At 44.4% G+C, this 61,907-nt stretch overlaps 4 protein-coding genes across 8 annotated transcripts; 2 read left to right on the forward strand and 2 right to left on the reverse strand.

Annotated features, from left to right (window-relative positions):
• Positions 1 to 11,246: 11,246 nt before the first annotated feature.
• On the reverse strand, positions 11,247 to 14,198 carry phospho2 (phosphatase, orphan 2). 2 transcript variants are annotated; one of them, XM_037448856.2, is made up of 4 exons: positions 14,113 to 14,198; positions 13,560 to 13,653; positions 13,292 to 13,386; positions 11,247 to 13,196 (listed from the first exon to the last, which is right to left on the reverse strand). In XM_037448856.2, exons 2-4 carry the CDS (start codon positions 13,628 to 13,630, stop codon positions 12,640 to 12,642), a joined length of 723 nt encoding a protein of 240 aa, XP_037304753.2. In that variant the 5' UTR covers positions 13,631 to 13,653; positions 14,113 to 14,198; the 3' UTR covers positions 11,247 to 12,639. The 2 variants fall into 2 exon arrangements, with proteins under 2 accessions (XP_037304753.2, XP_037304764.2); XM_037448867.2 differs by having other exon boundaries at positions 13,292 to 13,411; positions 14,113 to 14,144.
• Positions 14,199 to 19,826: 5,628 nt separating this feature from the next.
• Positions 19,827 to 23,345, forward strand: syap1 (synapse associated protein 1). The gene is made up of 9 exons (XM_037448840.2): positions 19,827 to 20,165; positions 20,460 to 20,578; positions 20,724 to 20,790; positions 21,011 to 21,084; positions 21,186 to 21,325; positions 21,418 to 21,569; positions 22,369 to 22,418; positions 22,524 to 22,683; positions 22,786 to 23,345. Exons 1-9 carry the CDS (start codon positions 19,961 to 19,963, stop codon positions 22,914 to 22,916), a joined length of 1,098 nt encoding a protein of 365 aa, XP_037304737.2. The 5' UTR covers positions 19,827 to 19,960; the 3' UTR covers positions 22,917 to 23,345.
• A 9,475-nt stretch (positions 23,346 to 32,820) lies between these two features.
• Positions 32,821 to 47,234, forward strand: LOC119197435 (adhesion G-protein coupled receptor G5). 4 transcript variants are annotated; one of them, XM_062561666.1, is made up of 15 exons: positions 32,821 to 33,162; positions 39,638 to 39,715; positions 42,107 to 42,372; positions 42,465 to 42,651; positions 42,780 to 42,825; positions 43,009 to 43,102; positions 43,360 to 43,482; positions 43,593 to 43,709; positions 43,928 to 43,970; positions 44,055 to 44,161; positions 44,243 to 44,358; positions 44,441 to 44,703; positions 44,783 to 44,882; positions 44,976 to 45,250; positions 46,128 to 47,234. In XM_062561666.1, the coding sequence occupies exons 2-15, from the start codon at positions 39,649 to 39,651 to the stop codon at positions 46,253 to 46,255; spliced, it is 1,932 nt and encodes a 643-aa protein (XP_062417650.1). In that variant the 5' UTR covers positions 32,821 to 33,162; positions 39,638 to 39,648; the 3' UTR covers positions 46,256 to 47,234. The 4 variants fall into 4 exon arrangements, with proteins under 4 accessions (XP_062417650.1, XP_062417653.1, XP_062417652.1 ...); XM_062561669.1 differs by having other exon boundaries at positions 44,444 to 44,703; XM_062561668.1 differs by having other exon boundaries at positions 39,641 to 39,715.
• A 3,395-nt stretch (positions 47,235 to 50,629) lies between these two features.
• Positions 50,630 to 56,905, reverse strand: LOC119224533 (adhesion G-protein coupled receptor G5-like). The gene is given in 15 exon segments (XM_062561670.1): positions 50,630 to 51,082; positions 52,057 to 52,218; positions 52,221 to 52,330; positions 52,487 to 52,586; positions 52,666 to 52,925; positions 53,050 to 53,165; positions 53,247 to 53,353; positions 53,438 to 53,480; positions 53,701 to 53,817; positions 53,936 to 54,058; positions 54,319 to 54,412; positions 54,668 to 54,713; positions 54,842 to 55,028; positions 55,121 to 55,392; positions 56,821 to 56,905. Coding segments are annotated over 15 exon segments (1,932 nt in total). The 5' UTR covers positions 56,888 to 56,905; the 3' UTR covers positions 50,630 to 50,954.
• Positions 56,906 to 61,907: the final 5,002 nt, after the last annotated feature.

Consider the following 61,907-nt stretch of genomic DNA (forward strand, 5'->3'; position numbering starts at 1 on the left):
GAAGAAAATTAAAAGAAAAAGAAGACTGCTAGTACTTTAATTTAGGAGATATGAACAGTGCTTTTTTCTCTCAACAGAACGGCCTACATCTCTGGTGTTGCTGCTCAGCCACGCAAAGGCAAATATATGCTTTGAATTAGAAATAGTACAGTATTTTCCATTCCTATAAGTCCTTCAGAAACAAATTGGTTATCCTTCTTTTGACATGCAATCCATCCAAGTTCCAAATGATGTCAGCGAGTAAGATTTGGAGGTCAGGCAAGTAATAAGAAACGTATTTCCAGCACACATCTTGTGAAGATACAGTATGGCACCAATAATAATATTGGGTAGATAAAGCTGTTACGTTCACAACACGCGTTGTGTTCGATCTCCTCAAACATGGTATTTTGATAAGAGCACAGGGCCTTTCGCCTCTAAACACGTGCACGAGGCCTGGTTTGATATCACACACTTTTGCAATATCTCACTTCTGTAGGACATTTTAACTTTTTTTCAGATATTAGCTGCCCCAGGTATCTCTAATACCTAATTTGCCTTCGACTTAAAAAAAATCAAATCTTATAATCTACTCTTGTTCAAGACACCTTACAGCAATGTGAGGATTTATTTTTCCCCTGCACAGCATACTTTCAAAGAGATAATTCTGCGTTGTGTAGACAGCGAGGCAAAATGCTGTGAAGCTATTGGAGCTCACACGGAAAAACCATGAAATAACACTTGGGGGTAATTCTTAATCAAACAGTTACACGTTTATTTTACATCTGTGAACAACACTAATCACCGCAGTAAGCAACCAACATAGCTTTGAGTTCGGGAATCGGGTCCCATGCAATCAACCCAGCGCGGGTTTAGCATCATTTTCATCTCCCGTCAGCTAACCGACAGCATCTGCTCTCGCCACTTAGGAAAGCCTCAATCTGTGTGATGAGTTGACAGGATGACTTCCAGCTTGAAAGCTGCGTTTCATCTTAAGACATAAAGTAAGCAACGTTATGAGGAGATTCAGTAATGCTAACCGCAATGTGGCTCTCGGCAAGGTGATCTGTTGAAAACAAACACATCCAGGAAGAATGGATGCATAAAGTATACGAAACATCTGATGGTGATTACAGAGAAATACCTGGAGGAGATCAAGTAAAGAAAAATAGTTTTGAGTACAGAATGCGCTGCAGTTTGCTTATCAACATGGCTTTGGGGTGAATGACCCTGTCATCTACCACCTACATAGATCCCTCTCCCACCTGGAAAAGGCCAGGGGCACTGAGAATCTGAGAGTTCATTATTTCTCTGAGTTGGAGGGCAAAGGAGTGGATCCTGGTCTACCTCGCCATACCGAGGCGAGGTCTGTGGCTCCAAACACCGCAGCATGTGGGACCCAAAGGTGGCACCACGTGACGCTTACCTTCTATTCACTATTTGCACTACAGACTTTACGTACTGCCACTTGCGAAAGTTCTCTGAGAACTCGGCAATCATCATGATTGTCACAGTAAGGAGCGTTTTGTGGACGGGGGCCCTCTGATACACCCCCAAATCAATGCGAGGGAATCAAAGAGTCGTTACGTGCAAACACTCCTATACCAGTAAAAATGTACAGAATGAACATTGAAATGATGAACTTTTACAAATACCTGAGCAACAGACTGGATTTGTCTGTCAACACACCCGGGTGGAGAACGGCAGCCCCGTCCTCGTATGCCCCCTCGATGCAGAGGAGGTGAAGAAGAGATACTGGAAGTCCTTCTGCTCTTGGACTTTACCATCAACAGTGCTCCCAGTAGGCTGCACATACTAAGACTGATTCATTCATGTGGAAAATCAATATTTCATATGGGCATTAATGTGAACTCAATCATTCAGTCAGGCTACTGCTATGTTTAGTTTGTTTACTTATTTATTATTATGTCTTGTTATTTTTTCACTAATGTCTCTGTTGTGGCCCTGTTTCTTTTGTTGCCGTAATGCTGACAATTAGCCCGCAGTGGGACTAATAAAGACGTCTCTACTCAGCAACATATTCTAAATCAGTCATCTTTTTTTCAAACCCTAAATTAATGAGCAGAGTGCAAATCAGGCTCAGAACCTCCAGGCTTGAGTCAGGCTATGACTGTCTGCATTCATGTCATCTTCTGAAATGCCAAATAATCTTTAAAAAAAATCCTTCATTAGTTACGCATATATTCATGGTTCGAGTGAGTAATCTGTTATATTTTTGGCTTATTTTACCCTTCACAACTTTGATGTATTTAATGTTATGTATTTGCAGTATTCTTGTGATTTTATTTAATTGTATTGCTCACATATTTGAAATATTTATTTTCCCTTCCAAAGCACTAACTGTTTTGAAATGAGCGGTGCAAATGAATCTTATCGTTATCGTGAACGTGCTTGACAGCCTTGCAATGACATAGGAATATTATGGAAGAAACCAAAAAGAAGCAAGAGATAAGAAAAAATACGTTTTTTAAAGCTGCATTAATGTGTTTAACGACAGAGACAAACTGCAACATATGAATACACAATTTCACAGGAAGATCACAGTGATATTTTTGTCGACGGATGAAACCCCTTTGAGTTGAGCTATTAAATTGTCATCTTGGATTTGTTAGGCCAACACACGCCCACCATCGGCCTTTTCGTGGGCCAAGATGAGGTGCCATGGCTTCCGAGGCGTGAGAACATTTAGGCCCCGGCTAATTCATCGTGTTAAAGTGGTCTGGCTCATGCAGCGGTGGTCACAGCCAGAAGGTGAGGGCCCGGGGGGCCTCTCCCGCTGAAAAACCAGTGTGGGGGCTTCAGCCGCCGGGCCACTGCGCTCCAGAGCCACATCTGTTCTGATTAATGGCCTGCTTCGCCCAGTGCATATGTTTCATTGTCAGCTTTTGAGAACTCAAAAACAACCAGGATCAGGGCATTGAGCGGAGGTGTGAGGAGAGGAAAGATGAAAGGATGGGGGGGGGGTATAAGTGAAGGTGGATGTGAAATGGTCCTCGTCGCTGTCCAACCAGTTGCCACCGGCCTTATCTGCTCCTACTCAACTCCATTAACCCTTTTAATTACTCTATCTATTGATCAATCAATCAACAAAAACAGAAATGAAGTAGAGAGTTATTTCTTAACAGGTTGCCGAAACAAGTAGCAAGGGATAAAGAAGCCACCACAGAAGTAGTCACTGCAGTTACTCGTGATTAAGAGCCTTGCTCAAGGGCAACTTGACTACAGGTATCGGGGAAAGGTTTTGAAGCCCTCAGAAGATGGAGCCGCTACATGCTTTAAAGGCAGAGTGGTTGAGACGAGGGGGGCTGAACCCTCCACCACATCACCGAGGATGAAGGATGAACAGTTGCTCGGGCTACATCCAAAAGGTAATTCACCAGGATTCTCTTGTCCATCAGCTCTCTCATTGATTTTCATGATTGTTTGTGTCCTTGCTTGTCAAGAACAAAAGCTCCACCGAGTTGGGCCGAAAAATGTTCGAAAAAAAGAGCGAGCCGCATGGACCGGGGTTTTTTTCTTGCCAAGCCCCGTTTGTAGATTCCACATGGAGCAACACTGTCCTCCCCTGGCGGCACACATTCATTACTCGGACCCGCTCGGCAAAGAGGCGATGACGCCGCTGAGCCACCGGATTCGCAGGAAAGAGCAGAGTTGCGCTGGGCCGGTGTTCAGCCTTCAGAGCACACAGCGGTGGAACTTGGAGTGAAATGGGTCAAGGAGATTTAGATCTGGGCCATTATTGTCAAAGAGAACAATGAGCATAGACTTTGGAGTAATTGGGAGAAAAGGGTAAGCATTTGTCATGTAAGTTCAGACTGGGCTCTGTGCATACCTAATAGGGTTTCACACAATTTACAATGGCATATTTGCTTTATTGCAGCCTGTGCCATGTTAGCAATTCCCAAGTATAATTAATACGTGTCACTCTTGGGCTGATTGGTGGAGACGCCATTGGTACGGTCTCCCATTTAGAGCATTTAGAGCACACTGAAACTGTGAAGCTTTAAAGTATGTTGTAGTATTAACATTTTACTTATGCAGTGCAATGCCGTTGATCAATTTTAAATATTGGCAGTATTGTGAGGCTAAATGCTAACAAAGTCACAACCTTCTTTTTTTTTTTCAATGATGACCTTAAACACCCTGTTTACCATACATGCCGTTTAAGTTTGGTATGTCATTTATAGAAAATTTGATAATTTTTTTGTTTTTTAGGTTACAGTACAAATGGACAAATTTAAACGCCTAAAATGGAGAAATGAATAAAATATATGAAACAAGCTACAATACAAAAAAACGATAGCATACAGAAAGATATAACAAAATGGTCAACAGTAGTAATGGATTTTAGTACAAGAATTGAGGGTGGTGAAAATGAATGTTTTGCCAAGGCTGCTCTACCTCTTCTTATCACTACCAGTCAGAATCCTGGACTCCCAGTTTACAGCATGGGACAGACAGATATCCCGGTTAATCGGGGCAGGAGCAAGGCCACGGGTAAAACTTAAAACACTACAAGTAGCCGAAGAGAATACAAAGAGATGGGGTTTATTGGTGCTGGATGGAAACACATTGAACTCGATCTGGGACAATTTCGAACCCCGTCCAAACTAGGTGAAAAAGATTATTCTGACCAAAAGGCATTCCGTTATGGAAGAATCACTTTTCTTGGAAGGAGATATTCAAAAACCACAAATCGGAAGGAGACAGTACACTTCGGATCTGGCCCTCTCAGTCCCTCGAGTTTATACCTGGACAGATAGATAAAACGGATGCACGCAAACAAACCCCCACAAAGACGAAACACACTATTCATAAAAGAATCAAAATAGGAGGTAACATTGAATATTAAACTGTCGAAGAATGACTGGCTTACAATATGTAGAATGCAACAAACCTCCACATCTTCTAGAGGATGGAGGGAATTTGGCTGGGCTAACTTCATTCGCTTTTTTACTGCACCACACACAAAATAAAGAAACAATTAAAGAGTAAAGGGCAGCCATGCTGGAGAGAGTGCAGGCAAATCTGGACATGTATAACAATGCAATCTGGGACAGAGTTACTCCGTCTCTGGAGGACATCCCACACTACAAGGGACCCACTGATCGTAAACCTGGGGCCGATTCCCGGTGACAAAATCCTAATACATGAGTAAAAAAGGCATCACACGGAGCTGGCTGAAAATGTACCCCCCAAACCAAAGGACAGTGCCTGGACATTGTAGAGGAAATACACTCAATGGACAAATTGACTTTTTCTCTACCGATCAAAGCAGCCATCCATGAACAAAGGTGGGGAAAATGGATCGTATACACGATGAGTAATGTTGACAGTGGACCTGAAAAGAGTGAATCCAAAGTGACAAAGAGCGATTAGTTATTAGTATTACTATTATTAGTCTTTCCTTTCTTTCTTTCTCTTCCTGTTTTCTGTCAGTTACTGTTTTTTGTCGCATTATCAGTGAAACTGAAAAAAATAACAAAATTAAACATAAATAAACGGAGAGTTGAGGAATTCCAGAGGTCATGACAATTCATTGTGAGGGAAGCAGATGTCTGTGTAAATAAGAGTGACAGGTGATATTACTCTGTGATGATCAGTGGGGGCCAGCACACGGGGAAACTCATTGGGAAGCAGGAGTTCACACAAGGTAAAGGTAGAAAGACGACCAGAGGCTGTCCCTCCCTGTCTGTCTCTGTCTCTGTCTGCCTGTCCGCCGGACTGCCTGTCAATCTGTCTTCATCTCTCTTTGCTTGTTAACTCTCAAACAGCCACACACACACACACAGTGTCTTCCTATCAGAGTAGATCAAACTCTAAATTAGGCAGGCGGTACTTGCTGAGGAATACCCAGACACCGAACCCAGAAGAGCAGATCGGCCTCTTTGGAGCAGCCGTTCTGGAGGTAAAAACAATCTTATGTTTGATTTTAACCTCGCTGAGCAAAGCCCACGAGCCTCAAATTGTGTCTCTCTGCCAACATAAGAACAGACTCAAGCCCAGAGGAAAAAAGGTAAGAGACGAGGCAAGCCGAGTAATTCAGTCATTCATCATCCTTCTCATGGATGAATCAGTCAGAACAAACCACCCAACACTACACGTTTTATTTGTTTTCAGGATGTCCTCCGTTATGACTTTTTAATCATTCTCATTTTCATTCATGGTATTTCATGCAGTATTCATGTGTTTTTCAAAAAAAACGTTTCAAACCAAACCATGCACAATACTCAACATTCAATTCAATGTAAAGTCAATTTCTGAGGGGGCCGTTTTCTAAGTGTCCTGGAGCTTAATCTCAAGTTTTAATTTGTTTCCTTTCAAGAAAGTCACCAGATTCCAAACAGGTCAGTCCACCCAAGAAATACGTGTACATCGGCAGGCTGCCTTGATTCTGCTGGTAATGCTGTTCTCAATTCTCCATTCGGTGGGCAGTACGCAGTACACACTGATTGAGCGGCATATAGTAGCTACATCATGCCGAAGTACCTCATTATGCAGCACGTGAGTCCGCAGAAGAATGCAGTAGGCGGTATGTTAGTACCTAGTATGTTACTCTGTTATCCTGCAGAAGGTTTTTATGAAATCCTGAACACAGCCTTGCTCTGGTGTGAGCAAAAGAGCATATTAGTTTATGAATCAGATAGCTATTCCTGATCAGATGGGAAACCATATTTCTTTCTACATCAAATGATTCTAAAAAGATATTAAGCAGCATGTTAGTAATTCCACAGGATGAAAAATGTAAAAACAAGCGGCCTGACAGCTCAGTTTAAAGCTCACTAATTAATCTGTGAATTCTTTGTTGGAACTTGAGAACAACAAGGCGTTTGGGGTCACTGCAGAGGTCAGGAGCAACACCTTTTCTCTGAGGCTGTAGCGGTGACTCTGCCTGTGTTAATTAGGCAGCTGTCAAGGTATTATTCGTATGTTTACACTCTGGGAAGAAATTCAAAAAAGGGCATATGCATGTGTCATCTCATCGCTTTCTTCATTCCTCAAACCCCAGAGGTTGTGCATGAGCATTTGACGTTCCCTTTCCAGTATGTTTTCCAGTTGTCCCTGCTGGTTTGGAGGGGGCTGATCAGTGGACAGACTCTGGAAACCCGCACTGATTGCAGGAACAGCTCCCCCGGAGTCCGATTAGACGATTGATAGTGTGTATGTCGTCCACGTGTCGGCGGGGGGGTTCTCTGGCTTCCTCCCAAAATCACGCCATGATTGACGGAGCGTGTGACTGGTTGGATGTCTCCACGTGACAGCCGTAAAGCGACCTGGAGAAGCGGTTAAAGATACGGGCTAATCCGCTGTCCGTGGTGGGCCGGCTCAGCCTTCTCTGCTGGCCCAAACAGAATTATAAAGTGGTAACTTTTTTCTTTCTCACAAATCCACTACATGCATTAAAATGATTTTCACTATGAGCTCATGGCTTGTTTTAAGGAGAGCTTTTATCCAATCAGATTTCACCTCCCATGGTATCTATGTAAGAAGACTGGCTTTGCAGTTTAAAGTACACAGGGGCACACGCGTGGGGACGGCATCGGTCATTTTCATGGTCTTCAACCAATCAGATCTTTAGTGCTGTGGGTGTTCTTAGCCTGCGTTAACATGCGCTGTGATTGATCAATGAGTCATCTCTCCATCGCAAAGGCTAGCCAGCAGAAGTCAGTATTGGTAAGAAGAGTAGAGAAGCTAACGTTATTCCTTTTGATGTGAATAATATGGCTCGTGCTTTTGATTGTTTTGTTTTGTTTTTAAAAAAGATTTTCAGCTTTAAATAATGAATCCTACACTTACAAATCTTAAAGCTTAAAACCATTTAATATATAACGATTCTGTTACTGAATTTAGATAATCTCACAAATCCTTAAATAACATGTGCAAAATTTCTTCAAGCCTTACTTAAATGACTGGCTATTTTTTTTGAAACACCACACATTTGGAAAACAGCAAAGCACCACATCAGGGTTAAGAAATATGCACCACGGCTCGCCGTGATGTCACTGCAGTTCGGGAGGGGTCCACTATGAGTAATGGGCGGAAAAGAGACAAATTGAGGTTTTTCCACTAAGGTAGAAAATATTAGCCTATCGTGTAGCAGTATTTATTTAATAGTCCCTGACATGACCGTGCACACTATTCATTTGAGGTAAAACATCTATCTAATGAATATTCCAGCTAGTGTCTTTCTGTATTTCTCATATCTACATTTTCCCCACCTCTACTGTTTGTTGGATTATTTATACGTCAATAAATAAAAGAAATAAGAGCACAGATGACAACTGAATAATAAATAACACACACAACCCTGGGTATTGCCTGGCCACCTCCTGCATGTTACCGGTGGTACTCTCTATCATCAGAAAGAGAGGAGAGAGCTGAAGAAAACCTTGTCTTGATTGATCTGACGCAGTTTGTAAAGATACAGATTTTTTCCAAAGGCATCTTTTTTTACATTTCTTGTTAATACACTAAACATCCCCCCTGAGTGCCTTTTTAGTAAACCGTCAATTGCATTTCAGTTTCATCGGGACAAAGGGTTAGGGATTTAAAGTGTACGGATGGTTGGTGTGGAGGCCTCAGGGACTCCATTCTTCAGGTTGATTTGAGAATAAAACCGTTTCCCACAGAAATCAATATATTTATTCAGGTATTTATCATTACCATGCATGATAAATGGTGCTATGATAATACTAATTGGAGCGTTGGTGGTGTTCTGGTTTCCCTCGAACATCTCTCAAAAGATAAACACGTGAAAAACACACATGGATAATATAGATGAGCCTCGTTGCTTCTGGTTTTATGATTCACTTTGTAGCTTGTGGATAATGAACCGCATTTAAGGGAGAGAGAGTTTTCCACAATGTGAATGATCAATGACCACGACGTACAGTAGGTGATCAAAATAGTCCGTCCCATTTAGAGTTTGGTTCAAAATCATTTCAAAATAATGATTGAATGGATAATCTCTGATCAGTGTGAGGACGTCTCTCGGACTGTGACCAGATGGGTGAAGGAGGCAAAGCTGGACTACATTCCACCTCCGACGGCACTGTTTGGACTGTTTTTGAGGCTGCTGCTGAAGACCTGGATGAGCTAACTGACACTGTGGCAGTTTTTGTGAGGACATGTATGTGTAGACTAATACGTCATGCACATACAACCCCCAACAATTCCCCCCTTTATTTAAAGTAAATGTATTAGTGTAGTCTATAGGATCAGCATAGTTCATATACTTTTATTAGGTTTTTGCTAACCAAATGTATTTTTATTTTACATTTGTGTTTATTTACCAACTGGCAGATGAATGGATTGGGAGGTGCAACAGCCCCATGAAAGGGTCATAGATAAAGTAGCCTTATTTCACATTGTTTTGGTTGTCTTGTTGGTTTCATCAGTAGATAGTAGGAAACATCCGTCGCAATTTCCAACAGTCCAAGGTGACATCCTTAAAATATAAAAGTCAAAAAAATATATTCATTTACATTCATAGAATGTAACCCAGTGCGTGTTGCCATGTTTTGCTTCAAATAGTGTGACTCTAAATAATAAGTTGGTTTTCCAAACCCTTGCAAATTGATTTTGCTACGGATTAGATAATCAATTTAACAAAGTTGTTGCAGCTCCATAAAAATCCACTCGCTCTTATTTTGGAATATGCCTGGCGTGAAATTAAAGTATTACGACTGTGGGGCTCCTTACCAACTAAAAATAAATCATCAACAGGATTATTATGGACTTCAGGACAACTATTAAATGGAAACTGTAGTGACAAGTGAAGGCAACGTTTCCAGGACTGTGCACTAACTACACATTTTAAGTGGGCCCACAACACACCCAGGAGGGTCCTCCAAAGGACGTTCTGGTTTTGTAAGGCTTGATTATTGTGCCCATAGCTCCTGAAATGTAAACATATGTATTTTCGTTTTATTATGGTATAATATAACACATTCTTAACATGTATAGTGGTTGGACTACTGCCTTACCAACAGTAGCCATAACATCCTCTCGTCCTAATATGATGGGAGGGTATCTCCGGTTATTCGCAGACACGAGCGGTTTCTGGGCCTTCTCGCCGGCCTAAACATCCAAACTTTTGGAGTAAACTAGTCTGAACTTCGAGGACTTGTATCCCAGTTGGAAAGCCTCAGTGTTGAGCCCGCCGGTTACTTATGCAACTGAGCATCCTCCTTTAATACAGGGAGCCTCGTCTAAAGCTGCTTCCCACTGAAGAGCGGATTCAGAAAAGTAAACAAAGCCTGCTGCGTCTTGGATCATAACACCAGGTTAGATCTTAGGCGAGAGCTGTCTCTGAGAGACGTTGGCCCTGCATCCCTCTCCAAATCCGTCTTTAAATCCCCCTCAATTTGTGCCAATCCGGTGATGCTTCTTCTCTCACGGCATTGGGAAAGGAAATCTTTGCATCTTCACAGGATGCATCCGCTCAATTTAAAAAAAACAGGAAAATCGGTTATTCAGTTAACTGCTGGCTGAAGTTTGGGCAAAAAAACACATCAATAATGATTACGTCAAGAACTGTCATTACGTTTCACATGTGTGGTTTTTTTTAATCAATTTTGATTGTCACCAGAGGGATCAATCAGTGTTGAGAGCATGAAATGGACCACTAAATGGCTGAAATCATCTTTTGAAGAAAATGTGTTGTTTACTTTCATTTTTTTTTTTCTTCAGACAACTAAAGTCCTATTCGGGGGGGGGGGGGGGGAGAGAGTGTACTTGTATATCTCTTTAAGTTGTGTGACCACTACAAGACATTTTACAATACATGTCATTGTTTCCCCATCCACACACTGATGACAGGAGTTAACACACACACACACACACACACTGCCACCTGCCCATCAGTATGTATTATTCACACACACGAGTCACAGTGACGGGAGGAGCACCTTGTCTTATCATCTTATACTCTGAACCTCTTCCATTTTCACACTTTTATTTTTCAGGGAAAGCTGAGGGGAAAGCGCATTTTGACAGATGACTGACTGGATGCTTTTTCTTAGCAGGTTGAACCTAGTCAATGCTCTATGATTGATAAAGGTCAATTTACTTTATGTTGAGCTGATTTGAGCCATTTACAGACAGCCCTCATAGACCTCTATTGGACTTCATCAGGTGTTTCTGGTCCTTTTTATTTATACAAAGTCAAAAGCAAAGTGATATTAATACTCTGGCCTATGCAACCCAAACCCCAAACCATCACTGTTCAACAAAGACATGAAGGGAAAAAAACAGTTTCTATTTTATTTGGATTATTAGAATCACAAGTTAAAGAAAAAAAACAAATAACAATTCACACGACAGTTTCCCTTTTGTGTACGTTAGAGAAACAACATTGTACCCAAGTTTTTCATTGCTGGTATATATGGACCTAGTCCACTGATCATTTCAATACTGTGAATGAATGAATGAAACCTTGATTGATGGAATAAAAACAGCAGGTCTGAGACATGGACATGGACTTTGTTCTTGAATAATACGTTGTTTATGCCATTCAATTGTACGTAGGACTACAAACTGCTGAGATGAGGTGTAAAACAGTAAAAAGCACAATTTCAGAACAGCACATTTAAGCTGAATTGTGTAAAGAGCAAAAATACATTCAAATCCAACCATGTGTGAATCGTATACCATTCAACTTTGCATTTACAAAATTTAATTTAATTCATCTTTACTCAATAATGTGCAACTGAGGTGAACTAATAAAAAAAGGTGTGGTTTTTAAAATGCTATCTGCTGCCCAGAACCCTATTTATTCGATTCACTGAGGACCTTTCACAGAAGGAAAAGCCGAGGTGAAAAAATGACCAAATGAATGAATGTGAATTATGACTCACTGTCACAGTGACCTTATTGCCTATTGCAAAGTAATATATACTGGTTACACAAAGGTCACAACATGTCACAACATGTGTTTTTAAGTTAGCTGAAGTGCAATACATTAAATCATATTATAACTGACATTTAACAACTTGTACTTACAAACCTATTGTAGTGACATTAAGGGCTGAAGGGGAGGATTCAATTATGTTTTAATGTAAAGGATGGTAACAACACATCTTTTTAAATATTCAGAGCAATAACGTAGCGGCCGATGAGGTCACAGATATGCTTCAATATCACGTAAGGCGCCTTCAAGCAGGAAGATCATCACCACCATCGCGTCTCTCATTGAAACATCGGCGTCAAGTAGCTTAGCGTGAACACTCAGGGGGGGGAAATACTAGACTGGACTACCACACACACGTTGCTATGGCAACTGGGGGTGGTCAACCCCAAAGTTTACAACCTTGTAAACCTGATAAGAGCCAGTAGCTGTTGCGGGCGGACGTGCACTCCCTGTCTGTCGGTGCTAGTGTGCAGAACTTTTTTTTTTTTTTTTAATTTCAGACTTGCAAACACTTCCTCATTTCAGCTCAGAGTAAATTATGGATTTGTACCTAATTTAAAATGATTTTACACACAATTAGACTTTAAAAAAAGTGATATATATAACTCTATATTGGCTAACAATTATTATCATTTATTATTATTTTTTTTTAAACCATCGCGCTGCGAGTGCAATATTTCAGTTTCAAGTCACAACTGGCACTTTGATCGAGCTCTCCGTGTCCCGGGTCACGACTGCATACTTGCTTTGAGTTCCTCGAGGATGTCGGCGCCGCTGCTCCACGCGACCACTTTGGCACTCGGGGGAGCGCCGTCTCCCCGTTTGGCCAGCAGTTTCTCCAGGGCGAAGCCCCTCCGGGGCATCGCGACGTCGCGATCCCCGAGGCAGGCGGCGGGACAGAGGTCGTTCCCGCCGTCGCCCGCGTACAGCACTCGCCGGTACTCCACGCCGGCGGCGCGCTGCTCCGACAGGTACCGCTGCAGGACTTTCCTCTTGCAGAGGTTGACGGGGCAGCGCTCGCAGTCGTGAGAGTGATGGCAACGCACCTCCATGTACCCGAGCTCGTTGAACTCGGCCGGGTTGGTGAAGACCCGGTCGACCGCCGTCTGGAGTCCAGACGCCTGGAGGATCCAGTCTATGAACAGGGCGTTGGAGTCGGAGATGACGATGCAGTCGATGGCGCTCTTGTGATCCGATATGAACGTCAGCAGGTCGGTCATGCCAGCGGTGAAGGGGATGGTCTCCATCACGCTGCGGATCCTCTCGGGGCTGACCTTCTGGTCTCCTGCGTGGAAGAGTAAAAAGTGATCAGAGGGCCGGATAGTGGGTGGGTCAGTGGTACCATTAAAAAAAACTACAGAAGAGGTAATGAATACTCACCTATGTAGTTCATCACTCTCCCCATGAACTCAGTCCAGTGGCCTTTTCTGTAGGAATTCTTCACAGAGTCAGGAAGGCTGTTGCTTGGAAGGCATCTGGGAAGAGAGAAAACAAGCAGATCTGCTTAGAATTAAATAATGGCTAATTGAATTTAACCGCTGGTTATTTCATGTGCAATTGCTGTTAAGTTATTCATTTTTACGGGATTGAAAGTATGCCAACTTGTTTGCAGTTAATCTATTTTTAAAGTGTAATAGTATAGGTTTACCTAATCACCCAAGTGTCACTGTTGTCATCCACCACAGTGTCGTCGAAGTCGAACACCATCAGAGTCTTCATGTTCAAGCTGGAAAAATACGTCACTGTTTCGAGAGAGAGAGAGAGAGAGAGAGAGGGAGAGAGACACAAAGTACAAGACGTGTCGCAGTTACTATAAATATCCGATGAATATCTGCACGTTTCTAATCATTTGGTTGCAGCTGCGCTCACCGTGACTGAGCACAAAACACTACAAGTTCAAAAAAAAAAAACTCCACAAATCGCTCTTTCTCTCGCGCATTCACTCCGACACCATAGTTCAGTGTGAGGTTTTTATATAAATAATTTCCATTTAGCTTTATACGTTCGCTCTGTTGCGAACGGCAGATGTTCGGAGGTCTGGTGTAAACGGCCTAGCAGCCCGGCTAATCCTTCCAGGGAACCTCCGCTGTAACCATTCTGATCAGGCTCAGTGGAAATAACAATCACAACTACACATTTCTGCAGCTGACTAAATGCCTTCCATTTAACAAGACATAAAGCGCATTAATCGTAAAACCGACCTTAGGCTGTTGTGACATGGGTCCACCGCTCTTCCTCCTCGTCCTGTGTTTTTGAAGATTTGCCTTTATCGTGAGCTCTTTACCGCCACCTAACGGTTCTTCTTCTTCTTCTTCTTCTTTAGGGTTTATCGGCAGCTTGCATCATTTTATGTTGCACTACCGCCATCTTCCGGATTAATTTCTCTGCTACATCATATCCTTATTTCATATTCTTTTCACCAGACCTGTTCTTACTAAAAAATTTAAAATAGTTTCTCTACATTGTTCATTCTCCCCACTCTCTAGTACTTCCTTCACTCCTGTCCCTTTTACTCCAGCCTTTCCTAACTCTTCCATCATCTTTTTCCTATGTACTTCATACTGTTTACAATTCATTAACACATGCTCTATTGTTTCTGCAACCGGACAAAAAACACAAAAACCCGTTGGGTGCTTCCTTATAATATGAAGTGTGCTGTTCAAATTACTGTGCCCTATCCTTAACCTGCTCATAACAATTTCTTCTCTTCTATTTCCTCCCCTTTTCTTCACAATCCCAATTTTATTTTGAATAGTGTACAAATGTCTTCCTTTATTTTCCCTATCCCACTGCTGTTGCCAATTTCTAATGGTTTCTTTCCATATTACACTCTTTCCCTCAGATTTTGACAGCTTAATATTTGCCTCAATACACTCTTTTTTAACAGCTTGTTTGGCTAACTTGTCGACTCTCTCATTTCCCACAACGGCAATATGAGCAGGAATCCAAGCCATTTGAATTTCGTAACTTTTTCCTTTTATTCTAGTATAGATTGTCAATATAGCATACAATAAATCCTGATGGCTCTTAGACACACCAGTCATGAGACTGTATAAAGCTGACATTGAATCACTGCCAATTAAAGCTTTTTTTATTTTGTTTTCCTCAATCCATTCTAGTGCCATCAATATAGCATATAACTCAACTGCATACACACTCAGGTCATTTGTGGTTCGTCTACTTATCTCATCTCTTTGATTCAAAATGTAAACTGCAGATCCGGTCTTTCCCGTTCCTGGATCCTTTGATCCATCTGTATAGATCTGAACATATTCTTTATATTTAACCTCTAAATGTCTATAACATTCCGCTACCAAATCAATATTCTTCCTTTCTTTTTTTGCCCGATTTAATTTAAAATCAACCGTCATTGTTTCTAACTTCCATACCAGAGTGTCAGGCCATATTACAGTTGAGCAGAATTCCTTTTCAAATACTCCCAATTCTCTAGCTGCTTGATCCCCTATCCACCCAAAACTGAGCTGTTGTACTCTCTCCCTTTCCCAATTATCTTGTAATATTCTTTTAGTTGGATGACTATCCCCATGTCCTTTTAGATTAACCCAATAATTTACCATCAATTGTTTTCGTCTCATGCTCAATGGCATTTCTCCCGCTTCCACCTGTAGAGCACACACTGGCGATGTCTTAACTGCTCCTAAACATAATCTCAATGCTTTTGCCTGTATTACATCAAGCCTCCTAAGTAACGTTTTGGTCGCTGATCCATACACCATACTTCCATAATCCATTCTTGGTCTTATTAACCTCACATATATGTATTTCAATGAGTTATAATCTGCTCCCCATTCTGTTCCTGTTAAACATCTCATTATATTTATTACTTTCTTACACTTATCTTCTATATTTTTAATATGCTCTTTCCATGTTAACCTTGTGTCAAATTGTACTCCTAAAAAACAGAATGTTTTACCTCTCTCTAAATTACTTCCATATAGTTTAACATTTATATTTTCCTTGATTTTCTTCCTTGTAAAAAACATCACTTTAGTTTTCTCTACAGAAAATTTAACACCCCACTTTGTTCCCCACTTTTCAACCTGTTGGACCCCTTCTTGTATCTTTTTAACTATATGTTCGATATTTCTTCCTTTTCTCCATATTGCCCCGTCATCCGCGAATAGCGATCTTCCCATATCCATTGGTATGTCTACATATATATATCATTAATCATTATTGAAAACAATGTGGGACTTACAACACTCCCCTGAGGTGTTCCGTTCTCTACACCCTGCTCCCTTGACAAGTCTTCCCCTACTTTAACCTGGATTGTTCTTCCTTCCAGGAAATCCTTAATCCAGTTCAGAAGATTTCCTCTAATTCCCATATTATATAATTTAATCATTAATCCCTCTCTCCATAACATATCATATGCTTTTTCTACGTCAAAAAATACTGCTACTGTTGTCTCTTTGTTTACTTGTGCTTTTCTTATGTTGTCTTCTAAACACAGTATTGCATCCATAGTATTTCTACCTTTTCTAAACCCACTTTGACATTCAGCCATCATACCCCTTTTTTCCATAATATACATTAGCCTCTCATTTATCATTCTTTCCATTAATTTACAACTATGCGAAGTCAGGGCAATAGGCCTATAGCTTGCTGGTTTACTAGCGTCCTTCCCAGGTTTCCTTATCGGAACTATAATTGCCTCCTTCCAGCTCTTTGGTAATTTACCTTTCTCCCACACTTTGTTATACAGCATCAACAATTTTTCTTTCCCCTTTTCACTTAAACATTTCAACATGCTATAGCAAATGTCATCTTTTCCTGGCGCCGTCTTCCCAGCTTTGGCCATTGCCCGATTTAGTTCTCCCATATTAAATAATACATTTAGCTCATCCTCTACTTTTCCCATCTCTGCAAGTGCCTCTGCATTTTCAGATTTAGTTTTTTCTCTGCCTCTCTTCTCTTCCTCAGACATATTATCAGAGCTGTGCACCTCAGCAAATGTATTTGCTAATATTTCAGCTTTTTCTTTATTCGTCACTGCAATTTCATTTCCACTATTTAAAACTGGATAATTCCATTCTCTTCTTTCACCACCCATCTTCTTTATCATTGTCCACACCTCTCCAATCTGAGTTGTACTCCCAATTGTACTACAATACTTCCTCCAATGCGTTCTTTTTGCATGTCTAATTGTTTTCCTTACTATTGCCTGAGCATACTCATATTGAATCATATGCATAAAATGATGTGTTCTTTTCATTACTTTAAATGCTTTATTTCTATTTCTAACTGCTTCTTTACATTCCTCATTCCACCATGGTACTATTTTCCTCTTCACATTACCTTTACTTTTTGGAATTGTTTCCATTGCTGCCCTTATTATACCTTCTTTAATTTTACTTTCCAGTGTCTCTATATCATCATTATATTCAATCTGGTTCAGGTACCTGTCACTTTCCTGCTGGAATTTTTCCCAATTAGCCTTCTCAAAAACCCATCTTCCTCCTCTATTTCCTACACTTTGAGATACTGCCATATTAAGTTCACACAGTACTGGATAGTGATCACTACCTATTGTTCCTTCTTTATACACACTCCATTTACATATCGCTGCTATCCTACTAGATACCATTGTTAGATCCAGTGCAGATTCCTTCCCAGTCTTAACCTCTATCCTCGTTTTACTTCCATCATTTAAACACACTAAGTTTTTCTCATCCAATAGTTCTTCGATTACTTGTCCATTACTGTCCATTTTCTCACTACCCCACAATGTATTATGTGCATTGAAATCCCCACACCATACAATATTATTATTATCTTGTCCCTCTATTTCCACTAATTTGATTAATTCTAACTTCCTACATGGATTGTAATAATTTATAATTATCATTTTTTCCCTTTCCCCCCACGTTTCTACTACTACATACTCTTGCTCCTTACCTATACCTAACACTCTATACGGCATCCCTTGCCTTATAAATGTTATACATCCCCCTCCACCACCATTTTCCCTATCTTGTCTAACTGATATGTATCCATATATTATAAACTCCAAATTTGGCTTTAACCAGGATTCCTGGACACATATTACATCTGGTTTTTCTTTTCTACTCCCAACAAATTGCTTAAACTCCTGCCCATTCGCGATCAAGCTTCTTGCATTCCACTGTAGGATTAACATTACTAAAATGATTAGCCCACCCATGCTGTCTCTTGACTCGACTGTACACTAAGTTCATCCCTAACTTCTTCCCACTTTAATCCTGCCATATCTAAATGGTGTATTGCTGCTTTAACAATAATCTGAATTCTTTCCGTTTTAGACCTAACTTCAGCCGTAGCATTTATCACCCCTGCTATGAATGTCACTATTTTCTTCTTCTCTTCCCATTTCTCCTTCTTTTCTTGATGATCTTCTCGTACTACCCTTTTTTCAGCTCCTTCGCTCTGATTATTCTTTTCCTTTTCCACTCTTTTAGCAGCTTCAGCATATGAGACGTTTACCTGTGTTTTTATCTGTTGTACTTTAACTTCCTTCTTCATCACTTCACACCCCCAAAAGGCCACACTATGATCCCCTCCACAATTACAACACTTTGGTCTTACGTCTCCACACTTTCCATATTCATGATCCCCAGTGCATCTAGCACACCTTCTCTTTCCTTTACAGACATGAGCCATGTGCCCAAATTCTTGACAGTTATAGCATCTCAATGGTTTAGGCACATACACCCTTATGGTGTACCTCAAAAATCCATAGTATACCTCTTTTGGTACCTCCTTTGTTTCAAAGTCAATCCACACAGACTGGGTTTCCGTTTTTTCCACCCCCCTTGTCATTCTTACTGCACTTTTTACTGATCTATTCTTCAATTTCAGATTCTCTACAAACTCTTTCATATTCACAGTAAGTAAGATTCCATATATCACTCCCTTACTTCCTCCACTTCTTTTCTCCCCCACTCTTACTACTTTTTCTATTTTTACTTTTCCTATACACTTCATCTTCTTTGCTTTTTCCATTTGCTCTTCATTATTACATCCTACAAGTAGATTTCCATCTCCCAGAATCCTTGCATACTTCACCTCTCCTACTTTTTCCCTTATTATCTTAGTTAGCTTAAGCGGGTCCATTTTTTTAACTCCTTCTCCCTCAAGTCGCACCACTACATTAAGCATTCCTGCTTTAGGGGCTTTCCTTTTATCTTCTTCGCTTTCCGTCCCATTAGAACTAGCACAATCTTTTTTCTTCTTTCTTTTACGACTAACCTCCTTTTCCCTACGCACTTTCCCTACCTCCTCCCAATCACTTTCCCTCCTCCCATCACTTCCATTTTCCTCCATTCCACTATACTCCATACTATCCTCCTCCTGTCTCCCCTGATGCAGCTCCATTTAAGTTTTTATTTATTTATTTATTTATTTTTAATTCAATCAAGAGGCTGCGGGTGTGAGATAGTACCGCTACCGGACCTATACAGGCCGTCGGCCGATACTATCCCACCCGACTTCCTACTCGATTTAACTCACCCACACCGTACACGTATACACTTTGTGTTCCAGCCAGCAAATAGCTGCTTCCTTCCTCTCGCTGTTTTTCCGCCTCAAACACAGCCCAAACCGTAAACTCGCCGCTTGCAACTTCTCGCTTCCGCTTCCAACCAAACTTTTCCACCGCCACCGCCTTTTCCACCTAACGGTTAAATCGCACAAAGTCTTTCATAGTAACCACTGTCACGATCATTATCAAAGAACAGTCGTTCCTTTGTCACATTAAACATATACTTTACGTTGCATGTTTAATGAGCGTTAGGGATTTTTTTAATAAATACTTACGGTAATATTATTGCCTAAACTATTGCAGTTTTCAGTGCATTAATTGACCACTCCTCCTCCGGCCACTCGGGGGCAGCAACACTCAAACACGTCACTCGCACAAAACCTAACGCGAGAAGAAGAAAAGCTGTCAGCGCATTTACTGGTTGCGTAGAGCGAAGAATCACAGTCTGCTGTGTTTGTGGCTTTTTCTCGACCTTAACGATAAATACGTGTCACGGCATCGCGACCAACATGTTCAGGGGCTTCGGGACGTGGCTGGGTCTGGAGAACCAGACGCGCAGCGGGACGTCGGGCGACACGGACGACCTGCGTGCGGTGGAGCAGGAAGAAAAGGTGGTGGAAGCACAAAACGAGGTAAACAAACAGCGGCCAGCTGACGGCGGCGGAGACCCGGAGGCAGACCGAGACATCTCCGAGCACGGCCAAGGACTTGGTGGTGAGAAAGAAGCTGCTTTTTGTTTGCGAGAAAGGGAAAAGAAACTAGCTAAGCTAAGTGATTAGCTGAATGCTTCTGAGAGACTGCAGGATTTGGTGCTATGCTAACAACAACATTGTTACTCTGTTGTTGTTGTTGCGATGCCTATTGGCAATAGTCCCACAATCTAATGATCATGATGACTATTATTATGATGATGATGATGATGATTGTTATTGTGGTGGTGATAATAATGATGATGATGATGATAATGATGATAATTAACTCACCCAAGCTGTCTTCTCTTCTCCAAAGATTACATCTTCAGCTTTGCGTCCAGTGCCACCAAGAAGATCTCCGAGTCGGTGGTGGAGACTGCTCAGAACATCAAGAAGACGGTTGAAGAGGGCAAAATCGATGGCATCATCGACAAGGCAAGTTGCTCATGTCACCCTGTTAGACAAGTTTGGCACCACGTGGGAGAAAACTCTGTATTTGAGCAGGACAACATTCCATTAGACATGGTTCCTCCTGCCCCTTACTCTTCTGTAATGTGTGTGTGTTTGTGTGGGGGCTTAGACTTTCCTTGGAGACTTTCAGAAGGAACAACAGAAGTTCGTCCAAGAGAAGAAGGCCAAAAAATCTGGTAAGGTCTGACTCGAAGGAATGTTCTTTACAATATTAGACTCTGTAACACGACATCAAGAGTAAACCTCTCTGACAACCCAGCCTGTGATGTGGTCACTCGCTTTACACGCCCTGTTTTTGTGTGTGAGACACTGCTTCTAGAAGCAGTGGGAGGGAAGGGAACCTCAATCTTTCACACAGTTGGCCCTGTGTCTTAAGTCTTCCATGTTTGTGCCCAGATGCCGCCGTGCCTCCTTGGGTCGGCTACAACGAGGAGGAGACCATCATGCAGCAGATCCTCGCTCTGTCAGCTGTAAGCAAGAGACATTGTGTCACATCTGTGACGTTAACGCTCTTTATACCCTGATATTTACACCTTTGTTCAAACCCACCTCTCCGGGCCGCTGATTGCAGGACAAGAGAAATTTCTTGCGCGACCCTCCTGCTGGTGTCCAGTTCCACTTCGACATGGAGCAGATGTATCCTCTGGCTGCAGTGATGCTGGAGGAGGACCAGCTCCTCAACCGCATGCGATTCGACCTGGTTCCCAAACAGTCAGTACTCTCCCAGCGCGCGTGTGTGTGTGTGTATGTGACCCTCGGGGTTGACGTCCAAACGCTGATGTGACGTGTGGTGTGTTCGGCAGCGTGAAGGAAGAGGTTTTCTGGAGGAATTATTTCTACCGGGTGTCTCTGGTGAAGCAGTCGGCTCAGCTCACCGCGCTGGCGGCCCAGCAGCATCAGAAGGACGGCGAGGACAGAGGGGCCGGTGTCTCGCCTGATGACGTCATCTTCACAGGTCGGACCGACCTCCACATTTCTCTCTATTTGCATGAACTACACATAGGGTTGGGTACCAAAAAACAGTGCCCTATTGGTGCCTGAGCCGATTGACATCGTAGTGTAAAAAAACTTCAATTTCAATAATATTTACACTTCCGGTTCTTACAGAGGGACACACTGTAAGTGTAAACTGTTGTTAACAGTTAATATATTGGTCATAGTTTGAAGTTAAGAAGTCTGAAGCTGTTGTTTGAAGCCGAATGTTTTGTATTTATTCATATTTACAGTATGCTTTAAACAGTATATCGTGTTCAATTTGAAGAAAAAAATAGAAATTGCCTTGTCAATAACAAAAAAGCCTTTCTTTAATGTCGGCAATTGTCGTTTTGTGGCACCGGTATTGTTTTGACATCCCTAACTGCACACCCCTGACGCACAGCACCGAGCTTTGAATGGCTGCTGCACACAGAATGAACTTCATCAGGCAGAAGCAAAAAAAGTACTTTTGACATCTAGCAAACTCTTATGCAAAATATATCAGACGATAAATAAGATCACCAGATACCCTAAATGAATGTATCACACCTTTGTATCACATATTAGCCCCAGAGAGCGCAACAGAGAAAGGATCCTTCTGTCCGCAGGGACATAATGAGCTCCATAACCTGTTACGTTACAACACATTCAAATAAGTGCGAGACAATAAAAAGTGCCTGAAGAAGCAGACGGCCCCTCCCCTTCCAGTGGGGAGGGCGAATGATCTGCCTGGAACTTAGCCTGGAAAGTTTGTGAGCATTGTGTGGTTCTCCGTGCAGACAGCGTGAGACCAAAAACGCCCCCGGTTTCCATCAGCGACACAGCGAAGGTAAGAGCACTGAAATACACAAAAGCTTCCCAACAGTCATTCCAAAAATCCCCAAAGACGAGTGCAGTCCCTTTTTCCCGTCCCGTCCGTCTCCGTGACGCTCAGCCGCCGCGGGAGGAGGCCGAGGAGGAGATGTCCACGAGTCCCGGCGTGTCCGAGTTCGTGAGCGACGCCTTCGACTCGACGGGCATCGACCAGGAGGACCTGAGGAAAGAGATGGAGCAGCTGGTGCTGGACAAGAAGGACAGCGTCCCCTCTCCAGAGGGTCAGCTTCTCGTTCTTTGGCCCTCGACGCGCTGCTCGGCCTTTATGTAGCCTCACTACAAGCGTGGAGTAAACGACCCTGCTTTCCCCCCCCCCCACTCAGACGAGACGGCGGACTGGGAGAAGGAGCTGCAGCAGGAGCTCCAGGAGTACGAGGTGGTGACCGAGGAGGACCACAAGGACGACCAGTGGGACCAAGAGATCGAGAAGATGCTGCAGGCCGACGACAGCTAGGCCCATCCGGCACGGAGCGGCGGAACCGCGACCCGATGGCGCAAAGGGGGGAGGGAGGGAGGGGCTTCCAAACTCTCTGTGACCCCACTGTGATCACTCATTTCGTAAAGCGGCCACGGTGTAGATCCGATAAGGGTTCATCCGGGCGGATCAGATGAAGTAACGACACTTGCTCGCTCCTTCCTACTTTTATCTACTCGCTTTCCCCTCTTTCTTTCTGAAGGGAGAACATGCTGCTAGAGGGCGCTCCTGTACAAGTATAGTACATTTTATAATGGAAGGTTGTTTGTTTGCAATGACATAAAATGATGGTGTATTTCTGCTTCCACTGCTGCTTTCTGGTGCGCTGTACAGTAAACTGTCCTGTAGTTCTAGTAAAGTCAAATCTAAAGTTAAATTTCTGTAAATAAAGCGGATTCAAACACAATACCGATTTTGCATCACAAACCTTTGTTTGTGTCTGTTTTTTCTTTTGTTTCTGTGCCTGAAATATTTACTGTTGAACCTGTCATCCTTAAAAAACATATTTACCTGTCTTTACGGGCAACATACAGTACATCATATCATCATACATCATGTCATCGTACATCAACCTGTCCTCCAGTGATCCAGCCTGGGTCCACTGGGTCCAGTGGGTCTCCAGCACCAGGGTGTCGGTGCAGACTCCCGACAGAGCAGTGAGGTGGACGATCAGCTCATGGCGGCGGGGTGGGGGCTCGTCTCCTCCTTCCACCTGGGCAGTGGTATTTTTCAGACTTTCTACTCCTTACATTTTAAAAATTGCCTCGTTACTCCCATTTCATTTCGGCTCGTTTTTTACTTTAAGTAGTTTTGAAACCGGTACTTTTACACTTTTACTTAAGTAAAAGTAGCACATAAATTGTACTTTTCTATAACATGTTTTGAAACGGCTTATTTGATGAAAATTGTACTTTCTTGTTACTTGTTCTTCTGAGTTTGTATCTCTATGTGGAAATGCACTTATTGTAAGTCGCTTTGGATAAAAGCGTCAGCTAAATGACATGTAATGTAATGTAAAAAGCTTGAGTTGATACTTCAACAAAAGTATTTTTAAACTCTAGTACAGGGTTATTCAATTACAAATTCAGTTGGGCCAGATTTTCAAATCGAGAAAGGTTAGTCAATCATGCACCAACCGCCAAGACAATTTCCATGTATGTCTAACATATTATGGCAATAAACGTTTCCTGATTCCAAGTGGCGAAGCAGCTCGTGATGACAAATTTTAAAACCAACACAAAATGTATTGAAAAACATTTATTCATTTTTTTCTCTTTTGACTTTGGTCAGTTTGCACAGCCAAAAGGTGCATAGACAACAAAAGAGCTAACTGAACAGAATCTGAGGTAGCTCCTACTTTTTCCACTTACAAAAGAAAAGAAACTGACCTAAGCACCTCTTGCCTGGGCCTACTGTGAGATGTACACTCACCGGCCACTTTATTAGGTACCCCATGCTAGTAACGGGTTGGACCCCCTTTTGCCTTCAGAACTGCCTCAATTCTTCGTGGCATAGATTCAACAAGGTGCTGGAAGCATTCCTCAGGGAGTTTGGTCCATATTGACATGATGGCATCACACAGTTGCCGCAGATTTGTCGGCTGCACATCCTTGATGCGAATCTCCCGTTCCACCACATCCCAAAGATGCTCTATTGGATTGAGATCTGGTGATTGTGGAGGCCATTTGAGTACAGCGAACTCATTGTCATGTTCAAGAAACCAGTCTGAGATGATTCCAGCTTTATGACATGGCGCATTATCCTGCTGAAAGTAGCCATCAGAAGTTGGGTACATTGTGGTCATAAAGGGATGGACATGGTCAGCAACAATACTCAGGTAGGCTGTGGCGTTGCAACGATGCTCAATTGGTACCAAGGGGCCCAAAGAGTGCCAAGAAAATATTCCCCACACCATGACACCACCACCACCAGCCTGAACCGTTGATACAAGGCAGGATGGATCCATGCTTTCATGTTGTAGACGCCAAATTCTGACCCTACCATCCGAATGTCGCAGCAGAAATCGAGACTCATCAGACCAGGCAACGTTTTTCCAATCTTCTATTGTCCAATTTCGATGAGCTTGTGCAAATTGTAGCCTCAGTTTCCTGTTCTTAGCTGAAAGGAGTGGCACCCGGTGTGGTCTTCTGCTGCTGTAGCCCATCTGCCTCAAAGTTCGACGTACTGTGCGTTCAGAGATGCTCTTATGCCCACCTTGGTTGTAACGGGTGGTTATTTGAGTCACTGTTGCCCTTCTATCAGCTCGAACCAGTCTGGCCATTCTCCTCTGACCTCTGGCATCAACAAGGCATTTCCGCCCACAGAACTGCCGCTCACTGGATGTTTTTTCTTTTTCGGACCATTCTCTGTAAACCCTAGAGATGGTTGTGCGTGAAAATCCCAGTAGATTAGCAGTTTCTGAAATACTCAGACCAGCCCTTCTGGCACCAACAATCATGCCACGTTCAAAGTCACTCAAATCACCTTTCTTCCCCATACTGATGCTCGGTTTGAACTGCAGGAGATTGTCTTGACAATGTCTACATGCCTAAATGCACTGAGTTGCCGCCATGTGATTGGCTGCTTAGAAATTAAGTGTTAACGAGCAGTTGGACAGGTGTACCTAATAAAGTGGCCGGTGAGTGTATGTCACAATTTGTGTTTTTATTTGTATTCTTTCCTTTTCACTTTTCCTTCTAGCTGCAGTATGTCTGTCAGTCAAGAGGTGTTTTGACAATGCAGGAGATAACGCTCTGACCATATCCCTATCTGACACAGTACTCCTTTGCACAGGATGGTACAGGGGGGGACACCTGGGCATCTTGGACAATAGGCGTTTGAGACCAGAACCAGCTCAAACTAGTCTTCAAGGACGCGAGGAGATTGTAAAAAAGCGCCAGAGTTGGACAACAGGCAGACTCTTGGATGGATCACTTTGCGATACGTAAGTAGTCTCCAGGTATCTTTTTCTCTTCTAAGTAAATGTTAACTTTTCAACTTTCAACTCTTCTCATCAACCAACTCGGGGGGATTGAAAATTCCAACACTACCGAGGCTACATATCTGACCTATCTGATCACAAAGTGCATAAAACAAAACATCTTGCTCATATTTGACCCATGCGGGAACATCTCAAAGTGCATACAAATAAAAAGTGCACAGTATTCACAACTATAACTACACAAGGTGTACTACTGCACATTGAGGGAACATTTTTTAAATCACCACCATGTGTGATCATGCATGCCTTTGTTACACATCCCACATTATATTGATGTAGGTAGGCTACATTTACCCTGCTGACTTAGTGGGAGAAGTGACATTTTTTGTTTCGAACGGGAGCAGTGACTTTAGGCTCGTAAAGTTGTCAATGCAATCCGGAGGCATTGATGGAGAGTGCGGTCAGTCAGGGAGCAACAAGAGTTGACTCACATGTGTACGTTGATCCAAACATACTGAGGATGACGACCGCTACTTTCTTAATGTTTAGGGAACTGATGCACGTTGACATCTGTCCAAACCATTGCAGGCCCGTCAGTGCGGAGCTCCTGTGCCATGGTTACAGATGACTTCATGTCAATAAGTCAATAAGAATTTCCCCTCGTCAATGGAAGGGACCACTTCCTTTGCCCGGGCGGACACGTCCCCTTCTATTTGCAACAGTGAACGGGTCTCTGGCAGAAACGGCCACCTCTGAGGGCAGAACAAGTCCAGCAAATCAGTTGCGAAAAGGTCCAGTTCAACTTGGAATGCGCGCATCCGTCCCACAAGGTCGATGACTCTGCCTTGTGGTCCCAAATTGAGATCATTCAGGTGTTTGAACATGTCGCTCAGAAAGCAGGCATCAGCCATGAAGTTGTCGTCCAGAATGCGACTCAAGTGCGTTTCTGCCTTTCTTTTGCTTCCTGCTGCGGCGGAGGAGGAAAGTTATGATGTCCTCTCTGAGACCACAGCAACGCTCCAGTGCTTTGCCTTTGGACAGCCACCTCACGTCATTATGCCAAAGCAGGTCTTGGTGCTCAGCAGACATTTCTGACAGCAGAATGCGGAATAAGCGGTGTTGGAGGCTTGATGTGGAGGTCTCCTAACAGCGTTTCATGCACATCTGCAGCAAGAATTTCAACTCTCCGACTGTTGGAAGTATCTGACAGGGGTTTTTTTATAGCAGATGCCACGCTCGTTTTCATGCTATCGTCATTTATCACCTCATCCACGATGGCCCAGCATACAGGTTTGGTCACCTGTTCCGGCTGTAACAGACCATCATCTGATATACTTTTTACCCTAGATACACATCTCTCCACCTGGCACTTCAAGTCTTTTTTTTTATCTCTCTCTCTCGCTCTGTCTCTCTGCTCTGGGGCTGTGGTTGGAACACCATGTCATGTTAGTTCCTCTGTTAGTTCCCTTTTTTTCTGTGTCTTTATTTGTATGTCTGCAGCCATATAACATGCACTATCCTTTCAATTCATCAAGACCTTTATGGTGATGCTGCCCAACTTGGGGAGGGGAAGACGGATGCTGAGGAGGATGGAGACGTTTAGCATGTCATTCTTCACACTTTTTAAGTCTATCTTAACGTACATCTTTGTAACTTCTCCTCCCACTTCTACGTAGGCATGACAATTTACTTTGAATACCCAAAGAAGAAATGAATGCAGTTTGGTATTGTTTAAAGAAGTATAGACAGGAACGCATATTGGGAAAGAACAGGGGCAGCAGTGTGAAGCCTGAAGGTACCACAGCGCAGACTCCACATCTGATGAGTAAGAAATGTACCACATCTACTGTGACTTCTCACTGGTAAGATGACTGTATGAAAGACATTTAGTTTGAACCTGAATCACAAATAGTCAAAAGTGTGAGGAATTGCCACTTTGTGGCTGAGAGTCAGATCAAGAGATTGAAACCACTCATGCCTCGTGTGAATATAAGCCTCCATGGATCTCTTCAAGTAAACAGGAGGCTTTCTGCCAGAAGATGAGGTGAAGGATACGGTTAGGCTGGGATCCCTCCTTCAGCAACATTTGGTCAAACCAAAGAAAAGATCATTTTTCTATTTGTGGTATGTTGGCCTGCTTTTATATTGTCTGACCATCGTATTAGCTAAAGTACATGAAGGGATATGGTTATCACTGCATTCTGTACATTTCTATTAAAGATAACCAACCATGAAATAAACCCAGGGCTCTCCTGTATTAACTATACAGTAAATCTTGAGCTTTAATTTCATTCTTGAATGAAATTAAAGAAAAATGAGATTGTCTAGAGACTCTTGCTTGAATATTACCCGACAGGGGTATCAATCTTCTCATCTAACTCATGGTAGGACCGTAAATGAGCACATCTCCCTATACGTCGAACCAGTCTGTATCCATTCATTGTCTTCATTTTGGAGACATTGTTTAACAGGTGAGGTACATACCCAAATATAGCTCGACAACAGCAGTATTATATTTTCCTCAATGCAAACAGACAGTTTAAAAGAGTCACTGGGAAAAGACGGGGTCGGGGTCAGAAGGCTGGATGAGTTATCGGGACAGGGCTGAAGAAGCAGGGTTTACTATGTGTGTTTGTGAGGTGGAGCCGAGGGCAGAAAGGGGAAGCCGGTCGAGAGAGTGACTAAGTACGTGAGGAATGGCGGTGGTGGTGGGGGGGGGGGGGGGGGGGGGCCTGCATGTTTTCATAGTAGAAAGTCTGTAATCATGAAGCAAACAAAAAAAGAGAAGAACACATTGCTGTGCCATTGCCAAGCAGACAGCCAGGTCATGTCTCTACACGCTCCATACGTCTCGGTGCTGGAGGGGAGGAAACAGATGGTCCGCTGTCTGTGGAGTCAACTCGGCCCCCCCCACGCAGTTGGGGTGCTAAAATGAATCGGGGAATAAATGCTGTTTTGCAACTGGTCAATCGATACGAGGATCGATACTCAATATGCTGATGCGTGCTGCGCTTTCAGTCTTCTCCTCGTGATTTAAAGTGTGTGCGTCAGCACATGATGGGAAGAAACAGACCCGCTGAATGAGTAATTCTCCGCGCGGCTCAGCGGGTCGCCTCTTTGTTGTGTCTCTCTCTCCCACACACACTCGCAGTCCCCGTCACAGTCACCAGCTGGCCTCTAGCAGGTCACACAAGTTGTTGTCACCATGGTGACAAAGCCGGGCAGATGAGGACCCATGTGTGTTTAGTTTAGTGCTTGTGCGTGAGGATGGTTTAACAATCTTTCAATAATGCATAATGGTAGTCCTGTGTGTGTGTGTGTGTTGCCAACGTTACCTTGAGATATCCGCGCCCGCATTTCAAACAAAGAGATAATCCTGTTGGGACTAACCCATTATTGAGTGTGTCTTTCATGTGGTGTGGTCACACTTATTGTTATTGTCTCATTCACCACTAAAATGGATCACTCTCCATCGCCTGTCAGTGTGCATACAGGAAAGAATATTCATAAACGCTGAAAGCTACAGAAAAAGGTTAAAAGGTGTCAGACGAAGAGGGATTTGGGCCGAAACGTCCGCGGTTGGAGGGGGGAGGGGGGAAAAACGAGAGACCGGGCGAGGAGTTGAAGAGTTGAGGAGACGAGCTGCAGGGATGCTCAGAACGCCTACCGCTCTCACCTCGACCTCAATTACAAAATTTGGTTTCCGGCAGCTTCTTTGCAGAGAGAACAAACTGTCCTCATACGATGGAGAAAAGACAGCATGTTACATAAGAGAGACAAAAGATCTTTGCAAAATGTCCCTTAGCTTTAGAAGTTTGCCATGAAAGGTGTTTGCTGGCGGCAAAACCAACACGCTGATATTAGACAACAACTTCCTGTTGTACTGTACAAGCACCATTTTGGCTTTTGTTCTCAGATCAAAGGTTGCGCGTGGTGGCGTGGCAGTGTTACTAAATAGGCTAAGTATTTGTCCTAATGTTTTCCTATGTCTGACTTCTAGCAGTGCAGAATGATATATCCATATTGACAACCTATTTACTGACAAGTGAAATGGAAGGACCGAAAGTAGAACCTGCAGACACTGCAAAGAACAGGTGAAGAGCTGATTTAAACCCCTGTAAAGCTGTGGCTTTGATGCTGGCCTCATAGCCTTTATGACCGCACTGTCATAAAGTCCTAAACTATTGTTGGTGAATTTTAAAGGGTGCTAAATACGAGATTGGGACCATCTCAACTGCCTCTCTCTACGGCTCTCTACGTGGCGACTGCAGAGCTGTTGGCTCGCAGCTAAAAGCGCTAACAGTGTTTTCCTGAAGCAGAACAGGGGGGGGGGGGGTGCGGGGGTGCTGATAGGCTTCTGCAGCAACGCCGTTGTTTTTGCTGTAATCAGCTATAGGCTTCATGTGAGGGCAGAGCGGAATTGCTGTAAATGCTGTATGAGATTGGCTGCTGTGTCCAGCTAAATCTCTACTTAGCAATAAGTAATTGGCTGGCACATTAATGCCTTAACTTCCATATGTAGCAACCTTACCACAAAGGGAGGCCTGTGAGCGCCTAGCATTGTAAAAAGCATTTCATATCATACAAAAATGTCCTCTGTTAAGAATAAAAATGAAACATTATTGGTCTAGAGAGAACACATTGCTGGCTGGAGAGAATGTGGGTCAAGGTCAGCTTTGAGATATGGAAGCAGGGTGATATTTAGAGACCTTGTATGTAACGTGTGTTGGAGTCAGGGTTTTGTCCTTACAGGTGTTAATACCTTTGTCAGTTCGGAGGTGTCCCTTCACAGTGCAGGCCATCTGCGCTCAAATAAACTCACACTCCGAGGCAAAAACCTTCTATAAATGTTTGTTCCATGAAGCATTTTCTGGGTATGATCCTTTGGGTAACCAAAATGACAGGATATTAGACCAGCTATAGGACTGAATCAGAAAGTGCTGTGCTTCATTTCCTGTTGGGAAGCCTGCCCATATTTGGAGCTTTTTGACAGGAGGCTGCACACCTTATGGGCCAGTGTATACAAGCTGGGACACTGTTCTTGCAGACCAGCCTGCTCCCACATGCTTTGCTGCACCTTGCCCTGTTAACGGCAGGCCTAATAGCTCATCTATTAAGGAAGGGAAGTCACCCACAATGTCTGATGTCTGATGATGATAAGATCACTAACTTGTGCTGTGGTTTTTTTCTCCCCTTTTTTTTTTACTGTCATCTTCTTCTTTGTGTGTGTGTGTGTGATAGAGAAAGACAGCAAGCACATCAGTCAACGTTGAGACATGGGGCCCTTTATTAGCCAAGCCCACACAATTCAACTGAAAAGCCCTGCTCCAGACAGACGCGCACACACACACACACACACACACACACACACATTCTCTTAACCACTCACGTAGACGGTTGAAAAGAGGAGCCAGGTGCTGAATGTAGCCAACCACACCCCCATCCCCCCTCTCCCACCCCCTCTCTTCCCATACTTTACCTCCTTTATAAGAGTCTCTTAGAGTGAAATCTAATCGTTTTGGGATTTTAGTGGGAAATGTGGTTAAAATTGTCGGTCAAGTACGGACAATGACATTGAGGTTGCCCTGGGTTTAAACATTAATCTGCTTTTAAGTAGCTGCAGATGCACAGTGGGTACTTTTATGCTATGGACTATTCAAATAGAAGGCAACGTGGAGTTAATTTATATTTCAGGGCTCCCTTTATCAGCGCTGCAGTAGCACCAGACGTTAATGAAGCCACACAATCCCACAGCACACACAGGTCCTCGCTGGGTGTCTAATTCACTTCAGGAAGACTGTGTTGCCTTTATTCATCATATCTTCATCTATCAGAAATGCATTGTTGCACCCGAGCAGCAATGTCAGTTGTGTCTAACTTTATCTAATTTGTAACAATGGCCACGACAAGTTGTCAGTCTTTTGTTACACAAAAAATGCCGTGCACAGTGTGTGGTTTTTAAGAGGTGTACTTACTAGTGTGTCTGTGATTATTTTCTTTTTTTCATGAAAGGAAGCGATAGTCTTTGGTGGAGCTGACAGCAAGTTTCACTTTTTTTTTTAAATCAGCCTCACATCTCAAGGAGGACGTTTGCCTTTCATGCTCATCGTCGCGTCACACTTCTCCAAAGCGACGTCATGTTTTCCGTTCACACCGCATTGTTTTTCGGAAACAACGTGTTCATTTTGGGATTTGAGTTCGATGGCGCCGAATACAAGGCTGCGGTTTGTGGTCACGCTGCCACCTGTGTCTGTGACGTTAGTGGTTAAACATCATCTGATATGTAACAAACAATAAAAGGATACTGTTAAGGCTTTAGGAAACATCCAAGGGAACACTCCTAAAGGGTCCAGGCACAAGAACTTAATCATCGACCACAATTCAAAAACCTAAATATCTATTTATGTATTAAACAAACACTGCTACATAATGCTGAGATGTCTTCTTCTGGGATTGAGAGTTGCCCCCCCACATCCAGGTCACTCCGTCTGGGTTCCCGTTTCACACCTTGTTACCCGACAGCAGTGAAGTGAGACTTAGACGACCGAACATGAGCGGAAATGACTTTTCCTTCAAAGTTAAAGCAAGATATTGCTCATAAAAAACAAAGAACAAAAGAGTGATAGTGTCACATAACCGTATTCAGTTGGCTTCGTAACATATTTGTTATTGAATAGGTTTCACCTGGAATAAATAGGGAGCATGTCGGTGGTTTAACATATGCAGGTTTTGGTTCAGAGCAAGTGGAAGTAACTAAAACTGTTATAACAGTAGTCAGATTCAAAGACGCAAACTTATCTGCACCAGAAGGAATGTTAAAAAGAAAGAGAATACAACCTACATGAGTAGTTGTTCGCATTGTTAATTGTATATGACGCATTTTGAAAATCCTGTCCGGAAGCGAAGCTCCTTTCATCACAGCTTTCTTGACCGCAGCTCCAGTCTCGCACCTCAGTCCCGCTGACAGTCCGTCCGCGCGCACACGCTCAGCGTGACAGGAGCCCACGGAGCGTCAGACCGGCCCCTTGTTCTTTTGGACTTTGCATTTCTCACGTCGCGGGTTCGTCGACGACGTCCAAAATAACCTATATTTTTTTTTAAGAGCAGCAAGTGAACAGCTAATTGAAGTCTCTTCGGTCAACCTGCGGCAGCGCGTCCGACGCCGCGTGCACCGCCTTCCTCTACCGGGTCCACGTCGCGGTGCGTGGAAGTTCCACGTGGAGGTTTCGGGCATCAAGGAGGATTGTAAGAAGGACACGAGAAACCTCCAAAAGGAAGGTAAAGGTAAGCCACGGCACCGACGTCACACCTCAGGTGAAACACGCAGGGCTACGAAAGGCACACATCTACCAGAGAAGTTTTATAAATCAAAATAAAACATCACTTTAAAATGATGTTTATTATTTCATGTGTAAATATAAAAGGTATGATGCCGTATTGGGGATATTATACATGTATATAACTATAATATATATACAGACACAACCTGGTTTTCATTGCTACAAAGTCCATGCAAAATTGCAAAAATCTTTGATTAATCATTTATTTCGGACCCCTTGTTTTTCTCGATTTTGTAATGTTACGGCGCCACTATTGACAGTAACAGGGCTTGTACCAGGTGTGATTCTCCCCCACGAAGGGCTGCTGTTGGGTTGTTGACACCAGAGAGGCTCGACCTCGCTCTTCTTACTGCATGTGGTTTCCTGACTGTGCCTTGATGCACAATCACAAGACTCCACTTCACAGCAAAAAAAAAAGCCTACAAAAAGAACCTGGGCATTGCCCCATATTGCGCATCTGCAAAGGCTGCAGATCAGATGAGTACTGAAAGTGAACAGATGACAATCATGGAGGGACGTCTTTTTTTCTGAACTCCCCCTCCCTATGAAATGTAAATATTGCATACGTTGTGTGACTCATTGCGGAATGTCCTTCTCCTTTGTGCTGGCTTTTTTATGTCTGGTAATGAGGAAAAGAAAGCCCCCTGATGACAGACTCAACCCAGTGACCCACACCTAAGGCCACGCTGGGGGCTGAATTAAGCCCTAATGACATGCTGGCTGATGTCTGTGCATGTGTGTGTGTGTGTGTGTGTGTGTGTGTGTTGTTTCATTGATTTATTCATAGCCCCAAAGGACATATCTGCAGCATTCCACCTGCTCCTCCAATGTCCTCACGGGAGGACGGCAAGACACAGATCAAGGAATACATGCACACACATGCATGCAGACGTGCACGCCGCATCACTATGGTGCTCCCACAAAGAATGCAAGGTCCTCACACAAAAGGTACCCAGGGGATAAATCCACACCAGCCACACAACATCCAGCGTTCGAGTGGATACGTTGCTGTGCACAGAACTGTGCCGATTTCTATTTGACTTAGTTTGCTGTACTCTGACTGCTGTATCGCTTCCGGAAGGCCAACGCAAATCTTCTCTGGTAACAATGCTGGCCGCAGCGCACAGCGGTGGCACAGTGCGGCGTTCTCTCAGCAGCCACTAAAGTGAGGTCAGTGCGTTACTACAGAAAAAAAGGAAGGAAGGGGTTTCGTTTTTTAGTATTTTTTAAAAATGTATTGAGCTTCAGCGTCCATAATTTAAAGCTTTTTGTGTACGTTTGCGTGTACGTCTTTACTACACCGGCTTCAACAGCCTCCACAGCAGCCAGTGACCTTTGACCCGCATTCACGCTCACTGTCACTCTAAGGCCCGGACCACAAAGAGCCGCTTTTGTTCCTCGGGTTACCCTTCAATGCGCATTCTTTGCTCCCTCACTCTGCTGCTGGCAGAGGACTGGGACAAAATCCAAACTCTGGCAGGACCAAATGCAAAGTGCAAATTGAGCCGACTGTAAACCGGAGAATGTACGTCACCTGATATACAAGATATGTTTACCGAAAATTAAAATAAGGTGAACAAAAATGCAGGAGGAGACATGAAAAGCAGTCACTTGTTGTTGGGAAATCAAGTTTAATTTGATTAAAGTTGACTACAATCTGCTTGAAGAACAAGATTTACAATCCTTTAAAATGCAAATGAGCATTGTAAACACCCAATTCCAGACTACATCTTCCGCTCCTATGGATGTGTAAAGCTCCTGCATGTATGAAAGCAACGTCCTACAATCGGTGCAACACATTATTTTCTTGGCTGGATCATAAACCAGCCGTTCTCCACTGGACTGCCACATTTCGTTGAACAGTCTTTTCTTGTTTTTTGTTTGCGTCTCACCTGTTTTTTCTTACACCCTTCCCACGTGGCGCCACATCCTTCCCTTGCAACGAGCGGGTCAACACCTCAGGTTGTACCAAAAGCCTCCACCTGTCAAGCTTAGTATCAAACATCATGGTAAATGCGGGAGGCTGTTTGTCACGGTGTGTGAAAGGGTGTTTGTAACATGTTTAACTTTAGCATTCAAGATGGTTAAGCATTCCGTCGTATACAAAACAGAGATCTTAGATTAGCGAGGAAGATGCTGGGCAGAGAGAGGGCCGGTGTGGTGTTTTAAGTGGTGCTTGTAAATATTTCGGGGTGATTACATTACATTGAATACCAGCTGTGCTTTAGTATTATTCTATTGACTGTAGTTCAAAGGTGACAGCGGTATTACACTATTCTCATTTCTTTATTATATGACATAGTCCCCGAATCATGGCTGTATCCTGGTGTACACTAAATGCATTTTATGAATTGGTCTAATTCATGAACCGGGTCGTCAGTCACATGTATGCAAACCCAAACAGTGGTTCGGTAGACCAAGAAAACCAAATAATAACAAATTCTCAGATCTCATCGAGGTTTGTGGCTAAATATAAAGATTAGGTCTCTTCACCTTCATCGAATCATAAACATTCAATGAAGGTGCACCTCCATCTGAACTTGCATGGTTGTTGTATAGGTTCATGGTCATAGTTTGGGATATATATATATTTATTTATATGTGCATAGTTGTTAAATATTTATGCTACATCTGTTCTTTTTGTGGTCCTTGTTTTGAATTTTTCTAATAAAACTTTTTTATTGATAAAAACCCGTGGAGACTAAAGCGGAAACCAGCGTAGCCACATTCCATGTGTGCACTTACACACATAGCCAATACATGGGATGGTGATCATGATTACTCAGAGCGGCTCTGTCTGCAGTCTGTCTCACGCGGCCATCGCGGCCGCTCCACTGTGCAGGAAGTCAAACGGGACATGGCGACGACGGTGTGAGTCACTCACAAAGCCGCGACCAAGACACGGCGCCCGGCTGCCTTTTACAGGAAAGCGCAGAGCGACGCGACGGAGTGGAAACTCGGGGCTTTTGCAGAGGCCCGTCTCGTTCACACATGTGTGGGTCGCTGCGAGATGAGGCGAGCATTCAGGCTCGATGTCACCCAACGTGTGAGGAGGAGGAGGAGGAGGAGGAGGAGGAGGGGGGGGACCAGCGCAGTGAGGCAGCAAGTTTCAGGAGTGTGTGCCTCCCGCTGAAAAAGACAAATGTTGTGTTAGTGCAGTGTGTTTGCGGTGCTCCAGTCCCAGACACACACACACACACACACACACACACACATCCGTTTATGCCTGCTCGGTGCCTTTCCCAAAGACACACACACAGACAAAAGCACGCACACAGGCACACACACACACACACAGAAGAATGAAAAGGGGAAATTCTTGTGCTGAATTGATGCCTGGGTGCCATGCAGGGACAATGGAGAGGGTGTGGGGGGGAAGAGGGTGGGGGGGAGTTGGCTTACAAAGTGTTTAGTTTAGACGTTGTGTGCAAAAGAGAAGCAGAGAGAATCATCTGTAAGTTCTGCTTTCAAGCCCCGTACAAAGAATGTGACGCCTTTTTGTGTTATGTTAAAGTCAACACTACCCAGTGGACACACCTTTATTACATGTAATGCACTAGAGCACGTGCACACACAGGGGGGGGGGGGGGGGGTTGTGTCCCAGAAACCGTTGGGTAGAACTGAGCCCGTCACTGTGTTGTGTGGCCAGCTGCCTGGGTTGTGTTTAGTCTTCATCAGTGTGTTGCTTGTAGTCAGAGAGCTGTAAAGTGCGGGGTGTGGCAGGGAGGGGGCACAACCCACGTGTGAACGTGCCACCAACGCCATGCTGAGGGCCCGCTCTCAAATCTCGCTGTCCCTGTTGGCTACATGTAACCAGCCAACCGGAACAAATGCATTAGGACGTCATCTTGCATACTTTGTCCACAGTTATCTTCACAACTGGCTCATGATTTCTGGGAAGAGGCGGTGTTACCTCAATGTTGACCTTTTCAAGTGTAATTCTCTTTTGAGAAGCGCTTTGTTTGTTGGAGGGAAGGCTTGGTAACACATGTTTTTACGTTCCAGAGCTGATCTGTTTGTTAACGGTTTTGGTTTAATGTCACTTCTGAGAGAATATATCAGTTCAATATAGAGAAATATGTTGATTAATTGGTTTAAAAGGAATCATGTTGAATAAACTAATATAGCAAACACACGATCCCGAACATCTCAAACATACTCATTCTAAAGTATTTTTTTGTATTTATTAGACGAATATTGTACTTTTTTCTACTCGCAATAATCCGGTTGATAATTTTGAAAGAAAAGTGATAAACGATGTTGAACGAGTGAATTAACATCGGCTTATTTCCAAGCTCAAAATATCCATGAAATGTGTATTATTATATCATGAGAGTGGGCTTTCACAGCCCACCCGTACCTGATTGTTTGGTTTGTGAAGTGCTGTTTGGGCCGCGATGCAACCACAACACGTTTGTACACGCCTCAGCATAGCAGACCGCCAACACATGCATAGCCCTCTTTTGGTCAGGTCTCAGCCCTCTCTGAGCTGTGGGGTCCACTGTGGCTTGCTAACGCTCTCCATGTAATGTGCGCGTGCCATATATATAAGTTCATCATAAAGCAACAGGAAGACACGACTAAAACACCTTATTTTTTTTTTTGACCAGCTTTTATTGACGCGCTTGAATTATCAAAAATGGGAAGTGTGAGAACCGAAAAGGATCCATGCTGTGTTCAATATACAGAGGTGGCAGTTTCACACAAGCTCACCGGGTTTTAACTGAAGTGAAAGTAATCTTTGTTATATGTTATTATAGTGCATTGCTTTCCTTTAGCCTTCACTACATCGTGCTGGTGGAAATAGCCCCAAATAAGGATTTATGTAGTCACGGAAATGATAAAAATCAATATGTGACATTTGCCTGTTGGAGATCAGAGTCACATGTCCACACAATCTAGTCAAAGTGAAATCAAATGTATCGTGTCAGACCGTATATTATCGATATGCTGCGTACTTTACAGAACTTTCACTTAAATGGGCTTGACGAATACAAAAGTTAGAGAATTATAACTGTGGAACAGAGAAAGGGTCTCCTCTATTCATGGTTAATATTCATATCACAGTGTGGTTATACAGTTTGGTGCTTTGCAGCCACACCGGGCCCAGCAGTGGAGTCCTTAGAGAGACGTTTCCACACTGCTTGAGGAGGGGTTGCTTTTATAGAGCAATTAGTTAGATAGCACAGGTTACCAGGGTTACCCCCAGCAGATTGATGTTATGGCTGCTGACTGAAGCAACACATTGGACGACTTAGTGTACAGCGGCAGTTTAAATGGTGGAGATGTACGGTAGCCATGTGTGTGTTTGTCTGTGAGGCATAGGTCCGCCTCGAGTATCAGGTGTGTGTTTCAGGGCTCATCTTCATAAATAGCCCCCCCACGTTTTGCAGCTCTCGCTGTCTTGGTGTCAGAGTCACATGCAGTGCTCCTGCCGTACACTTGGCTCACTACTTGCAATTATTCGAATAATCTCTCTTAAAAGAACTGAATGTATTGTTCATCTTTTACATTGTTCATTCTGTACCCATGACATCCATTGTCATTGTCCATTTTTTGGGGAGTTTTTCCTGTGCCGATGTGAGGGTTTCGGGACAGAGGACGTTGCATGTGTACAGACTGTAAAGCCCTCTGAGGCTAATTTGTGATTTCTTCTTTTCTCTGTCTCTTCTGTTGCTTTTCCTCTCTACTGCGTGTGTGGTTCCCCCCGGGTTCCTGTCGTGTAATGTTGAGCCCCCACCTCCCCTTCTTCAGAATCGATTTGTCCATCTGTAGTGCCGCCTGCAGTGAGTCGGCTGATCTGGGAGAAACCGAAAATGACTAGAACGTCTGTCTGCGGGTCATTGCCACACGTCTGTGTGGTCACACTCATGTGATCCTCAGGAAGTCCGACCTGACGTAAAGTGATGGTTTTCTCTGGGAAATGAGCTTTTTCTTCTCTTTCTATCCACTAATGTAACATCTGTGTATTCATATTTGAAACAAAAAACGTGCTACTAAAAAGGTCATCGTACTAAAAAGATGATGGAAAGAGTGTGTGTGTGTGTGCAGAGGGGAAGAGTGTTTCCATTGATAACAGCACGGAAGGGTCCCTGTGTGTATTTTGAGCACAAACTCACTTGTATTTGTTGATAAGAGGGTGCAGATAGCAAGGCAGTAAGAATGTTATCATAAATAAATGGTGTTGTGTCAAACCTGTGCTGCCTCTAGCTGAACTCATTGTTTCATGTAGGATGTGTGTTTGCTCTCAGAAATAACTGTTTGCGTCGTGTCTTTCACACATCACACCCATTCCATCTACCCCCCCCCCCTCACCAGTAGCCAGTGTCAGTGGTTGTGGTTGTAATGCAGACTGCAGAGAGAACATATAGACGTGTTCCTCTATTACAACAGCATTTCTCTGTCTCTCTTCCCAACAGCAGCCGTATGAATGGAGCCCCGTCTGACTGCTGATCTGAGGGCTGCACTCGTCTTCTTCATCCTCCTCCTCTCTGCGGGTAAGATGAAAGGATTCATGTCGTAAGGATTCATGTCGTTATGAAAGTACCTGAGCGGCCAATGCAGTTTACTGACATCACGTCAGCAGCAGGCCCTGGATGTGTGGCTCCAGGATGAGGAGGTCGACTGTGTCAGAGCAGGAAGACAGCGTGGAAGAATACAGCCTAACACTTATTTTATTATGTAATGTTGGAAAATGATTGAGCAGTAAGGACTGTTTAATGGTTGCAATGATTAATTATTAATTAATTTTATTAAGTTTGTATTAGATATTGGGCTTATCCAGTTCCAGAGTGTTTACGCTCATGTAATAGTAGAATGTATGGAATGCCGTTTTAGTCAAAATTAAATAAATGAACAAATACACGGTAATGCATAATGACACTGCATTTCATAATAAATAAATGAATAAAAACACGGTAATGCATAATGACACTGCATTTCATAATAAATAAATGAATAAAAACACAGTAATGCATAATGACACTGCATTTCATAATAAATAAATGAATAAAAACACGGTAATGCATAATGGCACCGTAATGCATAATGACACAGTATTTCATTTCACGTTCTTATATGCAAATCAGGGGGCGTGGCTATCTATCACATTCAGAACAGACGACAGAGCCGTGTGCCGTCGACACCGCTAGCGAACGCGGAAGCACCCCCCTCCCCGATCGAATTGGGTCGCCTCGTCATTAAGGGGTAAAGGTGGGTCCCGAAGCCAGACAAGTTGAGAACTACTGGGCTAAGGGACGTGAGAGTGTTGACATAATGGAAGACATCGGTGGGCTCCGAGATAGCATGCTAGCATTAGCGGATCAAATCGATCAACATGGGTTATCTGCAGATACTATTTTGACACATATTGAGGGTTTTCTGGAAGTACGAGGGCTTGCGGTTCCGACTTCGGCAGCTCTAGACAAACGGCCCACCAGTTGAGAAACACTGCCTTAGCCAGCCCTTTTTGCACACGTCTCCGTTGTCTGTTCTGAATGTGATAGATAGCCACGCCCCCTGATTTGCATATAAGAACGTGAAATGAAATACTGGGTCATTATGCATTACGGTGCCATTATGCATTACCGTGTTTTTATTCATTTATTTATTATGAAATGCAGTGTCATTATGCATTACCGTGTATTTGTTCATTTATTTAATTTTGACTAAAACGGCATTCCATAAGAATGTAGAACGAATGTTGTAAAAGTTAAATACACCCCCCCTCCCTTTTAAGGATTAATCGTACTTGAGTAATGAGACATCTAGACATTCTAAATAGGCCTGTGGTTTAAAAGTTGGTATAGACCCCTACTATGAAGGAGTTCATGGTCTGTGTGAAAGTTGGCTCGGAGCGTACTGTGGAGGCCTAAATCTAAATAGTACGTAACGTCTAAGGGGCCCATTTTGCCTTGTGTTTGTTGGGGTGACTTGTCTTGAGCTGTTCAACAAACGTGCAAAGCAACGACCACAGAGACACCACGGGTTTCCTCTGAGGAGGCGATGATCTTGCCCCATTGTCACACACATTTGCGTTTTATTTGGAACACAGCGTTCACTGCTCTGTGTAGCAGACGCACACACATTCAAGCCAAACGTGTACTAAACATGTACTAAACATGTACTAAACATGTACTGCAAGGACCTGCACACTGAACACTTGTGTTCCTTTTGTGGTGGTCTGGCATTTTAGGAACTCGCCACACGCCACCATGGTTTCAACTATGGCGATCATGATTGACCCTTGTTTTAGCCCAAAGCAATATATGACTGTGTATTTAAACTCATTCATCATTTAAAAAAACATTTAAGAGATGAGGAATTTCTTCATTTTTAGAAAAATCCTAGTATGCCTTAGTTTTGTGTGAATCTCACAGAGGACATTTGTAATTGTTGTGTTAATGCATATGGCCTACGTATTCATTTTGATTTACCTCAGCTTCCACAACATGTCTTTAATAAACCTTTTAATAACTAAACTCACCTCAGCTACAACAGTAGAGGAGCCAGCACTGTGCTTCATGCTCATGTTTGCCCCATGGGGGTAATACATGCTTTTCACCTGGTTCCCACTCGGGGCTTTGCTGCTCTGTTGTGTGTTTGATGCAATGCTACAGCATCAATGTTGTTGCTAATAACCGTCATGCCCAACACTATGATTAAATAAATCCCCCCGGCTTTAGGGATACTTCAAACAATGAAGTGTTTGTGATCTTTTTCCCAGCGAGAGCGCCATTGTGTGGACAAAGTGGAATTTAAAAGAGTTAAATGAGTGTATATTTGGGACTGAAGTATCGTGAGTGCTTTGACGTCAGAGCAACTTTGGTTTGAATTGAATATTCTTCAAGGTAAAAAAACAACACCAAGCCACCCTTTGTCTCCTTCAGGCTCAAGTGACAATGATCTAGACCTGAGTTTTTGTGGGACGTGGCGCCATGACAGCGGCGCCCTGAGCCTGAACGTCAACCTCTCCACGGGCTGCAGTGAGATCTCCATCTCAGCGGGGCGCAGCTCCCTGTCCATCGACGGGCAGATCACGGCTCAGTGCAGCCGGTCCGAAGTGATTCCCCTCAAGCAGCTGGGCCTCGACTCCAAGGAGGACACTCCGTTCTGTCTGTACTGGGAGCCACTGCTGGACCTGTTGAAGCTGCAGGTCAGAAGAGTTCCCATGCAGTGGAAGACCTAAAAGGACGTTTCTCTCCTTCTGAAAGGGAGGTTCATTTCATTCCTCCTTTGGCTGTGCAGGTGGGAGGGAAGAACCTGAGTCTGTGCTGGCCCAGCAGCGTGCAGGGCCACTGCTGCACCGATCTGTCACACGGCCCCAACGCACCTGAGGCAATCTACGGCATCATTAATGGAAAAATCAAGACCGATTTGATCACACACAAAACACTGGAAGCATACAAGTTCATTGCAGCTTCCACGGACTGCAGTAAGGGAGACCGGATGTGAATGTACAGCATTTAGCATTTTAGTGTTTTCCACAGGGACGGGTCAAACATGTCGGACTCGTTGAAAAGAAGTGTCACAGTTTAATGTTTGTTGTGTGTTTTTTTGCAGAAGCATTATGTGACCAACAGATCCAGGGATCCACCCAAGTCAACGTGTAATTTCCATTTATTTCTATTTCTTTTCTATTTCGCAGCTACTTGACATGACTTTGTCCTAATTGCTGAGTCTGCTTCATGTAATAACGCTGTATGTAATATAAAGGGACTGTGACTACCAGCAAGAAGCTAAACCCTCTGAGCCACCATTTTCATGGGTGTGTGTCGATGTGTGTGTACAGGGACCCGGCTGTAGGGAATGTGCAGCATCCGTGTGCTCACAGCTCTGAGGTGGACATGAAGGAGGGTTTCAGAGGCCGTAACGTCACAGCGCCTGTAAGGACAACCTACACACAAACACACACAGGGGGGGATTTAGTGGAGCGTTTCACACCAAGTGATTACAAACGTGTGACAGCATGGAGCCGAGCAGCAGGGCCAAACTTCAAGGTGCTTTTAGTGTGTCCACATTCTTCTGGCGTGTTGGATGCAGTGGGTGGGAGTCGGCGGCGTGGGATGAGATGCCTCATGGAGCGGTTGGTTTTCACTTGTTCTCTGGTTCGCCGTCTCTAACCCTCTGTTCTGTGACACAGGCCACTAAAGGTAGACCCGCAGAGTCCAGTACCACGGTCCACCTGCCCCCTGCTCTGAAGACAGCTGCCAAAGAGACCAGCAAGGTCAACTGCACTTTCTTCAACAAGATCTCCCTGTTCCAGGTAGCTGGGAAGAGAACACATGCCTCCACTTTGAGATTAGACCCCAAAGCCTTAGTTCTTCTGTGTGTAGATATGTGGGTTGAAGATGTCTGTCTTTGTGTGTGCTCCAGGAGAGTCACAAGGGGAATAGGCTTTTCAACGATGTGGTGGGAATCACTGTGGAGAATGAGGTCATCGCTAATCTGCCTGAGCCAATCAGGATTGACTTTCACCACGATGTCATACCTGTAAGCTTGTGTCATTAGTTTGTCATTGCCAGTGATCGTTGCCCACACTGCATTGCACCTTTCTATACTTCACATGACCATCAAATTGACTTTTGAAAATCCAGTGTAGGAATCTGCTAAAATAAAAAGAAACTTTCATAGCCCCAAATTCCAAATATTTCTGAGGGCCAACCTTGACCACACCCTGTGTAACTGCAATGTTTCTTTTTCTATTTCAGCAACACCATTCAAAGAAATGTGTGTCCTGGGACACCAGGAAAGGTTGGAACCCTTTGGAATAAACATTGATTTGCTGTTAGTCCCACGGATGAAGCCTGTCTCTGAAGCTGTGTTTCCGCCATGCAGATCCATTGCTGGTGAATTGGTTGGTCGACGGATGTGAGACGCGAGAGAAAGGAGCGAAACACACCGAGTGCCTCTGCAACCATCTGACTTACTTCTCTGTGCTGGTGGTGAGTCGTGGATACATGACTTCTTCACACATTACATATTCGGATTTGATGTGTGATGGCCTGTCACTCTGTTCATTGCAGCAAATGGAGCCTCGCCCAGTGCGCCACCTCCTGGCCCTCACCACCATTACATCTCTGGGCTGTGCTGTGTCTGTAATCAGCTGTGTCGCTGTCTTCATTTTCCTCTGCAGGAAGAGGTGATTACTGCTTCTACATTTAGAGATTAGGGATTTAGAACAATTCCAGAAACCTACTAATTTACATCCCCCCTCCCTCTAGCAGGCGGTGTAAGGAGCAGTCCATTCCCATCCACATGGGCCTAGTCGTGTCACTCGGCCTCCTCAACCTGCTCTTCTTCTTCACCGGGGTCCTGGCCAACGTGGGAGGGGAGAGCCTCTGCGTCTGGGTGGGGGCGGGCCTCCACTACACGCTGCTCAGCTCCTTCACCTGGATGGGCGTAGAGGTGTTTCACACCTTCTGGTTGGTCCACATGGTTTTCAGCCCCTCCCCGAAGGCCTGTGTGTGGCACCTGGTCGGCTTCGGTGAGCGTGATGAAGTGATGCTTCTTTGGTGCCGCATTAATGTGACGTAGACATGTGACCTGTTAAATTCCCTCTGCAGCTCTCCCTGTACTGCCCGTAATCATCCTGGTTGCAGTGGGGGACATTTACGGAGTGAGAGAGGTGGTGCCAAGCGATGACGTCTACAATCCTTATCTGATGTAAGCAAGCAGTGTGAGCAGGAATACCACTTTACCCGTCCTCTGGGATTGTGTTTGCTTTTCTCTCTCTCTGAGCGCATTTGGTGTTTCCAGGTGCTGGATGAAAGACACCCCCAAGGCCTTGCTGGCCCACTATTTCACCAACATGACAGCCTTGGCCGTCCTGGTGATCTCGGGCTTAGTGATGCTCTTCCTGGTCTACAGCAAGATCCGCATCAGGGATGAATGGAGGCAGAACCGCGTGGCTTTTCTCAGCATCTGGGGCCTCAGCTGCCTCTTCGGGACATCTTGGGGTCTGACCTTCTTGGACTTTGGACCCTTCTCTCACTTTATCCTCTTCCTCTTCTGCATCCTCAATGCTTTTCAAGGTTTGTTCTAGAGGTGCACTGAGCCAGTTAATCGGTTTGTGTGGTGTTGTCTGCTTCTTTGTGTTGTTTTTCTCATTCATAGGAGACCAGAACAGAACTACAGCAGCAGGGCAGAGAGTTTTGCATACACCAAAGTTTACACGACACTCGTGATCCAAGGCCGGGGGGAAAAGGCACACGCTACATATTTGTGTAGTTTTATCACCATGTTATCACCACCACCTTCACAGAACTATACATAGTCAGGGGTATGTGCAGCCAGCGGCGCATCGTATCAGTGTGGGAATGAGACAATGGCTGTTGTTAATCAGGGCCTCTGTCACTGAAGCCTATCAGAAGGAAAACTACTTTTCCTCTCATGCGAGGGGCTTGTTTATGAAGCCCAAGAGCTCAACTTATTACCCCTGTTTCTGCTGCACACTGGTGGCTCACTGAGAGAATGTCTCCATGCAAACGTGGTGGTTTCATGATTTAACATCTGTGGCATAAGTTGAATTCTATAGGAGGTGGGTCGTGTATTAGGAGCTAACGTTTGGTATAAACACATTCCTCTAAGCATGTAAACAAACACTTTATTCATGGAAATCTATTGAATTTCTTTTTTTCACCAGAGAGGGGCAAGAGGCAGATAAAACCAGTGACAATATCCTACTGCTTCATTATGTTCTGGAAACAGAAGAAGTTGGCTCCTCCTCTTGGAACATAGTTTGTTTCTCTTTAAGTTACTCTGTGGTCACATGAAATGAATATTGAGTCAGCACATCTCCTCCAATTGGAGGAGTCCACTTCAGCGGTTTCGTGTGTGTCTCCACTTCCTGACGAACTCAAACAGAGGGGTCACCAATCCTTTTTTTCTCCCTCTCATGTGCCGTCCCAGGTTTCTTCCTGATGCTGCGGTTCTACATGTTGGACTGGATGCGGAAGCAGGCCGGCGGCTCGACTCTGGGCAGCACCAGCACCGGCTCCACCCGGCAGCACATGCTACAGGCCCAGGAGAAGAGCTAGACGGGCCGCTGCAGCACCAAAGCTTTAAGGCAGTCTTCTTATCCGCGTGGATGAGCGCATGCTGTGCCGCCTGAAGAGCTCTCCATGCCCCCTGCACCTGTCCTCTCTCTGGTTGCTGAACACAAGTGCAGCTCATGAGAGCACCACCTCATCCACTATGATGCACCCAGTCAGTGTCTTGGGTGCAGATTGTGTTTCCAGTGTTTCCTCTAAGAAAAGTTGCAAACTGAGGGGAAACACTGCTCATCACATGTTGGATCCACTTTGCTTTGGTTGATTAGATCTTCACATTGCTCCCAGGTGGAGCTGACTTGAATCAACCACTGAGCCGTCAAATTCACGTTTACCGGGACAACGGAGGAAATGAGGCCGACATTCAGTAAAAAATGCGTCAAATACCTAGACAGAGTCTAGAAGGGAGGGAATTTATTTAAACTGTAAACTGTATGTAAAGCTTTAAATGCAGACAGGATGTTAAACGATTACAGGTTACTGTGCTGTGATTTGTATTTTATTGTCTGTAAAGAAAATGATCTATATTATTATTGTTGTTAAAGCACTCCTTGAACCTTAGATAAGCTTTTTATTTTTTTAATTGTACTTGTATGATTTTTTTTAGCACTTTCGATTTTCAATCTTTTCAAAAAAATAGTGAGTTGTCTTTCATATTGTTTTAATACTCTTGATATGACATGTGCATGGTGGAATAGAATGCTGAATGTTAATAGATAGATTTTTGATTTTTCCAGTCCATATTTCACACCTTCATCCAATTTAAAAATCTTTTAATTGGACCAAAATAGGTTGGACCAATGTGGTCCCTTTACAATATAGATTTCTCTCCTGTGATTGTATAATTTGGGGAAATATTTCATAAGAGTTTTTGTAGATACTGTGATATTTGCACTTTTTGTGAATTTGATGAGTCGGTATGTTGTCATTTAAATGATTGTGCATAGTTGCTTTTTGAAAAAGAGAATAAAAACGGGCCGTTTTCCTGCTCACTCGCCCCTCCTCCTTATCTTTGTGAGAATCCTCCCTGGAGCCTGTTACATTTCTTGTTTGTTGTGAGAAATTGTCTCTCGGTTACGTATGTAACCTTCGTTCCCTGAAGGGAACAAAACGCTGCGTAAAAACGCGGTGGGAACGCCTCAGTGTGACCGCGTCATGAAGCACGTGTGAAATCTAACCAATGGCGAGCTGGTACGTCATAGGCGGGGAACGCCGGGACCAGGGCGCTATAAAGGGACCCGAAGGGCAGGACCATTCATCTCTGAAAGGCCGAATCGAGTGCCACGGGCAGGCCGGGAGTATGGCAGAACGTTTACGCAGCGTCATACGTAACCGTGAGACGTTCCCTCTCAGGGAACTCGAGCTGCGTAAAGACGCTGTGGGAACCCTATACCCACTCACCATATGAGCAAGTGACCGTGGTGTGAAGTTTTTAAGACACACAGTCAGACGAGCACCAGTGCTTCAGGTGTAGTGTTAAGGCCAAGGTGGTAAAACCTCACAAACGTGTGGGGAGAAGACCAGCCTGCCGCCATGCAGTCGTGTAGTGATACTCTTCCCGACAACAGTGCTTTAGAAGCCGCCATACCCCTAGTAGAATGGGCCCGGACAGCCAAGGTGCGGGCTGGCCGTCCGATTCATAAGCAAGTGTGATGGCCTCAACCACCCACTTGCTCATCCTCTGCTTAGTTCCCGGGCCGCCAGTGTTGGGAAGCCCGAAACACACAAACAGCTGTTCGGAGAGCCTACACAGAGAGGTCCTGCGGACATACAGGTCTAGGGCTCTGAAAGGGCAGAGGAGCTCGCCACACACCGGCCCCTCGGGGCCGCGGAGCATGGGCCTCAAGGGCTAGCTGAGCGTGCTCCACGCCTAGGCAGACAACACACGTGAGTCACTGCCCGTAATAAAACGGGTGCAAGGGGGGGGGGGGACACTGGAAAAACCGCTCAGCCATTACTAGGTGGAAAAACTAACAACAGTTGCCCTTGTTCGTTTACCTGGCCAGGTGCTTCCATGTTCATAAACTACTGAACTTGGTCAAGCCCTAGATATTTGATGGAAGCATTTATACTCCTGGATAGCACCTGTCAGCTAACTAAAATTACTGTGTGATTGGTGATCGGATGTGAGAAACTCCCTCTTGATTAGTAAAGTTCTAGTTGCACCTGTAAATGAAGCCAATGATCCAAGAGATCCATATTACATTATATTCCATGATGTTTTTCATGGTATTATGTGCCTGAACAATTTTGACAGTGGAGTGAACTATTGTGCAGGTGATGATGTACACAAGAAAATTATGCCATGATGTTTTGCAGAGAACAACCACTTGACTGAGAAGCAACAGTCAGCACCAGCAAGGTGTAGGTGACCTACAATTGGTTATTGGGCTAACTGAAGGCAATTGTACCTAACCGTGTACTTGTTCGTACTTGTTCACTCGAACGAGGCCAAACCGTGATCAACAGACCGGACAATTTTTGGCTATGGCTCTTGGACGCTTGGCTTGTGGGACGACGTAGGACGACACACTGGCACAAGACAAAGGGAGACGCAGACTAAATGAACATATGGGGGAAGAGGGAACAAGTGGAAACAACCAGGAATCACGGAAGACAATCAGACTGGTGAAACATCACGAAGGGAAAGGGCCCTAAAACGAGAGGAGAGTTAATTAATTAATTAAGTAAAACAGGAAGTCACAAAAACAAAAGTGGAGACAAGACAAAAACCCCAACTTGACTTACAAGTGTGACAAACATGGCCTGCTTCCTAACAAGCGCAATTGTGCCCTTGACCCTTGGCTCTCAAGTGTCACGCATTGAGCCACTCGTTTCAGCCTTCAGTTACGCACTCCCGCCACACATCAAATTTTTCTCGCAAAAAAAAAGAAAATGGACTTTCGTCCGAGCCGTAGCTTCCTTTTCAACCGCTGTCTGTAGCGTTCACCCCCCGTCTACCGTAGCGTCCAGTGGAGCAGTGACATTTGTAGCTCAGTTTAGCTCTCTTTTATTTAGCTTAGCTTTAGCTTCACGGTACTCCTGATGCTAAACCAGTCACACACCTGCAGTGCATGCAGGGTGCCTGGCTGGAAATGGGTCTGCCTGGCCAGCCGAACTTCACTAGCCTCCATGCCACTGTCTCAGGAGATCTAAGATTAACTAATTATCTCATACGCGTTTGTTGTAGCCGTTTTGGACATTTTTTCTTATTTAACTTTTCTGTGTTATATGATTGTATTGTTTCTTCATTTGAATATTTTAAACTTGGGATTTACGCACGCTCGATACTCCAAGATTTTAAATAATATATCCATTTATTTTGGCTTCAAAAAAGGTGAACATAAACGAGTTGTAAACTCAAGCAATAAGGCAAAGTTAACAACAGTAAACAAAAAGGGCTAAACTTGTACCGAGAAGTGGTCAAAAAACGGTATCTTTTTACGTGCCTCTAGACCCAACATTTGACTCATCCACTCAACTTCTTCTGAGCTGTCCAGGTGACACCACTTTTAACCCATCCAGGTGAGAGTAAACGAGCCGTCCAGGTGATACGCATTAATGGGCGGTTCAGGTGACAAGTTAACGATCATCCTTAAGTGCAAGGAAATGGCACTCCACAATTCAAATAAGGAAACAATACAATTATGTAACACAGAAAAGTTCAATAATGTCAAGGGCTACAACAAGGATTTTAGGCTAAGAGTAGCCTCCAAGGTTTGATCACACATTGCACTCATACTACCGTGAATTGTAATTTATTGTAATTGCTATTATCATTCACAAACATAATAATTTCCATACATCAGAGTAAAAAGAAAATGTATACAGCATAATATTGGTCATCTGAGATGTGTGACACTCCTCCTTAGTTAGTCAAGTTCTAGTTTCACCTGAATGTCAATTGTTGTAATACTGTGAATTTATCAAATGTTCCAAGGGATTGATATATGGTATTCAAGGTATTATGTTCTTGAGTCATTTTGACAATTGAACAGACTATTGTGCATGTGATGACTTATACAGCGAAATTACGCTGAGACGTTTTGGAGCGAAAAACAATTAGACTGAGAATCAACAATCAGTTTAGAGCAACAAGATCTATTCACTTGGAAATTGTGCTAAACGTATAGGCTACATGTACTTAATCATTTGCAAAGATGTACTGAGACATTGAGACATGTACTTAGACATTTGCAATTTGATCAAATGAATGAGATTCAAGAAATTCAATTCTGTATTGAGAAATTGCCAAGTGGTTTGGAGGTTTGTCCATGTTGTTTTGAGAATGTAATTTCTGTCTCAAAAAATGAGCCAAACCAACGAAGAAAAACTGTAACACAATCTGCACCCAAGACACTGTGTGGTTGATTCAAGTCAGCTCCACCTGGGAGCAATGTGAAGATCTAATCAACCAAAGCAAAGTGGATCCAACATGTGATGAGCAGTGTTTCCCCTCAGTTTGCAGCTTTTCTTAGAGGAAACACTGGAAACACAATCTGCACCCAAGACACTGACTGGGTGCATCATAGTGCATGAGGTGGTGCTCCCATGAGCTGCACTTGTGTTCAGCAACCAGAGGGAGGACAGGTGCAGGGGGCATGGAGAGCTCTTCAGGCGGCACAGCATGCGCTCATCCACGCGGATAAGAAGACTGCCTTAAAGCTTTGGTGCTGCAGCGGCCCGTCTAGCTCTTCTCCTGGGCCTGTAGCATGTGCTGCCGGGCGGAGCCGGTGCTGGTGCTGCCCAGATTCGAGCCGCCGGACTGCTTCCGCATCCAGTCCAACATGTAGAACCGCAGCATCAGGAAGAAACCTGGGACGGCACATGAGAGGGAGAAAAAAAACAAGGATTGGTGACCCCTCTGTTTGAGTTGGTCAGGAGGTGGAGACACACACGAAGCCGCTGAAGTGGACTCCTCCAATTGGAGGAGATGTGCTGACTCAATATTCATTTCATGTGACCACAGAGTAACTTAAAGAGAAACAAACTATGTTCCAAGAGGAGGAGCCAACTTCTTCTGTTTCCAAAACATAATGAAGCAGTAGGATATTGTCACGTGTTTTATCTGCCTCCAGAGACAAATGGAGCTGCACTGTAACCATCTACTGCATTGGTAGGATGTTATCATATCCTCACATTCACTGAGCATTTGGGCAACATTCAAGTTTTTCACCGACCTGTTTTTTTTCCAGCTTGACATTTATTTGTTAGGTTTACAAGACATGTTATGAGGCCAATTATGTGTCTAATCTGAGATAAGTTAAGAGTGTGTCTTTGTTCATTGTTGAAGAGTCAAGGCAAGAGTCAAAGCTGATTTTCTTTTTTCTACTCTGGTCCTCCATAGGAAGTACATGCACCCACACGGTGGGTGCAGAAACTACAATTACCATAGTCTGCAAGGCAGCATGCAGCCTATGTAAACCTAAAATAAAATGATTGAAAGAACGAGTGTAGTGCATCTATCTGCTCTAAGGTACACAATGTATGAATGAATGAATGAAGTATTTGATTACATGCTTAGTGGGAAGTCTTTATGCCAAAAGTTAGCTCCTATTACACCACCCACCTCCTATAGAACTAAACTCATGCCGTAGATGTTAGATGCCTTTTTCCTTCCGGATTTAGATTGCAAGTTTTGTATTAACTCTGGTATATGCAGAACTCTCTGCCCTGCTGATGTAGTTCTGTGGTCTGGTCTCCCAAGACACCCAAACAACACAAAGAGGACCACAGCGGACAATATTACACAAACCGACTAACTGGCGCCGTGCACCTCTAGCACAAACCTAGCAAAGCGTTGAGGATACAGAAGCGGTAGAGAATAATGTCAGAGAGGGGTCCAAAGTCCAAGAAGATCAGACCCCAAGATGTCCCGTAGAGGCAGCTGAGGCCCCAGATGCTGAGAAAAGCCACGTGGTTCTGCCTCCATTCATCCTTGATGCGGATTACCTGTAGACCCGGTAGAGCATCACTAAGCCCGAGATCACCAGGACGGCCAAGGCTGTCATGTTGGTGAAATAGTGGGCCAGCAAGGCCTTGGGGGTGTCTTTCATCCAGCACCTGGAAACACCAAATGCACTCAGAGAGAGATAAAAGCAAACACAATCCCAGAGGACGGGTAAAGTGGTATTCCTGCTAAATGGGGGGTATTAATAAACTATCCAAACACCACGGTTCTCCAGGCCAAATATGTTTGTCTTCACACTGCTTGCTTACATCAGATAAGGATTGTAGACGTCATCGCTTGGCACCACCTCTCTCACTCCGTAAATGTCCCCCATTGCAGCCAGGATGATTACGGGCAGTGCAGGGAGGGCTGCAGAGGGAATTTAACGGGTCACATGTCTACGTCACATTAATGCACCACCAAAGAAGCATCACTTCATCACGCTCACCGAAGCCGACCAGGTGCCACACACAGGCCTTCGGGGAGGGGCTGAAAACCATGTGGACCAACCAGAAGGTGTGAAACACCTCTACGCCCATCCAGGTGAAGGAGCTGAGCAGCGTGTAGTGGAGGCCCGCCCCCACCCAGACGCAAAGGCTCTCCCCTCCCACGTTGGCCAGGACCCCGGTGAAGAAGAAGAGAAGGTTGAGGAGGCCGAGTGACACCGTTAGGCCTATGTGGATGTGAAAGGACTGCTCATTGAGCTTCCTCTTACGGAGATCGGAATCAGAATTCTCCTTACACCGCCTGCCACAGGGAGGTGGGATATAAATTAGTAGGTTTCTGGAATTGTTCTAAATCCCTAAACTCTGAATGTAGAAGCAGTAATCACCTCTTCCTGCAGAGGAAAATGAAGACAGCGACACAGCTAATTACAGACACAGCACAGCCCAGAGATGTAATGGTGGTGAGGGCCAGGAGGTGGCGCACTGGGCGAGGCTCCATTTGCTGCAATGATCAGAGTGACAGGCCATCACACATCAAATCCGAATATGTAATGTGTGAAGAAGTCATGTATCCACGACTCACCACCAGCACAGAGAAGTAAGTCAGATGGTTGCAGAGGCACTCGGTGTGTTTCGCTCCTTTCTCTCGCGTCTCACATCCGTCGACCAACCAATTCACCAGCAATGGATCTACATGGAGGAAACACAGCTTCAGAGACAGGCTTCATCCGTGGGACTAACAGCAAATCAATGTTTATTCCAAAGGGTTCCAACCTTTCCTGGTGTCCCAGGACACACATTTCTTTGAATGGTGTTGCTGAAATAGAAAAAGAAACATTGCAGTCACACAGGGTGTGGTCAAGGTTGGCCCTCTGAGAAATATTTGGGATTTGGGGATATGAAAGCTTCTTTTTATTTTAGCAGATTCCAATACTGGATTTTCAAAAGTCAATTTGATGGTCATGTGAAGTATAGAAAGGTGCAATGCAGTGTGGGCAACGATCACTGGCAATGACAAACTAATGACACAAGCTTACGGGTATGACATCGTGGTGAAAGTCAATCCTGATTGGCTCAGGCAGATTAGCGATGACCTCATTCTCCACGGTGATTCCCACCACATCGTTGAAAAGCCTGTTCCCCCTATGACCCTCCTGGAGCACACACACACACACAAAGACAAACATCTTCAACCCACATATCGACACACAGAAGAACTAAGGCTTTGGGGTCTAATCTCAAAGTGGAGGCATGTGTTCTCTTCCCAGCTACCTGGAACAGGGAGATCTTGTTGAAGAAAGTGCAGACGACCTTGCTGGTCTTTTTGGCAGCTGTCTTCAGAGCAGGGGGCAGGTGGACGGTGGTGCTGGACTCTGCGGGTCTACCTTTAGTGGCCTGTGTCACAGAACAGAGGGTTAGAGACGGCGAACCAGAGAACAAGTGAAAACCAACCGCTCCATGAGGCATCTCATCCCACGCCGCCGACTCCCACCCACTGCATCCAACACGCCAGAAGAATGTGGACACACTAAAAGCACCTTGAGGTTTGGCCCTGCTGCTCGGCCCCATGCTGTCACACGTTTGTAATCACTTGGTGTGAAACGCTCCACTAAATCCCCCCCCTGTGTGTGTTTGTGTGTGTATGTTGTCCTTACAGGCGCTGTGACGTTACGGCCTCTGAAACCCTCCTTCATGTCCACCTCAGAGCTGTGAGCACACGGATGCTGCACATTCCCTACAGCCGGGTCCCTGTACACACACATCGACACACACCCATGAAAATGGTGGCTCAGAGGGTTTTTAAATGAACCACGGTTATTGGTGTAACTCCACCTAACATCCTCTTAACTTTAGCTTCCTGCTGGTAGTCAAAGTCCCTTTATATTATTACAGCGTTATTACATGAAGCAGACTCAGCAATTAGGACAAAGTCATGTGAAGTAGATGTGATGATAAAAACTGTGATGGCGAAATTGAAAAGAATTAGAAATAAATGGAAATTACACGTTGACTTGGGTGGATCCCTGGTTCTGTTGGTCACATAATGCTTCTGCAAAAAAACACACAACAAACATTAAACTGTGACACTTCGTTTCAACGAGTCCGACATGTTTGACCCGTCCCTGTGGAAAACACTAAAATGCTAAATGTTGTACATTCACATCCGGTCTCCCTTACTGCAGTCGATGGAAGCTGCACTGAACTTGTATGCTTCCAGTGTTTTGTCTGTGATCAAATCGGTCTTGATGGTTCCATTAATGATGCCGTAGATTGCCTCAGGTGCGTTGGGGCCGTGTGACAGATCGGTGCAGCAGTGGCCCTGCACGCTGCTGGGCCAGCACAGACTCAGGTTCTTCCCTCCCACCTGCACAGCCAAAGGAGGAATGAAATGAACCTCCCTTTGAGAAGGAGAGAAACGTCCTTTTAGGTCTTCCACTGCATGGGAACTCTTCTGACCTGCAGCTTCAACAGGTCCAGCAGTGGCTCCCAGTACAGACAGAACGGAGTCTCCCCCCCCCGGGAGTCGAGGCCCAGCTGCTTGAGGGGAATCACTTCGGACCGGCTGCACTGAGCCGTGATCTTCCCGTCGATGGACAGGGAGCTGCGCCCCGCTGAGATGGAGATCTCACTGCAGCCCGTGGAGAGGTTGACGTTCAGGCTCAGGGCGCCGCTGTCATGGCGCCACGTCCCACAAAAACTCTCTAGGTCTAGATCATTGTCACTTGAGCCTGAAGGAGACAAAGGGTGGCTTGGTGTTGTTTTTTTACCTTGAAGAATATTCAATTCAAACCAAAGTTGCTCTGACGTCTGAGTCAAAGCACTCACGATACTTCAGTCCCAAATATACACTCATTCAACTCTTTTAAATTCCACTTTGTTTTTGGGAAGAAATCACAAACGCTTCATTGTTTGAAGTATCCCTAAAGTCGGGGGTGATTTATTTAATCATAGTGTTGGGCATGTCAGTTATTAGCAACAACATTGATGCTGTAGCATTGCATCAAACACACAACAGAGCAGCAAAGCCCCGAGTGGGAACCAGGTGAAAAGCATGTATTACCCCCATGGGGCAAACATGAGCATGAAGCACAGTGCTGGCTCCTCTACTGTTGTAGCTGAGTTGAGGCCATATGCATTAACACAACAATCCTCTGTGTAGTTTTTCTAAAAATGAAGAAAACCAAGGCAATCAGGTCCTTAATTACAGTCAGATGATCAGAGACATGTTATACTGTTACTGAGGCACAGAGCAGAGAACGCTGTACGTGACAATTGGGCGAGATCATCACCTTCTCAGAGGAAAATTGTGGCTTCTCTGTGGTCTTCGATTTGCACGTCTGTTGAACTTCTCTAATTGGGCTACTTAACTCTCACGTACTATTTAGTTTAGGAAGTGGTGTGGTCTACGTGATTTGCAGGTCAAAGATTTCCATATACCTATCAACAAAAGCGCGATGATACGTAACAACATCGTTGTGACAGAACTTTCTGTCATTCCTAAATTCACCTCGTTTGAAGACAGTCACATCACCCATGCGCGGAGTACTACAGGAGACCAAAACTATAGTGATCCTTGCTCACAAATGGACGTATTCTCCTAACTAACGCCCCCACCCCTTGTCTACACCACTGGATTTAGGCCTCCACAGTACGCTCCGGGCCAACTTCCCCCAAACCAAGAACTCCCTTGTAGTAAGTGTTTATACTAACTTTTAAACCACAGGTCTATTTAGAATGTCTAAATGTCTCATTACTACATGTATGATTAATCCTTATTAAATGTTGGAAGGGAGGGTATATTTAAGTTTTACAATTTGTCTATATTACACATTATAATGTCCCATTTTACATTAGCCATCTCTTAAATATATTATAATGAACTGTTTCAATTTCTAATACGACCATGTTAATCATTGCAGCCATCATATGAAAGGATAATTATCAATCTCACTTTAACATTTTCCACTTTAGCAGAACATTACATAATAAAATACTGTAAGTGTTAGGCTGTATTCTTCCACGCTGTCTTCCTGCTCTGACACAGTCGACCTCCTCATCCTGGAGCCACAGATCCAGGGCCTGTTGCTGACGTGATGTCAGTAAACTGCATTGGCCGCTCAGGTACCTTCATAACGACATGAATCCTTCCATCTTACCCGCAGAGAGGAGGAGGATGAAGACGACGAGTGCAGCCCTCAGATCAGCAGTCAGACGGGGCTCCATTCATACGGCTGCTGTTGGGAAGAGAGACAGAGAAATGCTGTTGTAAAATAGGAACACGTCTATATGTTCTCTCTGCATGGGCAGTCTGCATTACAACCACAACCACAGAGACTGACTGCTGATGAGGGGGGGGGGGGGGGGGTAGATGGAATGGGTGAAAGACACGACGTTATTTCTGAGACCAAACACACATCCTACAGGAAACAAAGAGTTCATCTAGAGGCAGCACAGGTTTGACACAACACCATTTATTTATGATAACATTCTTACTGCTTTGCTATCTGTGTTACGTCCCTGACCATTGTTAAATGACCAAAAAAAATAACAACACCGGTGCATCCTGCTGCCTGTGCTCAAGAGTTTGTGCTCACACATAAAACCTCTTTGTCTTCATTCTGTTTCCCTACCTCTCAACTTGGAGGGCAAAGGATAAAATCTCCTGAGACTTTTCGATACCCTCGGCCAATGAGTCGCGTGAATCTTTTTTACTGTCTTGACCAGGGCCATTTCATTCCAGTTTGTCCTACTTTAAAAGGGAAGTCTAAAGCACCGGACGGGAAAGCTTACAAAAGTTCTGGCTCTGTGAACGATCCGGTTTATCCGCATGGTAAAATAAACCCAGTCATATAAAGCCTTTAGTTTGGTAGGAGTGGTCTCACGTGAGGAGGACAACGTTTCAGTGCAGATGAGATACCGGGTCGGTCCAGAGTTTCATTCTTGCTTCCGTCTTTCCTTTTAGGAAGAAACCTACTGTGGTTCTGATGTACTTGTTCAGGGAATTGAGTTAGGACAGTTAAAAGGGTCTGGCTGTTTCAGAGTGGCCGTTCGTCCGCAGCTTCCCATGGAAGGCTTCAGTCTTCTTATGGTGCGTTTCCACCGAGCGGTACGGTACGGGTCGGGTCGGTACCCTTTTATTTGTGTCTCCACTGAGAAAAGTACCAAAAATCCGCACCATACCGTACCACTTTTTGGGTACCCTTCCGTTGGGGTACCTGGCACAGTTGTTTGGTACTAAAGGGTGGAGCTAGACTCACTGCAGAACGTCGATTGGTTGAAAGAGTGTCGTCATTTGCGCGTGCCGCAAGGGGAAATACAACACACGAAGGAACACCGCAGCATTTACTTTAACAGCCACATATCGAAACGCAAGAACAGGATCGGCTGTATGTCCTCCATTGTTGTTTGCGGTTAGCTTTCAGTTTTCGCGCGATCAAATGACGTCGATCTACTTTCCGTCCAATACCACGCCTATCAAGTAAGGGTACTGTTGGCGGTGGAAACGCTCGCCAGATCATGGTTAACAGACCCGACCCAACCCATACCGTACCGCTCGGTGGAAACATGCCATTATTGGTAATGATTTAGCTGGCGGAATAGTTTGTCCTCTTTCAGAGGTAGTTTCAAAACCTTTGACACACACACACTGATCCAGACTACAGTGTTTTTATCGACTTTCAAGTGTGTGTTGGGACTAAAGCTCAAGCGCGTAAGTCTCAGCCCTGACTTGTCCGATACCTTTATGTCATTGGGGAATCCAGGCCTGTCTTGCCCCATGTCTGATCACGAACACGGCAGGCAACAAGCTTCAGGTCACCCACAGGGTTTCGAACACACTTTGCCACTAAGCTGGGGCATCTTCTGCACAGGTTCCAATGCAGAAATGTATACGTATCCTGTGTGGAACTGAAAGAATGTGATGGTAATGATGAAGGATTTCGTCTGTTTTGTGTATTATGCAGCCGATGATCCTCCAGCCCTTGTGAGGTTTCGACCAGTTCCTCAAGTGACAGTGACAGCGCCAGTGACATGGAAATGAGGCTGAGGGAGGCAGTGGGGTCTGTCAAAGATCTCGAAAGAAAAAGAGAAAGCAGAATCCAAAAGTGAGTGAGCAGGAGCACACACGGGTCAAAGTCAAATGGAAAAGAAAACAAGGCCAAGAGAATTACACACAGAAGAACTGAACTAATAACTAATTTCAGGCTTTTGTACATGTTGATTTTTAGTAGGAGTGTTACGCCCCTGATCGTTGTTGGTGGCCTGTGTATACTTCCCTTTCCGTGTTTTGCAGACAGCCCAGCAGAAGGCTTAATTGATGGTCCCTCCCGATTGGGTGCTTGATCAGAGCGGGCCCCTTTAAAAAGCTTTGGAAGACATCACCCAATTTTGGGGGGGTTTGGTTTAATAATAATACATTGTTGATTATTTACGATTATTATCTGCTGTGATCTGTTACTTTACTTATTTCCCTCACGTTTGTTTTGTTTACCTGACCCTACCAGGGAACGTAACAATCTGCACCCTCTTATTAATGAATACAGGTTTGTGAGTTTGTGCTCAAAATACACATGGGGACCTTTCTGTGCTGTAATTAATAGAAACGCTCTTCCTCTCTGCGTGCGCACACACACACACACTCTTTCCATCATCTTTTTCTCCCAGAGAAACAATCACTTTACGTCAGGGCGTGTGATCCCTGAGAATCACATGAGTGTGACCACACAGACGTGTGTCAATGACCCGCAGACAGACGTTATAATCATTTTCGGTTTCTCCCAGATAAGCCGACTCACTGCAGGCGGCTGTCGCTGTGCACTAAAGATGGAGACAGCGATTCTGAAGAAGGGGGGGTGGGGGCTCAACATTACGTGACAGGAACCCGGGGGAACCACAGACGCAGTAGAGAGGAAAAGCAACAGAAGAGAGAGAGAAAAAAAGAAATTACAAATTTGCCTGTGAGGGCTTTACAGTCTGTACACATGCAACATCCTCTGTCCCGAAACCCTCACATCGGCACAGGAAAAAACCTTCAATGGGGAAAAAAGGGAAGAAACCTTCGGGAGAACGTCAGAGAAGAGATCCCTCTCCCGGGATGGACAGACAATGGATGTCATGTGTACAGAATGAACAATGTAAAAGGTGAACAATACATTCAGTTCTTTTAAGAGAGATTATTCAAATAACTGCAAGTAGTAAGCCAAGTGTACGGCAGGAGCACTGCAGGGACAACCACCATCACGTTTAACACAATACATTTGATTTCACTTTGACTAGATTGTGTGGACATGTGACTCTGATATCCAACAAATAAACATATTGATTTTATTATTTCCATGACTACATAAATCCTTATTTGGGGCTATTTCCACCAGCACAATATAGTGAAGGCTAAATGAAAGCAATGCACTATAATAACATATAACAAAGATTACTTTCACTTCAGTTAAAACCCGGTGAGATTGTGTGAAACTGCAACCTCTGTATATTGAACACAGCATGTGTTGGATCCTTTTCGGTTCTGACAATTTTATCTGGATGTGTGTGTGTGCACACTTCCTGCACAGTGGAGCGGCAGCCACAACCATGCGTGACATAGACAGCAGACAGGGGGGCCAAACAGAGAACCAGAGTAATCACAATCACGATTTGATTTATTGGCCATGCGTGTGTTTTGATGTGTGACCGGCATGTATTTGAGTTATTGTGAGAATAGGGATAGGGAATAGAGGGAGAGAGACACAGACAGACAGACAGTAAGACAGACAAAGAGGCAATTTTACTGTTCTACAAATTAGACAAGTTTTCAAGACAAGTATTTCTGTTGGAAGTCGGCCTAGGGAGCCGTTATTAGGGCCTGATCCGACTGAAAGCAGAGTTTGCCGTTGATGGTCCAGAAGGGGGGGGGGTTGGTGGACAGTTGACAGGGGAGACAAAGACATTTTCACTGCGTTGGTGAACGACCTGGTCCCCCTGGTCTAACGCTTGTGCTCTCACAAAGTGCAAATTCCAGTGGACTTTTTAGGAATAGCAGCTAATTTTATAGAAATGCAATTTATGTCTTTCTGTAATTCTCACAATATAAAGTCATCTAGAGGGACGAGCTGGAGCCCCTGGCGTTCCTTGAGTTTGACATCTGTAGACCGAGTCTAGAAGGGACACCTGTGCTGTAGATGCACGCTCTACAACATCAGGAAAATACACAGTAGGTACTAATTCAGGCTCTTGTCATTTCTTACTTTGTCAAGAGGAAACGCAGGTTGAGGGCAGCATAGTGACAAGTCGAGAGCAAGGCGAGTTCACGCATAAGAACTAAGCTTTAGGAGACTTTAGGTAATGCACGGAAAGAGCGCAAGTTGCGGCTGCTCAGGAGCTGTTGGAACACTGCTATGAGACAACCCAGAGGCAAGAGCCATATCGAACATCCGACTCCCGGTCACAGATATCCAAGAGGTCCAGTGGATGGTCAACATCGCCAGCAGCTGTCAGAGCACGTGCCAAGTCTAAAGCTGCGATGGCCTAGCTAGCTTTTGCTGAGAGAGAAGCCGCAGCCTACGAGGAAGAGGAGGTCAAAAGCGGGGAGAAGCCATATGTCTCTGGAAAGCCTTTCAGCGCCTTTAAACGTGCAGGCAGCACTCAGCGATGTTCAGCAGCGAATCACCACTGCAAAGAGATGCGATATGCTGCACTCTTAACTGATCTTAAACAGACCAGCCGCGCACAGACTCGCTGAACCAGCTGTCTATCATAGCCCAACGTCACTCATAACCAAGATAAATAAAGAAGAACCCCTCCATGGAGGTTGACTCGGGAGTCGCCCCAACCATCCTCCAGATTCCTTCCCATGCCTCAGCTGCCTCCCAGTCCGCACAGGGGGCCCTCCTCCGAGACACAGCCAGCACAAGATCTCGCCAAGTGCCTCCTGCGGCGAGAAATGGTGAGCTCAGGCCTGCTACAATTTGACGATCGTCCGAACATTTCTGGTCATGGAAAGCCTACTTCCTCAGCGCCACCCAAGACCTGAATCTTACATCTAGGGAAGAACTGGATCTGCTGGTGAGGGCTGCAAGGCTTGGCGAAGACTCAGCAGAGCAGAGAATCTGCTCAGTGCACACCCTCAATCCCGCTACAGACCTCCACATGGTGTGGCAACGTGTGGAGGAATGTTACGGGAAACCAGAAGCCGTAGAAGATGCACTGCTTAAAAAGATTGAAGATTTCCCAGAGCTAACCAACAAAGACAATG

The sequence above is a fragment of the Pungitius pungitius genome, chromosome 4 (assembly GCF_949316345.1).
Source record: "Pungitius pungitius chromosome 4, fPunPun2.1, whole genome shotgun sequence".
NCBI classification, from domain to species: domain Eukaryota; kingdom Metazoa; phylum Chordata; class Actinopteri; order Perciformes; family Gasterosteidae; genus Pungitius; species Pungitius pungitius.

What these genes read in the sequence shown, in the direction of transcription:
- phospho2 (XM_037448856.2), bottom strand. Translation starts at nt 13,630, where the DNA reads ATGAAGACTCTGATGGTGTTCGACTTCGACGACACTGTGGTGGATGAC. An exon ending in AGTGACACTTGGGTGATTAG is followed by an intron (nt 13,387 to 13,559) that starts GTAAACCTATAC and finishes CTCTCTTCCCAG; the next exon opens with ATGCCTTCCAAGCAACAGCC. An exon ending in GAGAGTGATGAACTACATAG is followed by an intron (nt 13,197 to 13,291) that starts GTGAGTATTCAT and finishes TCTTCCACGCAG; the next exon opens with GAGACCAGAAGGTCAGCCCC.
- syap1 (XM_037448840.2), top strand. Translation starts at nt 19,961, where the DNA reads ATGTTCAGGGGCTTCGGGACGTGGCTGGGTCTGGAGAACCAGACGCGC. An exon ending in TTCGACCTGGTTCCCAAACA is followed by an intron (nt 21,326 to 21,417) that starts GTCAGTACTCTC and finishes TGTGTTCGGCAG; the next exon opens with CGTGAAGGAAGAGGTTTTCT. An exon ending in TGATGACGTCATCTTCACAG is followed by an intron (nt 21,570 to 22,368) that starts GTCGGACCGACC and finishes TTCTCCGTGCAG; the next exon opens with ACAGCGTGAGACCAAAAACG.
- LOC119197435 (XM_062561666.1), top strand. Translation starts at nt 39,649, where the DNA reads ATGGAGCCCCGTCTGACTGCTGATCTGAGGGCTGCACTCGTCTTCTTC. An exon ending in CTTACTTCTCTGTGCTGGTG is followed by an intron (nt 44,162 to 44,242) that starts GTGAGTCGTGGA and finishes TGTTCATTGCAG; the next exon opens with CAAATGGAGCCTCGCCCAGT. An exon ending in GTCTACAATCCTTATCTGAT is followed by an intron (nt 44,883 to 44,975) that starts GTAAGCAAGCAG and finishes TGGTGTTTCCAG; the next exon opens with GTGCTGGATGAAAGACACCC.